A 72,089-nucleotide genomic window follows, 5' to 3' on the forward strand; every position below is an offset into this window, starting at 1 on the left:
CAAGTGTTACAAACAATCCAAGATAATACACAGCAGGAACAAACACAATGAAACCGCTCGGAAATGTCAGACTGTGCTAAACAAGACTTCACAATCACTGAGAATCCAAACCCAGTATATAGGGGAGTGGTAATGGGGATCACCTGGTGGTGATTAGCCCTAAGCACGGGATTATGGGAAATGGAGTTCAGACAACAATTGCAAGAGTCTTGAGTGGAGTGCCCTCTACTGGAGTTCATGGGTACTCCAGCTGACGATCATGACAATGACCAAGCTAAATATGTTATTTTTTATTGGTTTATACATTTTTGTGGCTTTTAACATCATTTCCAACTATGAAAGTTATCAAATGATTGATTATATTCTTTAAATGTTGTTAGTAAATGGAAGATATATAGTGATGGGTGCTTTTGAAGCACTTTCAAACTTTTGCAAATCATTTGTTTCGAACCAGCGTTGTGGAGCATGTATCAAATTTCCAAAGTCACATGATTTCAGTAACCAAGGCTGAGATTTAAATGATCTCGGATCAACTTTATAAATTTGTAGACATTTTAATGAAACATTTGTGTAATTAAAGGGAAGAGTAATAGTTAATAGTCTCTTATTGGCCTGTTTAGACAAGGCCTCAACAAAACAAAGAACCAAGTTCAGCAAATAAATAAAATAACACATATTATACAGACACTTCATATTAAACGGTATTTCATGATTTGTTTATTGCATTAATATATTTTATCAATGAATTAATATATTGCATCAATAAAACATTTGGAATGGGATTGTAAAAGCTGTTTTTGCATGTTTTGTATTTTTACGTCAGGTGTCAGCAGCGAGTGGTGAATCATTCTGCAAAACAAGTGGTTCAATTGGTTCAAAGCTTCAAGAGAGTTTGCTTCTCCCATCACTAACAATAAGTCAGTATATGCCTAATTTAATTTAATAATGGTTAAATCCACCTTATTTTTCAACAAGGTAATAAGCTGTTTTCTGTGAATGTGCAAGACTGATTCATTAGCCATAGGGAAATAATGAGAAGAATACAAAAGTGCAGTAAACGGTAAAAGTATTTGCGCTACAAACCAGTGTGTTAATAATTAAGACAATACATTTCAAGCAGCATAACAAGCTGTTTTGTACAGCCAAAAATAACTGGGACCAAATGACACCGGAAGCCAGACACATTAAATTTGCAAAATGGCCCAATGAATAGGAATATCCACCCATGGAATAATGTATACAAATCAAAATGACACAACTATTGATCTACAACGTTGTCACAGTGTCATAGTTACTTACTGACAACCTCAGAAAGTTATGTTGTGGAAACAAATCCATTTCAAAACTTTTCTGGTTGCCACAACACAACTACTTTCGTTGCCACAATGAAAGATTGGTTATCTGATTATGTTTCAGTTGAGCAATTGTCACATATTATGGTTAGCTGGGCCTTTCTTTGTCTTTTGATTCATTTCAATCTGCCTAACAATCTCCAAGCTGTATTTTTTCTTTCAGTGATGGAGTATCTTTTCATGTTTTTATCTAGTTTTTGTTGCTGTTGTGTGTATGTGTGTGTATACATGCTACCCCAGAGTGCATTACTCTGTTTTATTTTTCTCTCTTATATGCATTTTATTAATGTTTTATTTGTTTTATTATTTTGTACACTGTGTAATGGGAAAAAAAATAGTTCAGTGGAGATGTATTTGTCTCAGATTAAATGCACCATAGAAATGAAATAAAGTGCTAAAATCAAGCAAGGCTAATGCTTAAAGCAAAAAATGAAAGCGCAGGATGATTTTAAAGCCTGCTATGGGATACACAATATGGTGAATGAAGAGCAAGACAGAACATTGTGAAAGAGTTTAAACAGAGGCTCATTGAGAGGAAAGGTGCACTCAGCTATAATTGAAATCTCTTGGTAATAGACTTAATCTACAGGCAACAAAGCAACTACAGCACTTTTTATGCACTCATTTAAATGATTAAGCTGACAGCCATTAAGCTGTCAACAGGGCTCAGCCCTTGGGTATGGAGCTTGAGCTGCGCGTTTTTTTTTTGTTTTTTTTTTTGGTTTGTTTGTTTTTTGTTTTGTTTTTTGTCTTTGTCAGCCTTGATGTATAAACCTTATATATGTAGTATAAGCTGCATGAAAAAGTCACCTCTTAAATGAAATCAGTGTCTTTACTCGTGCCTTTTTATTATGGTAAAGTGAGCAGATATCACGGCATTGTCAGTTAAAGGAATAGTTTAGTGAACATTTGCTGAAAACCTCTGCAATGAAATGGGTGCCGCCAGAATGAGAGTTCAAACAGTTGATAAAAACATCACAATAATCCACAAGTAATCCACACGACTCCAGTCCATCATTCAATGTCTTGTGAAGTGACAAGCTGTGTGTTTGTAATAATAATAACTTTAAAAATCCATCATTAAGGTGATCTTCTTCTCCAATGAAAAAATCTTCTCATCTGAATAACGAGAGAAATATGCACAGATCAAGCGCCGTTTACAAATGAAAACCAAAGCTGTTGTAAACAAATATGTTAGTGGGTTTTTATGTGAGAGGGCAACAGGGGATGGACTTTTACACAGGAGGAAGCGTTATTATGGATTATGGATATTTTGCCAAGAAGTGACGGTTTAAAGTTAAAATGCCTTAAAGGGGTCATATGATGCGATTTCAAATTTCTCTTTGGAGTGTTACAAGCTCTTGGTGAATAAAGAAGATCTGTGAAGTTGCAAAGACTAAAGTCTCAAATCCAAAGAGATATTATTTATAAAAGTTGAGACTCGTCCATGCCCCCCTGAAATGGCTTGTTCTAACACGTCACCACATCTCTACGTCAGTATGTGGGAAGATTTGCATAAGGCCACCCAGATGTTCACGCAAAGAAAGAAGGCATACCTTTTATTCTCGTTGTAGTATTGTTGTTGCCGCCGCCGCCATGTTGTAGAGACGCTGTGTGTTTCACTGTGAAAGTGAAACTACTTTGTTTGGCCTTCCAAAAGAGGATGATATCTGCTCCGTCATGCCTGGAGCTGATCCGTGCTGGTCGCTGAGGAAATACATCAACTTTGCACTGTGGATCGCCAAATCGCTTTCACCGTGGACGAAGCGGAGTCCAGCACGGGGTCATCACATGGTTGCTGCAAGCCCAAAGTACGCTCCTTTTGTAGGATCTGCCGCACTGTTCTCAAGCCGCCCGCCTCTGCTCACACTAGACCGTGGCTCACTCTAGGCCTCCAACCTCTGCTCACTCTGCTCAGCATCTTTTTAGCAGCATCATATGACACCTTTAATGATGGATTTGTTTATTAGAAACATGCAAGATATTAATTTATGGACTGGAGTCATGTGGATTACTTGTAGATTATTGTGATGTTTTTATCAGCTGTTTGGACTTTCACTCTGATGGCACCCATTCACTGCAGAGGATCTATTGGTGAGCAAATGACATAATGCTAAATTAAAAATCACTGTTCTGATGAAGAAGACAAACTAATCTACACCTTGCATGGCATGAGGGTGAGTAAATTTTTAGCAAAACTTGATATTTGGTTGAACTATTTCTTTAAATCTACATTTTCATAATTTGGATAAAATGAAAAATCCCATTACTGCAAAAATGAAGTCCTGGATTCCAAGATTTGGTGGAAGTCTGCTCTAGGTTAGTTTACCTATGTTGTTTGTTTGAACCAGACATTTAATGCACTGAAAAAATTACTCCGAGATACATCCACTCCAGGGAATAATAAAACATCTCTCTGTTCTGTGATCATAAGCCTTTGAGGTAGCAAAGTGACATAATGATTATATTGGTCGACTCTGTTCTTTCATTTCAGTCTCATCCCTTAAATAACCTGGACCAGCTTACAAATGTTCAAAACTACTTTAAATTGAGCACAAAAGGCAGTACCATAGCACAATAAGATATAAATGAGGCTTTAATTTAGTATCTGATCTGGTCCGAAGCCTCTTTTTGAAGCAAAACAATACAATAATTGCTTTGAAAGCTAGGCTTTGTATAAAACAATGCTTAAATGCTTACACTTCCATAAAAGAGCAAAATATTTTAGTCTATATTGCAACCATTTCTTAAACCAGATGTTCTGAGGATTATGACACAGACAGATTTTCAGACAAAGAAACTTATGTCCAGAAATTTTCCATGGAACATAGAGTCATGGTTGTATCCTGCCAAATCTGTAGAAGTCTGATATAGCGTGGCTTTTTGGTCTATTTGTTGTCAGGGTCATTTCAGTTTTACGTGGTCAGCCCTTTCCATCAGCTAGACTTAGAATAGTTCCTTTTCAATAAGAAGGGAATATACTCCTGTCTGTCTATTCGTGAAATGCTCTTTGCGACATAACCTATTTTAAGAAATATCAAGCGTTTGCCAGAAAAATTCTATAGGCCAGAAAAAAAAAAAAATCTAAATAAAACATGTCTCAGAGTTGTGTCAATGCAGTCAACTCCTCACAGTTAGAGGACATTGATCTCTGGCTGAGTGACAAGGTGCTACAGTACATGCCCTCAAAAAATCTCTTCCAAGTAATTGCTTTTCACTTATTGTTGTGATTTCTACGTATCTGTGTGTCTCTGTAGTCTGTACAGAGAAGGAATGCAACACAAAAGTGGTAAGACTGCATGCCTTAATTAACTTAGAATGTGGGAGGTGTTAAAATATCACCCTATGATGATCCCTCTGGTTTGGGACAGAGGTCACTTTCAAAAGCAGTGAAGCCATTTTGAGCAAATGTAGTAATAATAATAATAATAGTAAATGTCTTTTCTTAAACAACCTGTAGGTATAAAACTGTCCACAGAATCTGCAATTTTGTGTCCATCAACATTAATGGAAAATGGCTTTAAGGTCCTAATCTAACAAGCATCTCTCAACATTGGAAATGTAGCGCCATCTAGTGTACACTGTAAGTAAGTATGAATGAATAAGTATGATTCAAGAAGTAAAACACAAAAAAGATGTAATGAAAAAAAAATCAATGGAATAATTGAATAATTTACAAATCTCATAAACTTATATTTTATTCACAATAAAATATAGATAACATATCAAATGTTGAAAGTGAGACATTTTGAAATGTCATGCCAAATATTGGCTCATTTTGGATTTCATGAGTGCTACACATTCCAAAAAAGTTTGGGACAGGTAGCAATAAGAGGCCAGAAAAGTTAAATGTACATATAAGGAACAGCTGGAGGACCAAATTGCAACTTATTAGGTCAATTGGCAACATGATTGGGTATAAAAAGAGCCTCTCAGAGTGGCAGTGTCTCTCAGAAGTCAAGATAGGCAGAGGATCACCAATTCCCCCAATGCTGCGGCCAAAAATAGTGGAGCAATATCAGAAAGGAGTTTCTCAGAGAAAAATTTGCAAAGAGTTTGGAGTTATCATCATCTACAGTGCATAATATCATCCAAAGATTCAGAGAATCTGAAACAATCTCTGTGCGTAAGGGTCAAGGCCGGAAAACCATACTGGATACCTGTGATCTTCGGGCCCTTAGACGGTACTGAATCACATACAGGAATGGAAATCACATACTGTAATGGAAATCACAACATGGGCTCAGGAGTACTTCCAGAAAACATTGTCGGTGAACACAATCCACCGTGCCATTCGCTGTTGCCGGCTAAATCTCTATAGGTCAAAAAAGAAGCCATATCTAAACATGATCCAGAAGCACAGGTGTTTTCTCTGGGCCAAGGCTCATTTAAAATGGACTGTGGCAAAGTGGAAAACTGTTCTGTGGTCAGACGAATCAAAATTTGAAGGTCATTTTGGAAAACTGGGACGCCATGTCATCCAGACTAAAGAGGACAAGGACAACCCAAGTTGTTATCAGCGCTCAGTTCAGAAGCCTGCATCTCTGATGGTATGGGGTTACATGAGTGCGTGTGGCATGGGCAGCTTACACATCTGGAAAGGCACCATCAATGCAGAAAGGTATATCCAAGTTCTAGAACAACATATGCTCTTATCCAGACGTCGACTCTTTAAGGGAAGACCTTGCATTTTCCAACATGCCAATGCCAGACCACATGCTGCATCAATTACAACATCATGGCTGCGTAGAAGAAGGATCCGGGTACTGAAATGGCCAGCCTCCAGTCCAGATCTTTCACCCATAGAAAACATTTGGTGCATTATAAAGAGGAAGATGCGACAAAGAAGACGTAAGACAGCTGAGCAACTAGAAGCCTGTATTAGACAAGAATGGGACAACATTCTTATTCCTAAACTTGAGCAACTTGTCTCCTCAGTCCCCAGACGTTTGCAGACTGTTATAAAAAGAAGAGGGGATGCCACACAGTGGTAAACATGGAATTGTCCCAACTTTGAGATGTGTTGATGCCATGAAATTTAAAATCAACTTATTTTTCCCTTAAAATGATACATTTTCTCAGTTTAAACATTTGATATGTCATCTATGTTGTATTCTGAATAAAATACTGAAATTTGAAACTTCCACATCATTGCATTCTGTTTTTATTCACAATTTGTACAGTGTCCCAACTTTTTTGGAATCGGGTTTGTATTCGACTCCTATTTTTGTAATGCATTTTTATTTGTAACATATTTTGTAACTCATATTTCATGAAATGATTGCATCTTGGTATTGTTTTCTGTAACATAAATCTGTGTATAATTGGGGAACACAAACGTCAGAGCTTTGATATTCGTGAGCTATTTATGTCCATAAATATAAAATATAAAAGATCATTAAAGAATAAACTTCTTCAGTACACTCTTTAGTAGACTTTAAAATTATAAGTTGCTGACAATATATCTATCTGTTATTTACTACTGGTCAACTTTTTGGAATAATTAAGGTTTTTTTATGTTCTTAAAAGAAATCTCGGTGACACTTTATAATAACTTTCATTAATACATATTAACAAACATTATATAATGCTTAACAGATCAATATTTAATATATATTTAAATAACTAGAAACATGAGACAATGTGCTTGTTAATTTCTTCTAATAAACTTATTAAACATTACCTAATGATTTACAGATCATTATCTCGTGTAAATTAAAATGCTTACAAATGTCATTTAACTTTCAATTCATATGCTCATGCACTTCTTGAAAATCTACAAATTATTTTAACAGATGTTATACAATGATTAAAAGCTTTTGTTAAAGCACTACATGTCTGCTGCTATTGAAGTGTGATACGGGTAGGTTTGGGACAGGTTTGGAGGTTTAGTTTACAGCTTGGTTAAGGGGTCAACAGTGTGCAAGGGTCAATTTGATTTCTGCATGGGAACAAGATTAAATTTGTTTATATTACATTGTTAGGATAATTAAATATTTTCTTGAAAGACTGATTTGTTTTCTCCTGTTGATGTATGATTCAAGGAACATCCTGTTTAATGATATGAAATGATTAATGTGACTTAACTTACCACCCTTTACACAAACGTTGTTACAGTAGCTAAAAGTCCAGTGCCCATTAAGGTACTAAATGATAAGTAAACATTCATAAAGTAATGACTTTATGAATTTCTTCAATGATAAAATAGATAGCATCAGAAATAAAATAACAAATGTAGAATCAACAGCACCTTGCTTTACAACTATAGGACAGGAAGATCTAAATAAACTTATCACTGCATCTAAACCAACAACATGTTTATTAAATCCTGTACCCACTAAATTACTAAAAGAGTTCTCAATATTATTAACTCGTCGTTATATCTAGGTCACATCCCAAAACCATTTAAGCTGGTGGTTATTAAGCCTCTTATTAAGAAAATTGTGTGCTCAATTGTGCTCCTTCCTGCAAAAAATGATAGGTTTATAGGTGATAGGTCTAGGTTTCAGGCCCCATCATATCACAGGAACTGCACTTGTTAAAATTACAAATGACTAGCTTCTTGCATCATTCCAAGGCTGTGTCTCATTGCTAGTTTTACTTGATCTTGACATACTTGATCGATTAAAAAACTATACAGGTATTCAGGGGCAGGCTTTAAGATTGTTTAGATCCTACCATTCCGACCACAATCACTATGTCGATTTAAATTTAAATCCTCTCAAATAAATCTAGTAAAGTATGGAGTGCCACAAGGATCTGTCCTAGGGCCTCTGCTTTTTTCAATATGGCTGTTGCCCCTTGGTAATATTATTAGAAAATATGGGATTAGTTTCCATTGTTATGCTGATGATACTTAACTATATTTTTCAACAAGACCAGATGACACTTCTAAATTATCTAAGCTAACAGAGTGTGTTAAAAATGTAAAAGACTGCAAGACCAATAATTTTATCCTATTAAATTTAGATAAGACAGAGATATTACTGAGGCGCGCTCAACTTTTAACAGCACCAGTGTTGAAGCTCCATTCGCTTCAGGTGTGCCTCATCACATGTCGCCAGACCTGGCTGTTTCTGTGCCCCTCTTCTCTCACACACCCACTCCTGTTTGGGAGCCTGGTGAAGAGCGATGATCAAGGGACGGGCTGATGATGATAATTAGGGGGAGGCAGCCGATCTGTCACATTCCCCTTGCCAAGCGTTATGCCCATTCTACGGCAACCGCCCACACGGGAGTGCTACCTTCCTCAACCAGGCTCTGTCCCAGTCCGGGTTTTCATGAACTTCTGCGAGCGAGAGGGGATGACGTCATCAGGTGCTGCCCAACTGTGCTGTCTAGGCTCCGCTTTGCCCACATTCTCCACCAAATGTCACGGGAGGAGCAAACGACAAACACAGTGGGTGTGGCATTAGGCTTCAGAGAGGCTTTTATTTAACAGAAAATAAACATAAAATGTCCAAATAAGGGAATAAAGTGTCCAAAGAGAAAGAAATGTTCAAAATAAACAGGGGATCTTGTTCAGCTTGCATCTGTGGCAGCATGGGAGTATCTCTACGCTCCCCTCCTGGACCCACGAGAAACACCAGCGTGCATGCACTGGGAAAGACACTGGTCTCTCAAGGCAATCAAGGGACAAGGTGATGATGATAATCAGAGGGAGGCAGCCGATCCTTCACAATATATATATATATATATATATATATATATATATATATATAAATACACATATACAAAATTATATTCGAAAACATTGTTGTTATTTTTACATTTGAGGGGGCTGTTTCATAAAAGATGCTAAGAAAAGCAGGGATATAAAGTCCAAAATCTAACTTGAATAATCTAACAAATCTATCGGGATGAAAACAGTTCCATAGACAAAAATTTAAGTTCACGCAGTCTCACTAATTTGATCCAGGTTCAATGAGTCAAGATAATTTGATGTGCATGCTTATTCTTGCAGTGGATCATGGATCAAATCAATCCACCATGGAAAACAGCAAATATATTTGTGCAGTTTAATGGATTGAGATGTTGTGTTTTCCTCAGTGCATAACTGACATGTTACAGTTATATTCTTCATCTGTAAATGTAAGAAAGTCATGCAAATATATCCATTTTGCTGTCAGGAGTGGGCGAGGCTTACACAAGAGCTGGGCACAATGATTTTAAATAAAATATACAGTTTGCTAAAATATTTGATTACAGCGCCACCTGTTGGTCAAAAGTGATATAAGCCATTTAATCATAATACTAGTGCTTGTAATTATGATTTTTCCACCATTTCAATTACAATCATCCTTAAATTGCTGTAATTGCTCATTGTTGCATTTGGTGATGCTCCATGCCATGCTTTAGCTCCTCAATTTGCCTCTGGAGTGCTTGGCCCCGTAATTGCTGCTTGCAGCTATATTTATTATTCTTCTTCTTCTTCTTCTTCTTCTTCTTCTTCTTCCGCCGCAAGTCTATGGCAGCCCATAGAACCGATTGCGGGAAAGTTGTATAATTTGGCACACTGATAGAGGACAGTCCCAGCATGAACTATAGCAAATTTGAAGTCTCTAACTCCTACTCTTTAGCGCCACCACTTGTCCAAAATTTCAATTAAAATAAACCTAAATATAAGTGTATTTTTATGATTGCAGTAACTGTAAATCAAATATCAGCTAATACAGCCCTAATTACTAGCTCAAATGAGTTAATGTATATGTATTTATTTCCTTTTTAATTTAGTGATTTTAACTTTTAATTTAGTGATTTTAATGCTTTAAAGAGCACTTTTTCAGAGCTGCATGAGCCTATGGTGATGAAGCCTGCCAGAGCCCGCCCTCCGTCTGTCGAGACTACCTTCCTTCTGCAGATAATGTTTTTCCAATGGGCCAGGGCTGCCACACAGGCCTGGTTCACCTTAATATGAAAGTACTGAAGGGGCCGCATACAGAGCAGGCCGAGCTGTAGGAGACACGGATGCCATAAGACCTAGCATCTTCTGAAACGCCATGAGGGGGCAAGAGACGCCTACTGAAAGAGGTCGCGAGCTGCTGGATAGTCAGAGCACGTTCTGGCCCGACTGTCGCCCTCATTTGGGCAGTCAAAAACTGCTCCCAGGAACGATACCTGATTGCTGGGAGACAGAGCCCTCATGGCAAAATTGACCCTGAGCCCCAGGCATTCCATGTGGCTGAGGAGAAAGGATCTTTGAGATAGTAGCTCTTCCTCCGACTGGGCTAAGACAAGCCAGTCGTCAAGGTAATTCAGAATGCGGATTCTCATCTGTCTCAGAGGAGAAAGAGCCGAGTCCATGCACTTTGTAAAAATGCGAGGAGCTCAGGCTTGGGAGCCACCTGGGTGGCTGGAGGTGCAGGCTTCGTGGGCTGCTGAGTCTGCACTGATTTGGGGAAACTAGAAGTAGTAGAAGAAGCTGTCGTCAAGCACGTCACACTCGCTCCCACCAAACGAGACCAGATCGCTCACAGCTGCGGAGGGATTTTGGTCTGGCTGGGAGAAGAGGACGGGGGTAGCCTCTCTCTGAAGAAGAAGAGCTCCGCTGCCGAGCCATTGGTTCATTTTTAATTTAATGCACGAACCAATGGCAATGCAGTAACACTGCGTTATTGAAAAAGCTTCAGTCATCTGAGAAAATAATAAAAAACTGTTTTCCCCATAGCATCTTAGCAGATGCATTACTAGTAAAATATCAATAGGGAGCAATAAAGTACAGCTGTCATAAAACCTTAGAAAGTCTGCATGGCTAGAAACTGCTGATCAACTGAATGTGCATGTAGCAACCATGTTAAAATGTTTTACATGTATCTTAAAAAATATCATTAAATCTTGGGCACAATACATTAAATACAGTTGGTTGTAGCCTATATTTTTATTTATTTGATTAATTTAAGTTGCACTTCCTGTATACTATTATATTTGGATTGATTATAAAGTCAAATAATTGTGAGAGTCAGTAGTAATATCAATGCGTTCCTATTGTTCAGTGTTCCGAAGACGAACAAAGCTTTTACGGGTTTGGAATGAAATGGGGGTAAGACAAAATTTTCATTTTGAGGTGGAGTATCCCTTTAATACATGATAATAGATGCAAGGCTGCAAGCCTCTGTGCTTTTTGGCTACAAAGAAGAAACTCTAAGCAGCAAGGGAAGTGGATGGACGGATGTAACCTTGCTAAAGTTCCTACTCTATATACTCCTCCATGGCCTTCTGCTCGGGGATGGAAAGATAATTTTTTTTTACCTCTAGGCACTGGTTCATCAGGTAGGAGGTAGATGGCACAGTCCCATGGTCTATGTGGTGATAATTTGGAAGCTTATTTTGAGTAGAAAACATCACTGATGGGGGCATATTCTTTAGGTATATCCACAGATTGGTTCTCAATAGGACTTTCGATGGAGGTAGTATTCTCTGGAATCACTGGAACGATCTCCAAGGGTTTGATGGTTAGTTCTGGAGTGCTGGGATATTCTGGCTCGCGCAGAGATGGAGCTAGGTTTTGGCATAGGTGTTCCTCCATACATCTTCTGACTTGATTTGCCACTAGCCTGTTGGTGTCATCGTAAGCAGAGAGATGCAGTCGCAGAGAGGGCTCTAGTCCTTGCTGCTAAATGGTCAAAAGGGAGCGTTCATTCCATCCACTTGACCCAGTGGGGCGTTGGGTTGAAAATGGGACTCGTAGTGTAGAAGAAGAGACAGGTGCTTATGTATTCATGTTAATATCAGAATATTGTTGTCCATGTAAACATACTCTAATGTGACAGTGTATGTGCTCTTATAGTTCTGAGGACGTGATGGGATGATGGACAGGTGTGCCTAGTTATTAATCGGGTGATTGAGTGTGCTGAGTGGTGGAAGAGCCTGGTGTGACCGTGACATTAATATTGTAAAATATTATTACAATTTTCAAAATAACTGTTTTCTGTTTTAATGTAATATTTTAAAATGTAATGTATTCCTCTGTGGCACAGCTAAATTTGCTTTATAAGAAAAGCAGTAATCTATTTTCTTTATTTTTAAAAAATCTTACTTACCCCAAACTTTTCGATGGTAGTGTATTATGGTTTCCTCAAAAAATATGAAGCAGTGCAACAGTTTTCAAAATGTTTCTTGAGCAACAAATCAGCATATTAGAATGATTTCTGAAGGATCATGTGACACTGAAGACTGGATTAATGATGCTGAAAATTCAGTTTTGCATCACAGGTATACATTATATACATATATGAAATTTATCAAAATATTACTGTATTTTACAATATAATCATTTGAATACAATATAGTAATTAGAATTATGTTTCTGTCTTTATTTGTAATCTTTTTGATTAATGGCTTTGGTTTTGGCTTTAAGTAACCTTAAAGACAAAGGTCTTTTTAGATGTAATAGCGTATGGTCAGATAAAACACAAGGGAGCAGCTACTGAATAGTCAGTGTCGCCTAGGATGATGAGTCTGCGCTCTGCGAGCGTGTGTATGTGAGTGGTTTGCTTCGTCTGTCGACTAATTATCTCTGTGCGCTGGTGGTGAATGAAATTTGACTGCAGACGGCATGGATCTTCTCCCTCCTCTGGCTCTCTTAATGGACTCGATAATGGGATGATATTCTTATCATTCTTGTCTCTGCTCATCTGGAACATCAGGTTAATGAAACCTGATTGGGTCATGGCCAAAGAGATTCACCAAATGGCCTCGGCAGAACTCACTCATTCTCAGAGATGTGAAGGTTTTAAGGGTTAGGATTTGGATCACCATATTGGCAGCCTCTTCAATTGGCTGCCTACTTTTTTCGATGATTTTACATTCAGCACTAATATATACAGAAAGAACAGAAAACAACTTATGAATATATGCTGTACCATGGAAATAATTTAAGGAAAATCATTAGGAAATGAACGCAAGCAATAAATTAAGAACAATTAATTAATTGATTAAAAATGTAAGTAACTCAGCTTGGCAATAGATGCCATGAGTCATTAAGTCTATTAAATCTGTACAGTATGCATTTAAAAGGTACACTTTTAATGAAAATGGTTCTAAACAGTACCAGATTAGGGTTTTTGGGCTTGTAACAATAGCAGAAACCATTTTGGTGCTAAATAGAACCATTTTTATAAGGCTCTAAAAATAACCATGCTTTGAAAGTACTATATAGAACCTTAATAGTGTTATAAAGAACTTAAAGTACTATAAAGTATTATTTTTTATATTATTTATTAATATTGTTTTCACCCCTCTATCTGCCTGATTTTATAATATCTTGTAGTCTCTATTAGGGCTTTACAGTTACAAAAATGCCATCAGGCCGTGTCAATATATATATATATATATATAATATATATATATATATATATATATATATATATATATATATATATATATATATATAAATATACATACATATATTTTTGACATGAGTACTTGCAACAAAAATGACAGTGCTCTAACAAGTTATACGTTATAACAGTAACATTGTGAAATTTTTACAATTTAAAATGATTACAATTATTACAATTTAAAAATAACTTTTCCATTTTAATATATTTTAGAATGTAAATTATTCCTCTGATGGCACAGCTGAATTTTCAAAAGCCATTGCTCCAGTCATCAATGCCACATGACTCTTCAGAAATCATTCTATTAAAGCATTAATTTCTTTTCTTTCTTTTAAAAACAAATCTGTCATTTTATTAACTAGATACATTAATAAATTATACATGACAAATGACATTCAACGTGAATAAATACATAAAGATATTATATAAAAAAGATCCAGTGAAGACCAAGATCCAGTGAAATATCTTCACAATCTTGTGAAGTCTATATGTCCATCATTGTAATCGAGTCACAGTTTTTCTCTGCAGATGATGAGGTTGTACAAATCACCCTGACACCAGTTGCCCTTGTAAAATCTCTTTAAAAATCTTATTCTAAGAAAAAGTTTAGAATAAGAGTGAGCAAGTCCTTGCTTGGGGACGTAATGAGTGTCCTTAAAATATTTTAAAAAATTATGGCTCACTCCACAACAGCACTTTCGTGCAAGGTGAAATTTATTTACATTGTTGATTGGGGAAGTAATGTGTTTAATTATATTATTTTGGTGAAAAAAAAGAGAGTAAATTTGTTAAGTATATAAAAGTTACAAAAAAAAGGGCAAATAAACAGAGAAAAATCCAAAACACTTGGTTCTTGGAACTTAAGAGTTTCATGTTTTATTCAATGCAATCTGACATTCTCCACAATGTTTATGTGTGGTTTAAGTGTCCAAATACTTTTCACAGTAGAACATCAATTTATTCGTAAAATAAAGTCAACAAATAGCACCCCACTAGATGTCACCAGAATACTGATAACTGGTTGAGAGCGCTTTATTTTGTAATGAGGAGCGATTGGATTTGTTTAGTTTCTAGTTTAATTAATAATTTAAACCGAGCCAAATCTTCAAAGCTAAATTTACATTTTCTGTTCATTCATGCTCTAGTCATAGAATGTGAAAAATTATAATACTAAATTGTATTAAATTAAAAAATGTGTTCGCTTGTGTAGCCTAATCAGCGTAATACTTTAATTAAATAATCTGATATAAGGTTATCCGAAGCCAAATATAGGTAAAGCTATTTGCATATTCATTCAAAGTCAAGTCATAAACTGTGAAAAATAATACTACTAAATTGTAAAAAATCCAAAAATGTGTTTGCTTATGTGATTTTCGTAGCTTATTGTTTGATTTTCCATGCATAAATAAAAGGAAATGAATGTTCACGTCCTCACAGGAATTGAAAATAAATGCATGGGATGAAACTATAGACAGAAGTGGCTTTCTATCTCTTCACTCTCATCAATTGCAATTTCGCTTACAACTGTTTGAGTAATGAGGGCGTTCAACTCAAATGACATTCACTTATTTTCATTCAGCTAAAATCTGACAGAGTGTTCAAATGTAGAAGCTCTCCGCCATGAAACAGATTTTTCTTATAAGATGACTTCAGGCTTTATACAGGTCAGGGTCCTGTTGGATCGGCTACTGTACACCTGAGGATGCACTTCTACATGAGGACGCGAAGGCAGTGCTCTAGCGCTCGGGGGAGGAGTTACAACACGACCACCTAGTAACCAGTAACGTAAACTGACCAGAAGGGTCGTAAATACGAAACCCGATCCGCGAAGTCGGATCTTTTGTGGAGCTGCTTCAGCGCTCGCAGACTGAACTCGTCTCGAGATTGAGAAGACAACCCTTGCGAAATGTGAAGGAATAAAGAAAAAGCAATAGTGCACGCAACATATGGAAACGTGGGAAAGCGTCGATGCGCGAGGCTGGAAGTAAGAGACAGGAATTCATAAATAGACAACGAAGCTTCCTCGAGCAACTGGAATAAACCCGGAATTTCATTTTTATTTGGTAGGTTTGGGTAGCTGCATGTCATCATTTCATATAATAATTTTCATATATGCAGTGTTTTCTACCATTAAATTTGAATGAACTTATGAACTTCTGCATCGAGACGGCGAAAGTAACTCCAGTTTATTGCTCTTCTCTAGTAAAGCGAATGAATCGAGAAAGTTTTCTATTTTAGACTGGAGAAAATGGATCACAAATTGCTCAAGCATGTTATTATTATAATTATTATTACTACTACTACTACTACTACAATGAACATTCAGATATATCGTGTTTTTCATAGCCCACCAGCGGTGAAAAATTATTAGATAAATAATATAGGCTACATTTCGTTAACTGGTTTTGTGTTTTTGTAACTTTAAAGTAGCTACAGTACATCACATTCACACGTTTGTCGTTTATATAGCCTACCGACAAACAAAGTCAGAAAAAAGTTCCTGAGTGCATGACTTTACGTTGTCTCATTGCTCTTGTTTACCTGCTGTTCTGCTTTATTTTGTCCGCAATATGATGCGTCTTCACGGCTTCAGCGGGCAAGCTGGTCATATAGATTAAAGCACAAAGTAAGGTTAAATTAGTTTGTGTGTGTGTGTGTGTGTGTGTGTGTGTGTGTGTGACTATAATTCATTTGTAATGAGAACCTAAACCGGTTATGTTCTTTTGTATTACGTTCAGACGTCTCAAGTGAGTATCATAGTAATATCTAAAGTTACAAAGTTAATAATTGAACTACACAGCACGAAAATACTCAGGTGGTTGAAGTGCAGCTTTCAGACAAACTCGAGTCAAGTTTCTCAGAGCTGTTTCACTGATAAGTTCTGGAAGCCGAGTAAGAAAACATAATTTATTATATTACCGACCGGTCACTACAGAAGTGGATGCCACATCAGATGAGTGTTTTTATGACAGAGTTTTGTTAAAGAGATAAAAATAATATAATAAAAATGGTCTACATATCATGTTGTCTTAATCATGTCTCTCTTTCATCTCTGGAACAAAGAACGATATGTTTATGTCTTTCATAGAGTTATAGTAGGCTAACTAGTATTCTATATGTGAATGGTGACTGCATCTTTTTAATAAACAGCTTAATTTTGGTTTGTTTTTCACAAAAATCTATCCTGTTCTTTTAAAATACTAGGAATATGCTGCATGATCCGAATAGACTACTTTCGTTCTGCTTTTACTGTGTTGTTTTGTCCTTTTGTCTTGATAACCCTTTGTGGTTCCTATCCGTTTCCGTTGAATGGAGGTGAGCAGTATTAATATTTGTCACAACTTTTAGAAATTGTATACCTTATGAGTTTGGACTGACATGAGGCTTTCTAAATGGTGACAGAGCTTTAATTTATTTCATTTTTGGTGAACTGTCCCTTTAAGGGTGGTTCATGTAGGTCACCACAATTGCTTTCACACAGTACAGCCATCAGTCATAACAGCGTAAAGTGCAAGATGACATCTGCCCTCCTCACATTTGCGGTTGGTTCCTGTTCTGTGTGGCATCTTACACGCACAGCATGGGTAATTTATAGCTATTTATTTGGTTGGGTTGTACTCACAGCATAACGGCACAGCCATGCCGTGTGATCAAACATTATTGACTTACACAGTCAATAACTGTGACAGCTGTGGTTTTTCATTCTCAGTACCACAGAGAAATGCTACTTAAAGCAACATGCAAGAGAATGAATGGCCCAGCACACATCATTTAAGCATTTATAGAGAAGAGAGCTGCTCTTTTGAGGACATTAACGTTTAATTTACACGTACTTATGTCTTCAGATCGAGGTTATGTTGGACCCTTTTACATTTTGAATTAGTCAGGGTTGACTTATGTTAGTACTGAAGTGAGTCAGATGCTAATGAGATACTTTTGATACATTTTAGTAAGTATAAAAAGCTTTGGTTCTTGTGATTTTCTTATGACTTTTTGGTGTCCTGTCGATGGAAATTTATCAAAATTTGGTGAGAGTAGAGAAAAGTTTGCATAGTGTGTAACGGAGCTCACTGGAATTCTCAAACATCATTTAAATTCATTTGTGAGGGTAAATGTTGACATTTTTAACTAGAAACTGGATTTGTTTCAGTGTTGGAGCCCAGGTTTGTTGTGAAGCTTTGAAACTGGTGTTGATGAATCATCTTGAAAGCCGTTACCATCTGCCAGATTTTTTTCAGGTCTGTTTACCCCTCGTTCGTGTGCCTTATCCCTTCAGCAGAAGTTTTGCACTTTATACAAAGTCTTAAAAGTTGTGAGCAGCGAGAGCTTTGTGTCTTTTTCGGTATGGAAAACATGTCTGGTGAGAAGGCTGTTTAGTTATCTGAGCTCTCTCTCTCCATGAAGAGGTGTTTTTTTTTTTTTGGACCTTTCCCCTGCTCGTAAAGTGCTGAGGGAGAGGCAGAAAATGAGTACAGCTTTACTCACATTAGCCTCGAAAAACCATCAACATACAACATTCACTTTCATGCAAATAATTTGGCTGCATAATTGTGAAAGTTTATTGGTTCCCACTACTATTGCTTTTTGATGCCATTTTTACTTTTTTTCTTTTTATCCATTTTGCTGATTGTCTCACTTTTTTTTTCATATTCATTATTAAAAAGTACAAAAATATCCAAAATATAATAATTTGCAATCTGGCAAGACTTTTTGCAGATTACAGTAATTATTTTAATTAGCAAAGCTGCCATAAGCATTGTGAGTTTAATACAGCGTGTCCATTTATTTAAAAATAATCAGATAAAATAAAATAATCAGTATTTATTAACCTTTGGATAAAGAAAAAAAAAAAAAACTTAAATCTATGTATATTTTGAAGAATGTTGGTAACCAAACAGTTGATGTTAGCCATTGATTTCCAAAGTATGGAGAGAAAAAAATAATATATAGTCAATGGCTACCATCACTATCCCTAAGTCCTTAAAAATTCTTAAATCAGAGCAGAAAGTTAAAAATAACTAAATAAAGTCATGGCATTAAGTGTTGCATGCACTGCAACAATTAATTAATGCCTTCCTCAGTATTTTTGTTTTCCAATACAAATATCTAAATATCCTTTTATAAAGACATTTACCAGAGAAAATGCAAATGTCAAATAATTGAACAAAATATAGTTTATGCTTAAAACAAGAACAAATATATGTCAACGGGGCATTAAAACTTGTTTTCCCATTTTATTCAATTGTTTGACAGACATTTGTTACTTCATTTTGATCATTTCCACAGAAAACAAGATGATCTTTTATGTAATGAAATTTTGCTTCTCAAGTAAATGTATCCTGATTTTAGAGTTGTTTTTTTGTTTGTTTGTTTTTTGGCACATTTGCACTGGAAAACAAGACAAAAATAGTTGGGAGCAGAGGTATTCAAGCCTTATTTTATTTTATTTAATTAATTAATTAATTAATTAAATTATTTTTGTGTATATAAAATGATTTTTAGTAATGGAGATGACTTGGCATTGTTGCTAATACAACTCAAACACAAACAACTGTTCCCTTCAAATTATTCCTTAAATTTAAATCTTAAAATGTTCTTAAATTTACCTGCAAACCTGACATTGCTGTGCCACCATTTGAATGAGTTTTTCCATACTTGATATTCCCCTATTATTGTGTCAGTAATTGTGCGTTTCAGATAAACCAGACCTAATTGACACGTAAAAACAAAACAAACTGTGGTTGAGTGCATTAAAATGCTGGTCTCTTCCTAAGTGGGTTCCTCTTTACCAGAATAAGTTGCAAAGTGGACCAGACTATGAGTACAATATGCCAAACATTGTTTAACATATACAAACACATTTATTAGGTATGAAAGACTTTGTGTACAAAGGATTTTACTATCATTAAAATAGCTTTACCCTTCGCTACCCAGTATTTAGTCAAATACTATATTCAAAGTGCAGCCAGCCTTGTTTGAAGTTCAAGTTAATGATGTAATCATTGAGTTATATCTAGTTTGACTCAGACACATTTGCGTAGCCCGTTCATGTCTGGGTTATCTGCTGCTCCTGCAAATTGAATGTACTAGTCTCTTCATTCTAAACACCCCCCACCCCCAACCCCACCCACCTTGCTCACTCGCTTTTTTTATTTATTTATTTTTTATTTTAGAGTATATAAGTAGATGTCACTAAAGCCACTTCTTGTAATTTATGTTGTGTATCTGAGTTATGTTTCTTATTTTATATAATTATGTATATAATTATACTGTTACTGTAGAATTGTACATTATTGCCCCTCATAGTTGAAAATATTTTGAAAGATTGCACAGGTGTGATTTGCAGGTTCCTTTTATGCATCCATTTAACTGAATTCATTAAAAAAGGTCAGTGATGCTAAGTGCACTCACTTGTATACTAAGCTGTAAATTTATTGGTTTTGCTGATTCTTTTATGAGATTAAAGACGATGAACAAAACCATGTCTACATTTTTATAGAAGCCTAATCCCACATTCATCTGGAAAGATTCTTTTCTTTGAGCAACAGTTTCTGCTTTACATTAATGGAATTTTACAGCCTCTTATTAACACTTATTAATTATATATTTTTGTATTATAAATATTTGTGTGAACTATTCTAATTGGCTAACAAATTTGAATACAATCTAACAAGCTGCTTACTACATATGTACCTCTCTGTGTGTAATTCGGTCTTTGTCTAAGCCGTCTTCTGAAGTTAAATGCTTTAAAACATACATCATTGGATCTGAAGCATTAATAAATCACATTAAACAGTGTTATAAAGTGAGCACTGACATTTAAATATTTGAACAACTCCCACTTCCTGTTGCCGTCCCCACTAGGCTGAGGTTTGGCTATATTATGTTACCGCATACTAACTGACATAATACTGACATAAAGATTGTTATATTTTCCCCATTTTTTTTTTTTTTTTTAATCTTGGTAAAATCTGTTCTCTTAAAGGGATAGTTCACTGAAAAATTAGAATTGTCTACATTTACTCACCACCGTGGTGTTCAAACCTTTTTTTTTTTTTTTCTCTCTCTCTATGTTCTTCAAAATATATTCTTTTGTGTTTCAAGGAAGAATGAACATTATACAGGTTTGGAAAACATGAGGGTGAGTAAATGATGACATGATTTAAATTTTGGGGTGAACTATCCATGCAGATACCTCTGAAATGCCAACTGTGTGAAAGAAGCTTTTATAACGGCTTTGTTGATAATGTCATTATTACACTTACAACTTTATTGTATGCTTTTATTAATCTGATTTCATTTATCTTTTTCAGATAGAGGGATTCCTGATGTGGCAGCTTAATGCAAACTCGATGTAAAACCAGAAAGCCCTTCTGTAAAACATGGTGAGAGGGGTTCTTGAAACCGATGAGCTTACCAGGCAACACTGCTGCCAGTATGGAGCACTCTCTAACTAATGTGAACTTGATGGGGATGATGATATTACACATAGCAATCATGGAACAGACACATTGACAAAGATTAACTGCACTCACTCTCAGTGCGCTGCTGCCAATCAGCATGCTGCGGATACCGTCACTCAAATTTGGCCGTGTCTACCGGTGTGGCAAGTTCCTCTTCATCGTAGCTCTTTTTGTTATCCTGCTGATGAACACTCACAACCTTTTCGCCTCTTTCCAGAGGAACGAGCTCACCGACCGGCGATTCATCGGCCTCAACAAGTGTCCAGCCTGCTTCGGCACTAGCTGGTGTCGCAAGTTCATGAACGGCCAGGTGACCTTCGAGATGTGGGGTCGCCTGCGCTTCCTAGACTTTTTCAATGTAAAGAACGTTTATTTTGCTCAATACGGAGAACCCAGGGAAGGAACACGCAGGGTTGTGCTCAAACGCCTGGGCTCCAACCAAGAGCTCGCAGAGATCGATCAGAAGATCTGCAAACGGGCCACTGGAAGGCCTCGCTGTGATCTCATCCAGGGTATGTACAAAACGGAATTCGCCCAACTTAACGGGGATGTACGACTGCTGACCCCAGAGGTGGTGGAGGGCTGGTCGGATCTGGTGCACTGCCCCTCGCAGAGGCTTCTTGACCGTGTGGTCAGGAGGTACGCGGAGACCAAGGACTCTGGCAGCTTCCTGCTGAAGAACCTTAAGGACACGGAACGAATGCAGCTGCTGATGACGTTGGCGTTCAACCCTGAGCCGCTTGTGCTGCAGGTATCCACACACTAGTCGATAAAATATCTTCTTTAAATGCATTTTCAAGTTGCTGAACCTTTCTTTTGATGCTGAAGCACTGGGTCTGATGCCCGCTTGGAAGTTAAAGGGATTAACGATGTATCTTTGCATATTTTAAAGTTCTGCACAAGGCTGTGTAAATAATAGATACTTTGTGTCTGTTGGTGGTCACTTAGAGATTTCTCTGCTTTGGGCAACAGCGTGTTTGTCCTGAAGAATTCCTTCAGACATAAATCATGGGCATTTGTTATTCCATAAGAAAAGTTTAAAAACACAGAGCTGGCATATTGTTCTGAAAGTTATTTTGTCCAAAACATGTTTTTAGTATAATAAACATTTTCCACTTAAGGGTGTGTAATATTGATGAAAAAATATATCTTTATATGTTCTGGAATTTCATCAATAGCGATGGTTAGATGAAGTCTTGAGTATGTTTTTGTACTGGTACCTTGGCTGGTTTAGACCTGTTGTGGACAGCTGACTTTTGAATATTTTCACAATCTTCAAATTCTCTGTGGTGGTTAGTTTCTTAGCAGTGACAGAAATTAACTTTTCCAATCAAGAACTTGTATTTACGCTGGCCCAGTAGTGCACAACACAACAAAATTGGCACAACACAACAGAAACAAGCAGAGGGATTTAATGCAAGGTCTAATGGAATCCAAATTTTGATATCAAATATATTATTATGCTAACCATCAACCTTTTTAGAATTTCTAATCGCGATTACAATTATGGATGCCACAATTACGTAATCGTTCAAAGCGGCAATTAATCGTTCAAAGTCCACTTATGTTATTCTGCACACTTAAGATATGTTTTTTTCTTTCTACATGTTATCTTAAGGGTCTTTCCATTGTTTTAGTTTTAGTATAACATTATAATACCATTCATATTTTTTACAACTTTTTTTATATTTTAAAGAAACCAATCCGATGTATATTTGACATTTGAGGCTTATTACTATAGGAATGCACTAAAGGTTTTTCAGTTAGTGTTTTCAGCTTGTTTGTTTTCATATAAAAATATGGCATGCAGTTGCATCAAACAATGGTATAAACATCATTCAATATAAAATGTGATAATCGTAATTAATAATCGCAATTACAATTTCAAGGGAATAATCGACAATTATGATTTTTGTCATAATCGTGCAGCCCTATTATTATGAAAGCTTTAAGTTTCTATGGGGCAGTACATTAAATATCAGGCCATTTCATGGTGCCCTTTCTATAACGGAGTGTCTGTCTACACTGTGCAAATAGACTGCCTTGTTGACAGATAGGTTGCTTACACTAATGTCTGGTTGGGACACACAAATTTAAAAATGACACCCGCCATGTAACAGCTGTAGTGGTGTATGGAGTAAGGCATATAGAAGTACCTTTTGATACAATCGATCCGAATTCAAATCTGCCTTCTGCCGAACTCGCTCTTCTAATATTTGAAAAGTGGAAATAATGTGCATGATGAGTGTTTGATAATGAAGTATATCGGGGTTATGGATAGGTGTAACATTGGCTTTATTGCCCCAATACTATGGCATCCATTTAATAATTTCGCTACACTCTAAAAAATGCCGGGTTAAAATAACCATTTAATTTGGCAACCCAGCGCTGGGTAAATATTGAATAAAACACATGCTGGGTTATTTTGACCCAGCTTGTTGAGGGGTTTCATCATTTGTATTGACAGTAAAAATGACCCAGCAGCTGGAAAAAAAAAAAAAAAAAAATCACCCAATAAAATGATCCAACAGGGTGAATCCAGCATTTGGGTAAAAAAATAAAACAACCCAGCATTTTTTATAATAATGTATATAATAATTTGCACTCTATGCTACTATTGCGTCCTGTTACTGTGAGTTATTTGGCAAACCAGAGCTGGGTAAATATTGGACAAGAACATATGCTGGGCTTTTTTAACCCAGTTTGTTGGGTTTTATACATTAACCCATTTGATGGGTTGTTTTTTTGACGTAGTGCTGGGTTCATAGTCGGACTTATCATTGGGTCTGCCTTGACTGCAGCCCATGGGCCCCGCCTTTGCCTGTTTACATTTGTTTGATTTATTTGGTTATATGCCAGTCAGAAATTATTAGCCGCATTTCCACTGCACACACAAGGGCTAAACGGCCAGTCAGGACTAACAGCTTCCAACTACCACCTTTGAGGCCATAATCAAACAGCATAAACTGGTAGGCTAGTTATGATTATTTCACATAGAAGAAGGACACACGTATTGAATCGTGACTGTGCTGATTAATTTGTGATCACATAGCTACTTTAAACAGCTCCATTAAGCCTATAACCCAAAAGAGCACATATTTAGAATGATACTGATAAATTATCATATGTTCACGCCTCATTTCTTTACAGAGGATGATTCTATATTATATTAATGTTCCACTAAATTATGTGATCTGTAGAGTTTTGAGTGCTCTCTCCTGTCTCACTGCCATCACACATAGTGGGGCAGAAATGTCATCAAAATGATATATATAATATATAACAAAATAGGAGTTAGCCTATCACACAAACAAGAGTCATGTTTTTCTGAATATCTGCATGATCTCAAATGTACAATAAACAAGTTACTGAGTAACTTTCAGACACAAAATTCCAGAACTGCGGGATCTCCGAGCAACACTGTGTTTGGTTCCTGACCAGTAAATGCTTAAATCAGGCTGTAAGTACATTCATTTGTGAAGTTAAAAGAATCGGTTAATTTAAGTATTAAGACAGTCACTTGCTGCTGCTTACTGCCTGTTGTAGTTTTACATTTAAAAAAGTAGCTTATTTCATTTTTGCAATCATTAAATATTTTTACATTAAAATGTTATATTTAAACTTAACATTATGCAGAATCTATGTATGGATTTTGTTGATAGTGATTTCATTTGATTTTAATTTAATTTGAAGCAACATGTTTTTATTCAGAATTTGATTAAATTTAAGAATCCGACGTAAGAGGACACATAGGTTATGACAATAATCTTTTCTAATACTATTTATTTATTTATTTATTTTTTTGCTCCGTGTAATTTCAGGGTTTTGATCTCTCAACTGAGAGAACACATCCTGTTTATCGTATTATAATGACTTTTATATTAGATCTAAACTTTGACTATGCTAGACATGTTGCATATTAATTGTACTATACATGAACCTCAAAGCATCTTTTATTTTTTAGTGTATTTTGTGTTACTCCATAATGATGTTCTAGGCATTTGTATAGTATAGCTAGGACCCAAACATAACCTCAAGCCCAGGGGACCCCGGCCCCATAAGTCCTGCCCTGGCTGGGTTAGTCAACCTATCGAAGATTTTTGATTTTAAATAATAAAAATGTACTCTAAAATCTGTTTTATATATAGGACAAGAACAGTTAATATACATTTATTTATTATTATTATTTTTATTTTTATTCAATGTCATGTCAGAAAACTTCTATCAGTAGGCTGTTCCAGTTCATTAAATGACTTATATTCATGTTTGAAAAGTTACATCAAAAACAGAAATAGAAATACAAATCTTTAGTCTTTAAATTTGAGTCAAACCTGGTATAATTTAGCCTTTTAGCTTTAAAACAACTGTAATACTTAAAGATTTAAATTTAAAAAAAAAAAAACCTTCTTTGGTTAATAAATAGAATTAGGCTACTCTGCAAAATATCTGAATAACAGAAAAGCTTAAGAAAAGTTAGGCTACATGTATCAAGCTGTAAGCATTAAACTTTTCAAAACAATGAGTGCCATATTTCATACACACTGACATACTGTATATGTATTGGCAGTCACTAATACTAATTTTGCCTACTCCTAAAAAAACTAACAAACAAACAAAAAAAACATGATTTTGTAGTGTCATTCATGCACATATGCTTTGTATTACCACACAGTATATAAACAACATTCTGATATTTTATAAACTAAATTCTTATTGCTTAGAACTTTATAAACATCAACATCTGATAGTAGATCAGTAAACACTGATCTAAACATTCCTAGACTGTAACATTCATCATTCTGCAGAGATGGCAGAAAGTACTTTATAATTAACTGTAATTAAATTACCTAAATATGTACAGTAATCCCTTACTTTTACAGTGGATATGTAATTTAATTACAGTAATGCATTACTTAGTAACGTGTTACACCCAACACTGGCTCAACAATGGCGCACTAGATCAATAGCACTCTTATTGTAGTCAGTTGAGTGCACAGAAACTTTGAAGAACATCAAAGTAGTGTTGTGTTTCAGCACTGGTCACACATTCGTTTGGCGGGAGGTTAAACTTCCATGGTCGAATCGATGCGTCATTTGCTTTGAGTGTAGATCCGGTGGATGCTGTGTTTGTAAAAGGCTAGTGTTCCAAGCAGACGTTAGCTGCGATGTACATTTAAACAACCAAAAAAAAAAGAAAAGAAAAAAAGAAAAGAAAAGGAAAATGTGAGATTATAATGTGTTCCTGTATATACAGTGATAATTTGATAGGTATGCAATGTAATACAAACCTTAATTTGATTCATAAAGTTTCCTGTCAGGCAAGTTTTCTCAGAACAGAAAACAGAATGAACGTTGACAAATGTATCCAGTTTAAACTGGTTCGGCACAGACTACACAACATTGTGTTAAATTTTAACAGGTTTGGGTTAGACACCCCGGGGGTTCATCATTTGTATTGATGGGGGAAATGACCCAGGAGCTGAGTTACAGAAAAACTACCCAGCACCTAGGTAAAAATATGAAAAAAAAAAAAAAAAAATGACACAAAAATGAATAATAATAATAATTAGGCTAACTTAGCATTTTTCAAGTGTAAATAGAATCTAACTACTATATACACTTGTAAGGTAGGCATGTGCCGGTGTGAAATTTTGACAGTATGATAACCTTAAGCAAAAATATCACTTTATTGTTACAGCTCTAAAATGTGTTAATTTTAAATGTCTGGGTAAAAAAAAAAAAAATTACACAATATATTTTGAGCAACATACAGAATATTTGGAACAGTAGTATTTGTTTATTTTTTCTTTGATTTGTTACTGAAATGTTTGCTGAATTGTCAGCTTTTGATGTGGATAGTTAATTTGCTGCTAGAGCTACTGCTGCCCTACAAAGAAGAAAAATAAAGACTGACATCTTTATTTAACCTAAATCTGTAATTACAGTTATTTAATTGTAGTTATATGGTTCATATACAACATTTATATCATTTCATATCATTTAGTTATGTTACATTTACATGTATGTTTAGTCATTTAGCAGACACTTTTATCTGAAGTGACTTACAAATGAGAACAATGGAAGCAATCAAAATCAACAAAAGAGCAATGATATACAAGTGCTATAACAAGTCTCAGTTAGCTTAACGCAGTACACATAGCAAATATAATACATATTATAACACATATAACAGAAGCAAAAACAGAATGTTCTGACTAGCTTTGTGAAATTCTACTATATGCCTGAACAAAACAAACAGCAGAAGCTCTGAATGAGATGCAGATTCACTCTCTGACAACAGGAGGTGCTTATGGAACAGCAGAGATACAGCCTTTCCTTCTATCTAAACTTTTCTGAAGACTTAGTTTCCCTCAGATACATTCATATAAAACCCAATTCAGTTTTTAGGATTTTCTTCCTATATTTCGCACATCGTGCGGGCCATTTACAGTTGGTTTATTTGCCCAGTTAAAGAATTAATTGTGTGTTATTAATAGTTCTCTAACCATAAGTCAGAAGTGTATGTAGTTAACAGGGATCACCACTCGGTTTATGACACTGTCTACATTGTCTAGGCACTTGTACCAGTATGCCGTTGTTTTTTTGTTTTTTTTATTCATACCATGTGCATATAATTCAAACCGGTTTACCGTTTGAACTGGTATATCAACCAATCATCTTATGTCAAAATTCTTACATTCAGTTGATAAATTCAGTTAGAAGAAGATGCTGTTACCAATCAAATGAAATCAATATCAGAATCCATCTTCACACTGCAGAAGCTGCATCTAAAGTGCAATTTAGATGTACACAAACGGAGGTGGATTGAATGCATGCATACTGCATTTATAATTGCATAGATCACTCTCCTAGAATTTTTTGTTGACAAAAGCAAAAACAGTGTTAAAATGTAACTGTAATTGTTAACTTATCCTTTATTGGACTGTTTTGTTAAATCAGTGGGACATTTGTAATATTTTTGATCTCTGGGGAAAACAGCACTCTTGCTTTGCCATTTGCAAACTTCATCCTTGCGACACAGACTCAGAAAACACTAGTTTATTAGTAAATGATTCAAATATCTCCTTACTATTGCCCCCGTCACATTTATGGTAATTACTTTTGTCGGTGCTTTGCGGCAAGCTTGAGCCTATTGCGTGTATTTGAACGGAGAGCTGTTCAGCTGCGCTGCTGCTGCGGGACACTAAATACCGTCGAGCCGTTCTTATCAGTCGCGCTAGCACGGTCTCATGTTGTTTCCACCAGCGCAGCAATTTTTTTTTTTCATCACTAATTGATGGATGTATAAAATATAAAACTAAGGAGAAGTTTAAAAAAGTCGGGGTCCGTTGGGCTCGGGCTGAAATGCAGGGCTCTAGTGTCTGTTGTTTAGCCACAGGGAGACTTTCAGTGTCGTGGATACTTTTTTTTTTTTTTTTCTCGAACGGCTGGTCGCACCGGTGCGACCTCTGATTTTTTTTAGTCGCACCATTGAGAAATTAGGTCGCATGAGCCCTGTGGCGGTAATGCACTTATAAGTCTGCGATCCGTCGTCGTTAAAACAATAATTGGGATATTATCATAGACAATTTACACCACATACGCCTATTTTTTTCTTGTGTATTCATTCACACCAATAAGAGTCCTTGACAGCTTCTGTTTTTTGCACCCTTCAGCCTGGCATTGATTTTTAGACCCTGCTAATCTATTCCAGTTTCTTTTGCGATTGACCCAGTTTGTCGAAGGCCTGGGCAAACAAAAGGACATCTCTGTGTGAGCAGCCAATATCCGTTCTCACCTCCCATCATTCACTCCATCTGCCACACCTCAAGCATTCTAGGTGATAAAGGCAATCTGATCTCTCTCCGGAGAGCGAGCCGCTCGATTTGATTAGCAACATACAGTTTAGCCCCCTTTTGCCCTGTAACCTTTGCAGCGGTTCGGTCAACATAATGAAATGTCATTACTTTGCTGTGGATGCTGTTAATGAATTGGCTCCTAATCCATAGATCTGATTAAGTGTGAACTTCACCAGCGCTTACTGCTGAAAACATGTTAAAGCTAACAGATGCTTGTCCCCTTAGAATGCTCTAATGGCACTTTTCCCACTGCTTGTACGACTCGACTCGGCACGGCACGGCTCAGCTTTGTTTGGGTTTCCACTAGTATCGCTTTAGAATGGGCAGGATTATTCATGTCATTATAGTTGTGCCGCCTCTACTACCACGACTCCTGAAAAAATGTTTTAATTCCGCGTCGCCCCATCGAGCTCTCGCTGGATCCGCTCCTCTGCTATCAACGAGAGGAACGTCTGTACTTCCCCAACAGACAATGAAACAGCCACTTTTTGGCTGTTAAAAAAGGTGCGCTCGTTCAAAACAGTTGCGTTCAGTTCTTCGCTGGCTGTGGTGATTTAAATCTAGTGGTTCTGTTGTGTTTGTGTTGCAAGTTCAGTGAGTTCAGTGGAAAACCCACCTAAAGTGAACCATACCGTGTCTTACTGTGCCGTACCATGCAGTGAAAAAGTGCCATAAATTATACATCTCACTTCCTGAAGCGAAGAAAGGCCGGTTTCTCTAGTTTTCTAGAAGTTGTATCAACCTTTTGCAGCTTCATAAGGCAGGCAAATCTGCTTTCCAATTTTTTGACTGTGTTGGAAACCTGAGGCAGCTGCCTTGTTGTCAATCAACGTTTACGATGATTCTTCCAAAGCACCATAATGTGACATTTGATATGGCTGCACAAAATGGAAGAAAAATGTGATAAATGATTAAATGATGGAAATTGTGATATGATAGTCTTAAAAGTATGTCAAATCAATTTAAATTAAATTTAAAATCACAATGTAATGAAAGTAAAAGGAATTATTAATTGTTCACTATAAGATCAATAATATTATTTTAGACATTTACACAACACCAAAAATGGAATACTTTTATGCATTTTGGCGGATCATTTACATGAAAACTACATGTTGGGGTTTTAAAAGCTGGTTTTGAAAAGTGAATGTTTTTTAAAATGTTAATGTTTTTGTATATGTTTAAATTGTTGTATGGTCAAATTTGTGAAAACAGTGACATCATACTGTACACGTGTATGTGTATGCATGAGTACCTAATTTTCTGTTTTTAGTACATTGTTGTTGTTTGTTGTTTAGAATTTATATTTTATTTTGAATTTTGATTTAAAATTGAGATTTTAGTATTTGTTCTCCAATGTTTGCATCACCATAAACATAACTTTTTGAAATATTAAAATCATTCAGTTTTTTTGCAAATTCTTGTGCCATGCATATCGCAATATGCACATTTGTTATCCAATAATTTCAATATATATTTTGCATTCCCAAACATTTAACTTACTGTCAGTAAAATTACAAATAAAAAAAAATAGATATATTTGACAGATGACAACTTTGAGCGAAATCCCAGAAAATAAACAGATGCACTCTGGCCAATTAAAGGAGCGTTAACTTGCACATGACTTGTATTAACAAAGTTTGGTCCGTTTGGAAATATTGCCTTGTGAATGGGAACCGAACCAAGCTGAAATTGCAACATTGTAGTGCAACATTGTAGCGGTTTCGGAACAAAGCAATTGATCTACAGGTGTGGAAACACCCTTAGATTCTGTCATATGGCTGTTTTCTGTTTGTCCTGCAGGATGGATCTGGAGTCACTGAAGATTACATTTTTATGGTAACAAAAATAAAAGAATGGACTGATTTGTTATGTTAGGAGTTGATGGGAGTACTGCACTCAAGTGATCAAGAATTCAGATGTCCCTTCCTGTATGTGTGTTTTTTTTTTTTTTAAGTTCTGTTCACTGGCTATTTTACTGCTATTTATAGACATAAAGGTCAGAAACACAGTTTGTCCCCCTTAGCCTGGTATTGTGTCACATTGTTGTGAAACATGTGTCCTCTGGAAAAAAGCTACTGCGCTTGACTTTGTGCTTGCATTACTCATGCCTCCTTCCTTCCATTGAGAATGGAGGCCCATCTGCTCGGTGAGGCTGAGAATAGCACAGGCATGAGCCTGAGGGTCACGTCCATCACAGCATTAATCTTGCACACAGCCCAGTGTGCGTGGTGTGCACCTCCTCTCACTTCACCTGCCAATGATGTTATTATGAAGCTGCTATGCCCGAAGCACCTTTCTAAGCAGTCTCAGAGCTGACAGGAGTCAACTGCTGTTTGTGTGTAAGGCTTTCACAAACAAGACTGAGCACAGCAAGGTTGTTATCAAGGACATGCCTATTATTTAGTGCTTGTAAACTGTTGAACTCTTCTTCCGTTGAAGAAATTTGTCCATATAGCACCTTTAGTGCTCTTAAAAGTGTGTTTGAAGCGATTCCCGGAGTGAGTTTTAATCTAGGTTCCCTCAGGTTTTTAACCCCTTAACTGTCACCCCCCATTTTTTAAAATAGGCATTAAAGTATAATGCCTTATGTAAAATGTAAGCTTATTAAAAAGTAATATTTACTGTTTTATATCTTAATACAGAAGATGTCTGATTTATCATTTGCAGACATCTTAAATATGGCCGGAAGAGAGACAGAAGATGATTAAGGTACCTTAATACTACAGAATTAAATGGATACTTCACCCAAAAATTAAAGTTCTGTCATCATTCACTCACTCTCGTGTTGTTCCAAACCTGTATTAATTTCTTTCTTCTGCTCAACACAAAGTAAGATATTTTGAAGAAAGTTGGTAACCATACAGTTTCTGGTCTACACTGACTTCTTTTTTTATTTATTTTTTTATTTTTTTTGGTGAACTAGGCCTATCCCTTTAAGGGAGGTTTGAGTAGAATATGAAGCAGAGCAACACATTTCAATATGTAAAATATTTTTATATACACTACTGTTTAAAAGTTTTTGGGAAAAAAAAAGACTTAGGTTCACCAAAGCTGCAATTATTTGCAGGGTTCATACAAGGTGCTTAAAGTGCTTGAAGTACTTGAATTTGACTTTTTGAAATTTAAGTCCTGGAAAAAAGTTGGTTATGTTCATACTATGTATAATATTACATTATGTATTTTAACAGTGTTGTTCAATAAAACCATGTAATTACTTGGTTTTGATACTGTAATTGAACAAGTTATTATTGCCTCATTGTTAGTTTATATATAAATAAAAATGTAGTTGTCAAAATAGTCATTAGTTACAGCCCTACATTAGTTAAAATATTTCAAAATACAACTGCATTGTTTTGATTTGTGTGATTAAAATACAAATATTTTGTCATTTTAAAAAAAATCTTAAAAATAATATTAAAATATTGTCTCATTCTAGTGAACCAAGTATCTGTATATCTTGTGAGCTAAGAGTATTAGGAATAAGGAAAGTGATAATTTTGCCATAATATCCTTTCAAATGTTAAAGTTGCCACAGTCGTTGCATGTTTTTGTTCTGCACTTTATTTGTGCCATTTTGTTTTATTAGTTTATTAGAATTTGAAAAATAATAATAATATTGTTTGATAAGAGAGATCTCTGATTTTAGTCATTGAACACCAAAAAAGTAGTGTTTACAGTCCTTGAAAGTCCTGGAATTTCATTTTGCAGTTTCTGTACGAACACTGTATGTGATCAACAATACAGGAAGTACAATGGACCCTTTTCACAAGACTGTGATGACAAATTTCAACGGTCATCAGTAGGGCTGTGCGGTATTGAAAAAAATGCGATACGCGATACCTTGTTAAAAAATGCGATATTCAAAATGATATGCTTAAAGTGTTAAAAATCTATTTAAATTATATTTTAAAATATTTAAAAATGAAAATTATCTAACAAATTGTTTCACATTCTTTCTTTGAAAAGAAAGAACCACTACAACTTCTGAAAGTGACCAGCAGTACATAAAAAAGTAATGTCACAAATCAGAAAATTTTATTTTAACATCAATGTGAACATACAAACTAAACAATGAATGACACTAATTTTATATCATTGTGACTGTACTTTCTACACTTTAAGTACTTATTCATATACCACAGCAAAGATGCATGAATGAAATGTGTTTGTCCGTGGAAAAGCGCTTGAGAAACAGTGGGCCCTATCATACACCCGGTACAATGCTGTGTTTTTATGTTTTTTTTTTGCTAGTTTCAGCCCAACACAGTTGTCATTTTCACAGCCTGTGCCAAGTTGTTTAAATAGCATATGCATTTGCGCCCATTTGAGTGCCCATGGTCTGAAAACGAGGTGTGTTCAGGTGTGTTCAGGCGCATTGCTGGCGTGTTGCTATTTTGAAGCAACTGAAATAGAGTGTGCCACTGACCAACAAAAACCTGATCAAGTCAGTGGCGCAGTAGTTTTTTTTTTTTTTTTTTTTATTTTAAAGAGCGCGTTAGTATAGGCGGGTCCAAGGCATTCATCTCTGGAAACGCGTTCTGTCTTTGCGCTTGCAAATTCCGCAGTGTAAATAGCAAATCTGCCATGGCACGAGCAACTGGCTCTTAAAAGAATGGGAGATGAGATTGTCTGTGTTTCACTCCGTCTCAAATCACAATCGCGGTAAGCGCTTGAGAAACAGTGTCTCTTGCGTGGCTCGGTACGCTTTCAACTCGTTTTTAGTCTCGAGCGAGACTGTATGACATTTACATTACATGATTTAATTGATTTTTATGTAGAAAGGGCGACAGTGCACCACATTAAAATAAATTATCATTCATGTTTTCATAACTGCTGGCCAAATTCAAAAACGAAACTAAACAAAGAATAATCTTTAAGAGCAAGGGGTCCTAGTGTTTCGGGGGCCCTACGCAGCTTGCGTATTTTGTGTATAGGGAGGATCGGCTCTGTGTGTATGTGTCTGTTCAAACATAAGAAGGAGATGCAAAAGACGAATCAACTCAGAGTTCACATGTAGTCTGAAATGCTTCTGTGTGTGTGTGTGCACACTTTGCACGTGTGCGGCAGAACTGAAGATACGCTTTGCGAAATGCGGCTTGTACATTTCAGGTGTGAGCCAGACAGCAAGATGAGACGACAAAGAGTTGTTTTCTGCAACATATTGCACTTAATAACTCTTTTTAATGTCAAGCAATTCTCTGCTGTATGAGTCGAAAACTTTGACCTTTTGTAATGTTTTGATTTAAGTAGCCTATTATTAAAATGATTCAGTTGCGAATTTACACATCGCGATATTTACATTTGTGATATTCCAATAATTTCAATGTATCGTTCAGCCCTAGTCATCAGCATCGTAAATCCTCCATTTTTTATGTTAATGTATAAAACTAGACTTTGTATTATAATACCTTTGAATCAAATGATAAAAAAATACTAGTTAACACTAATGCGAGGGCATGCCTTTAAATGTATTTAAACTGTCACTCATTCATCACGATCTCACAAAGTAAAAAAAAAAAAAATAATAATGACCGTGACTACACAATGAAACTTTTTTTAATGTCTTTGTTAGAAAAAAGTTACGTGCATGACAGAACTCAGCACTGGACAAAAAAACGGTGACTAGAGCAGTGAGTGCGTGGACTCCAGCCTAAAAACATCTGATTGGCCATTGCATTTTAGAAATCAACAAACATGTCTGTGATTGGCTACATTGCTCACCTGCTCAAAATCATTTGACACTTTCCAAAGCAGAAGGGCAGATACACTGGATTGTTTTCCAAATCTATTTCGTTATGCTATTATAATAAATAAAACAGATCCTAGACCAGGGGTTATGGGCAGCTTTTCCATCTAAAAGCAATCAGAAGCAACAGCAGGCAGTTGTACGAGTAAGACTATAAAGCCGCGTTTCCACCACTGGAACTTTACCCAGGAACTAGGGACTTTGGGCTGGTACTCGGTGTGTTTCCACCGCAGGAACCAGGATCTAAATAAAGTTCCGGGTTAAAAAATGCCCCTCAGAAAGTCCCTGCTCGCGAGGTAGTACTTTTTCAAAGGTCTGGAACTTTCGGGGGCGGGACTTGGGCGCTGAGCATGCTGATTGGTTGAGTTCACGCAGCATTGTGATGTCAACCACCATTTATTTGGATAATGTTCAAAATATAAGTGTTATTGTGTCATGAAATGTAGTTTTAAAAGTATTTCAGGCGAAAATGTAGTTGTTTAAAACTCAAATCTGCGGTTTATTTATAAAGACAGCACCTTTTTAAAAATGTGTTTTGCCGATTTCGGAGATGATCCGCTCCACGTGATCAGCGGGAGATCAGTGCTCATGTATCTGCCTAGAGCTGTCTCAACTCGGCTAGTCCTTCTGACATTTGCCGCTGGCTCTGATGTCTCTTTAGTGGTTAAACATAAAATACAATTCGTTTTGGGGAAATCTAACAGGTAATCTTTGGTCTGTATTCAATTTATCTATATGTTAAAATGAAAATAAAAAGAGGCAATTGATATAATATTTAATTTCATTATAATATAGGCTGTATATATACACATTTCCCTGAACTAAGTACATTTCTGCGGCTATTATTATGTTTAAATGAAAACGAAAGGAGGCAGTGGTATTTGATATTCTATTTCGCCTTATTGTAATTATACAGTGAGGAAAATTGAAGTAGCCAAGGCGAGCTGACTGATGTTATCAAGTACACTGCTGCTTGCAGAATTACCGGACTTGCGTCGTCCCGTCCGTGGGAGATCACACTCCCGAGTCGAACTCGCTCATGGTACAATTGTTATGGGTAATTTAGGTGGAAACGCAGCATAATACACACTAAACTCAAGTCCGACCGTCTGCCTCCGTCCGTAGGGGGGGCACAGGGATGTCCGTGGGGGCGCCGGGCCTATGCGAGGGTGTTTCTAATACAGTGTCTATAGGAATGACACGTTGAAATGAAAACGTTGTACTGCTAAACATTTTTTTTTTTTTGAAAACATGATACATTTTTCAGTAGGGATGGGCGTATTTCAAAAATATTGAATTCAAATATTTGAGCTCATAAATAAAAACGAATATTTGAATATAAGTTTATTTAAATGACGTTTAATGAGAAAGACATTTTAATCAAACAAAACAAAAAAGCGGTTTCAGAAGGTTTTCAGAAGATTCATGTGTTCTTGTTGAAAAAAACAAACAAAAAAACAACATGTAGATGATTGGGTGAAAGTCGTCTTCTGCCGTGTGTCCATCAAAGATTTTTTAGCCAGCTGAAATCAGAAATCAGGTGCTAAAATGCCTATACTGTTCTTGTGAGCACTACGGAGGCGCTCTGGTTGCTGTGATACAGAATAGCCACTGAAGTAATGTGGCAGACACATCAGAAACTAAATGTTCCATGCATTATTTTTAAAGGGGTCATAAGATGTTGCTAAAAAGAACATTATTTGGTGTATTTGGTGTAATGAAATGTGTTTATGCGGTTTAAGGTTCAAAAAACACATGATTTTCCACATACATTACATTATTGTTTCGCCTCTATGCCCCGCCTTTCTGAAATGCAGTTTTTACAAAGCTTTTATAAAAATCGTTCCGAAAAGCGAGGTGTGCTCTGATTGGACAGCTATCCAGTGCGTTGTGATTGGCCGAATGTCTCAAGCATGTGACAGAAATGTTATGCCCCTTGCTATACTGTGATGCGTGTCCTGGTAAGAACACCGGCGTGACAAGACAAAAACAATAAAACCCATTTCAAATGAGCCATTTGTTGCATCCAGTGGGGAAATAATTATGGATTATAATGACTTATAATGATATACTGTGTTTTTACGTGTTGCATGGCATCACGCCACGTAAACATAAAACCATGTCTGCATTTGTGATCGGAGAAACGACAAGTGCTACTCTACACCAGCGGTTCTCAATTCCAGTCCTTGTGCCCCCCAGCTCTGCATATTTGCATGTCTCTCTTTGTTAACACACCTTATTCCGATCATCAGCTCGTTAGAAGTGAGCTCCGTGCATGAACTGTGTTCCTACTGATATGGTCCTTAAACAGTGTTCATTCCTCCCTACTCCTTGAGCAGGGGAAATCTTTTGATGAGATTATTGAGATTATTTTTGATAAGTAAAATATGTTTGCTGCGTAAATCAGATTTACTGAAAATGCTAATTCAATCTCTGCCAGCAGGAGGTGCTTTAAAGCAGGAGAAACAGAGGTTTCCCAGTAACTGCTGTACAGAAAGCAGCGCTGAGCTCAAAAACACTGCTTTATCAGGCATATAATATGCAAGATGAAATTAAAATGACATCGAAAATTTAATAGACTAATTAAAGACAGTCTTCCTTCAGAAATACAGTGATATAAAAACACCCGCACCTCTTTTTGATTTTTAAAGCACCACAAATAAATAAATGTATGGGAAATACATCCCTCAGCACAACCACCTGAGCCCAACGTCAGTCTACTAATCACCTAAACTTAAACTGCATTTGTAGACTGCGCCATAGCCAGACTGATAAACAAACACAGATCGGAAGTTAACTTAGGGCCAGGCGTGTGTGCCCAATGAAACCGTCTATACACTGCTCAAAACTCGCATTTGAATCATCAGTGGCAAATCCTTTGCATACATAAATGTACTTAAAGACTGTGAGTCAGAACAGCTGGCATTGTAGTCTACTTTCCCAGGATCAGGAAATAGTCCTCCAAAAAATGTGCTGCACACATCTGAATATTTGGTTTGAGCTGTTCTGGAACAGTGTTGTAAATACAACTTTACCACTGATTTCTAGTTGTGTCCTCTTTTGGAAGGCCAAACAGAGTATTATTGCTTTCACAATGAAACAGCGTCTCCATGACATGGTGCCGGTGGCAACAGCGAGAATCAAAGTTATGCCTTCTTTCTTTGCGTTAACATTTGGGCAGTGTTATGCAAATCTTCCTACATTGTGATGTAGACATGTGGGGGCGTGTTTAAACAAGGTGTTTTAGGAGGGCATAGATGAGTCTTAACTTTTATAAAGAATATCTCTTTGGGTTTGAGACTTTAGTGTTTGCAACTTTACAGATCTTCTCTATGCACCAAGAGCTTGTAACGCTCCAAAGAGAAAGGAAAATTTGAAATTGCATCATATGACCCCTTTAAAATAATGCATGCAACATTTCATATATCAATATTAACTTATGTATTGTCGTTCAGTCGAAGTACAATGTGACAGTTGGTTGGTGCAGGATTTACCCCGCCCCTCCTCCACTGTGATTGGATGGCTGAAAACTAACAGTGATGAGCGGTGCACTTTGCCCAAAGTTTAACATTTTAAAGTATCTTAAAACGCGGTACATCCATTGAAATAAAAAAAGTACATGTACTTTTTTTTTAAAAAAAAGGGTATCATGGGGTAAATGATTTGTTTTTTTGTTGGATACACGCCCTTAGTATTTTAACATTAATGCTGGCTGCAGAAAAAATGAGTGGTCTTCTTCATTCGACAGGTCACGACGTTCCGGTATTTGTTTTAGTTTTTTTTGTTTAAATTTTGAGTGTTTGGGATTTATCAGGGATTTATTGCATTTACAGCCAACAAAGCAACATTTTAGCGAAATTCGAATAATGTTTTTATATTTCGAATAATTATTGTAGATAGAATATTCGACTATTCATGCACACCCCTATTTTTCAGGATTATTTTTTTAATAGAAAGTTCAAAATAACAGCATTTATTTGAAATATAAATCTTTTGTAACATAAAAAAAATGCTTTACTACCACTTTTGATCAGTTTAATTAAATACTGGCCATTAAAATTACAAAAACAGCAGCTTTTTGTTGTTTTTGTTGTTTTTTTTTTTTTTTTTTGACAGCTCCCTTCCTTCTGTATCCTTCTGTCTTTTCTTCCTCTGTAGCTGCAGCTGACAGGTATATTGCATCATGGATTTAATTGGTGTGAATTTGCTTTTTGTTCAACCTACTGTGAATTGTGTTAAGTAATAAAGTATATGGGGCAAGACATTCTGGAGGAGTTAAAAGCAGAAATATGCTGCCTTTTTGACATTTTTCTGTTAAAGTGCATATATTAATTCATTTGTACATAAATGTGCTACTTGAGCTATAAAATTGTCTACATAGTCTTTTCAGCACTAGACAGATGATTATACATTACCATCATAGTTCTTTTGGATGACTTTTTCTCAGTCTCTCTTTTTATTCTCTCTTTTTTTTTACTTTTTTCTCAGTCTCAGAGTTTTGCACATACAAGGTTTGTGATTTTATCACACTAGTCTTACATTGATTATGTATAATGATTGCATCTTGTTTAGTTGAGGTTGGGAATGGAATCTGAAAAAAATAAAAATTGCAGGCTGGTTTTAAACCACCATTACCAAAGTCCCTTTAAGGCAAGTCATGTCACTCAGTGGCCATCTTTGAAACACCTCTCGGGCATACAAGTGCAGCTCCTATCACTTTGAATGGGGAAACATCAAATTCTCCAAAACTGGTCATTAAGCTTACAATTAAATTTTACATTTGAAATCACCAGTGAAATCTAACAACAACTGTGTCATAAATGTTGTTACTTCTGATCAAATAGCGTTATAAAAAGCGTATTTTTCAGGCTAGATCAGCCAGTGCGCATGCGCAGTCCTGAGCGCACGTCTCAGAGTGCTGACTGTTTCTGTAGCACTTCTAACAGCAGCTGCAGTGACACGCTGACTTTATCGATTAGCGATTGGCACTTTGATTCAGAAGGCGGGGCTTCCTGCGATTGAGCGGCCATATTGAGCATTGCATTTTTCCCCATTTAAAACTATACAAGTGACATGTCTTGGGTATTCCATAGTCTTTGCCATTACCCTGTAAAGGAAACAGGTCAATTTAGCTCAAAGGGAATCATTTAAGATTTTAAGGGGAATTTGAACAGAATCACTGTTTCACGGCTGATCACTAAAACGGCCAGCGATTCACTGAACGAGCCGTTTAGCATCAAATCTGCGCTGGATATTAATATCCAAAGTATAGTGAAAACACTATTAATTAGCACAGTAACAAGATCAGCAGTTTAAGACATTAACTTGTAAGCACAAAAAAACACAAGATACTTCTCTTTTCAATATGAATAAGGCTTTATTAGATAAATCTTAGACATATAAACTAATCTAACACATAAGCACACGCACTCACACATTCACACAAGTTGCAGGAAGATAGAAAGTTAGGAAAGAATGAGTTTAAGAGGATGAAAATGTGAAATCCCAAGTTTACAGCAATACGTGAAATTGCATAGACATGAACAACCATCAGTCACTTAATTAACCCTCGCATTGAGTTCATCAATTAGGTTAAAATTATATTAGATTACACCAGTACAGATATGAGTCTGGAGGTTACTTGCGTTGCCTGTTTAACGGGGTTCCCTTTGTTGTCGCTGAAAAGGGGGTTTCCCGAGGTTGCTGATTGGCTGGAAGTTCAGTAGTAGTTGAAGTGACGTCTTGGGAAGCCCGTGGTTGGGCGTCGTCTAACGATGCAGAGTTGTGGGCTGGTTGAAGTTTCAGACGGGCACGCGAGGTCAGACTCGGAGACACGGCGTTACAAAACTTAACTCAGAACACGAACTCTCAAACGGAAAAGAAAAGAAACTAAAGTAAAAGAACAGAAGTAAAGTTTGACGAGACTAGGTGGTGTTTCTTCTCATCGTGGCTAAGTAGCAGCAGGCGTGCAGGCCGAAGCACGCTGGAACCACGCTCAAAGAACGCGAAAAGTGATGACAAAGCATGACTAAAAGCAGCAGCTAAAAAGCAGGCTAAAAGCCGGCATGACTGATAGCAAAAGCTAAACGAAAGCTAAAAGCTAAAAGCCAAATTTGGTGGTGTCCTGAGTATTTAAACTGGCATTTTGGCCACACCTCAAATGTTGTCTTGACCAATTAGATATTTTCTTTTCTCGGGGTGTTGCATTGTTTGTCCCACCCATTCATAAATCATATGTTATCTTATCAAGCACGAGGTCCGAATTTTCCCGCTCTTGCAGGGTATAATTTGGACATGATTTCTATAGCAAGAATATGGTACATTTGACAAATAACTGATGGTCAGAAACGTTTCAAGCAAGAAGATTCGAACACACACATACTAAACATGAATATGATCCCTTAAGCTATTCAAGAGTTATTTAAAAAGACATGCACAATAAGTGATTAGAAACATTATAATCAAATGTGTGGGTTACATAAATGATATGGAGTTAAGCAATGGACTGATATCCATTTAGAAGTCTTTTTTGAGTTCATTTTGGTGCATATATGCATTGGAAGGCATTCTCTGTGCCATTCTGTGGAGTAAGGATATGTCCTGTGAAGACCAGAGGTGGGGGTTAACAGGTCTCCTTAGGAATTTCAGTCTGGTTCTGCTAGGTGGGGGGAAGTCAATCCAAAGATCTTGTTTACTCTCACGGCTTTACATGTGAGGGTCAGACTGTCCATCTCTTCGATTACTTGCCCCAAATTAGACAATCTCTTCTTCGAATTGAAATTGTCAATAATTGTTCTAATGGTGTTAATGTTGAAAGCTGTTCTCTGTAAGAGTTGGTTGGTTATCAGACTGTGGTGCTAGGAGTTGATTTACAGCATCCTGTTGCCTTTCCGAGGAATTTGGCTTCTCTTGTTTCAACCATGCTCACGATCGAATCTTTAATTTGTCTGGTTCAGGCCTCATACGCTACACCCACATGAGCATCAGTATGCTGTATTACGGCTCCAAAATACCCATATTTTTAAAATAGCACTGCTGTATTCTTATACAGTTTGTCACTTGGAGCACAGCTATCTTTGCAGAGTTAATATTTCCTCCTCATACTTCAGCACCAGTTTGACAGACTGTATAATTGCCTAGAGTGTGAGCAAACTGTAGACTTGGGAGCTTTGCAACCCAAATCGAAGTTGCCGGTCTTTATTAGTTGTCAAGCAGATGTGTTTGTATTTAAAGAAATTTTACTTCCATTATTACAGGAACAGTCTTTCTGAAGCTGGCCAATTTTTTTGTGATGCACACTAACTCTCTTGACCAGATCTCATTAAGCTGCCTCTGAACTAACTAGGGTTGGATTGATACCGTTTTAGCATCAGCAAATTTTAGCATCAGTTTTAGTGATCAACATCGCCTTGTTGTGTGATGAATGAAATTTTAGTTTTGGTTTTAATAAAAAGGTCTGCCTTGGCAAGTATTTTACATAAAACTGTTATTATGTCTTGAACACAAACAGATTGGGAAAGAAATTGGATGCGTGTCAGTATATTAGAACCATTCATTCTGAAGCCTAATAAACCTACTGCTGTCTGTGCCATTAAACACACAGTTTCAGCCAATCTCATGTTAATCTTGAGTACATACAGTATATAGTAGTATTGTATCCTTTATATCTCCCAAGAGTCTTTAGTTTTATCAGATTTCTAAAAGAAAGATACATCATACAGATACATGATTCTCTCTGAAAATAGCCAAGCTCCTGGAGGCATACTGAGGGCGGGGCTAAAGAGTCACAAGCAATTACGCACCAATTGCTAACAAAACACAGAAATTTGATGCAATTTTAATTACTGCCTCTGGTTCCAGCTCTTTTATTTAATTTAATTCATATAGTGATGCAGTGTTTTAGAGTTTAACAACTCAAATGATCATTTTGACAACTGATTGTTTAATGCAATACTGTTTTGTGTGCAAATAGATAAGTCATAGGATTGTTCCAGTCTGGATATTCTCAATAGTACATCTCAAAATTGGGAAGACCGCAATTCAGAATGTTGTATCGTGATTTTGCTTTATAAGTGTGTGATATGATATTTTGGGAAGATCGCCCACCCCCACTCGACATAATCAAATGGTCAACCATTGAATATATGATTTGCATATCATATATGCAATGCATAGCTGTATATATATATATATATATATATATATATATATATATATATATATATATATATATATATATATATATATATATATAATTAAAAGGTTTATGGGTCTTTTATTTTATTTCATTTCATTTCATTTTACTGCTGTACCACAGCACTAACCATTGTTGGACATAGATGACTAACACCTGGCCCTCTGTCATTATGTGGTGTTGATGGTGCTTTTATTAAAACAAACCTTTCACCTGCCTCCAACCACATATTATGTACGTCACACAGCTATTTGGCCATTGTTGGCATTTATGAATGGTTTGAGTGCCAACAAGGATCTATTCTCGATGGGCTAGAATTTCCACTGGCTTGGAAAAACAAATAACTAACTTTCCTGAAACAGTTCTCTCTGCACGCTCTTGCACGCGTTGCTTGTGTTTGTCACCGATTCCATGGATTACCAACCTGACAACACTCTGTGAAGAAATTAGTCTGATATTATTGCTTCTGTGACTCCCTGCGGTGACAACAGTTGACAGACAACTACCTCTGATTTAATTTGCTCTTGAATGTGTTTGCAGCATTTCATATTGTTTACAGCTGTATTTGATTATTCACATGCTGTAATAGCATGTTTGTGAATTGAGGCTCTCTTTGACCTCTCCGGGATAAAAAGTTGCATTTCACCATTGCATAGAAAGAATTTCATATATTTTGAAGGTTATTGTCATCTTACAGAGTCCTTGACCAAAGTCAGAGCTCTGTGGGTAAGAAAATAGTGTTAAGTGTTAGTCAGAGTCTCAATAATAGCAAAAACAGCACTTCAAGTAGGAAAAAAAGAGAAAGAGCTTGCTTCCGGACCGTGTTAAGCGGCCAACTGCAGCTCAACAGGTTTGTAGTGTGGGGTGCTGTTTTATTTCACTGAAATACTTGGAGCTGTTTTTTCATCTCAAAACCTGGTTTCATTTAAATTTATTATAGTGTATATGGATTTAGTTTTCCTTCACGTTTGGTAATGATGCGGATCCTTGGAAATTTGATAGCGAAGTGTAGCAGAACAGAACACAGGGTATTGACACAGTGATGTTGGACAACGTCAATGCAAAATGTAAGCAGATAATGTTTAATACAATGAAAATAGGGCTTGACGTGCAACTACACAGTTTCTGCAAAATAATCACGAGCCGGCTGTGTGTGTTTCTCTGTCAAAATGAGGTTGTTGAGATCCTTTAAGGAGAAAGTGGCCTGTAAACATTATGTAAACTGGCATTGTAAAATGTTTTGATTTTGCAAAATGCTAGAAATTATTATAGAATTAAAAATAATGTAGTCAATCGGTGCTTTAAAAATCAAAATATTAATGTTAAAAGTGGAGTAAATGTCAAGTTCTCTCTATGATGTTTCTCTATAATTGGGGGTGGGGTGTCACTGTCAGTAAAAAAAAAAAAAAATGGTGGGATTATTTATTTATTTATTCTTTTTTTTGGTGGTCATCAAGTTCAGCAACAGAATGTAGGGGGAACCACTTTCTGCACAGTGAACTTGTTTTTTTTATTTTTATCAGGAACAAAACTTCATTCTCACACAGGACGTGGTCTTCCGCAGACATTTCACATTTTCAGAGAATGATGGCGTGTTTCCAGAGGTTAAAAAACAATCAAATAAAATCTAGAGACACAATGTTCTCTTCTGTAATTGACTCATTTGTCATAGACTGAGCTGTTACACTTTTCACACCTAATAATTCAATTCAATATTCAATCTAATTCCTAAAGCCAAAATGTAGTTTTAGTAAAACTAAATAATCATCAAGATTACTTTTACAGTTATGCTGGTTACAACATTCCATTTACATATATCCCTGTTGCGTTTTTATGTCACTTTTGTTTGTTCTGGAACACAAAGTGCTGAAGAGTGCTAAAGAAACATTACCAGACAGCCAGAAAGAAGCTTTTGAAATAAACCAAAAAGCATTGTTGTTAGTTTCCAACTATTTTGGATTCGCTAGATGTTGCACCACTCAGTTGCAGTATTGATGCTTTAATACCCAATATACACTATAAGCAAGAAACCCCTTTTCAAATCAACAAAGCATAGTAAATTAAATAGATTTATTCTGCAGTGTGGACAGCTTTGTTTATAATAATAGGAGTATTTGCATTTGAACTGTAGCGCTCAAAAAGTTGTGATTATAATAGGAGTGTATTGTGGCTTTGGTTGATTTCTGTGTATAATTTACTTTAAAAAAAAAAAAAAGATTTTTTTTTTTTGTTTTTGATGCTGCTTTGAAGGCCTATGTGAAGTTCACCATTTAGTCTTAATTTACTAAATAAATAGCAATAAATCAATTCAGAAACAGTCTGTTTTAGATGTGTAGCTACACAAAAAATGTCAGATTCCTTACTCAAATAGCAATTTTAATATAAATTCCATTAATCTACGATAATGATACTCATTACAGTGTCAAAGGAAATTGATTTTGTCTGTCAGTATCATTATGAGCATTAGAAGTGGTCAAAGAAAGAAAAAAATACAGATCTTGTTCTGGGTTTTTGTCTCCACTTAATTCACTTGTGACCCCTTAAACACTCAAGGACAGGATGAGTTTATCAGATTGGACACATCACTGAAAAACCTCCTGCACTAATCAGATTTACCACATTTAAGAGTGTAAGTCAGTATGTTTTATATATATATATATATATATATATATATATATGTATATACATATATATACATATATATATATATATATATACATATATATATGACCGATTCTCTTTGCCAAATGTCCCTCAGAAACAATGTATGTGATGAAGAGCAGGAAACACCCCCTCCACAGCATGATTCAGCCTCTCCAGCCCAAACCACAGAGGCCAGATTTTGGAGGCTCCGAATGGTTACTGAATGCTGTGTTTTGTCCTCTAAATTATTTGAATCTCCAGGATTAAAATTTAATGGTTACTTATCCATTTTTAATGACTCAACTTGAAATGGAGATATCGAATATCCACAGCTCTTAAGAAAAGTTTGATACAGCTACTTTGCATCAAGATAATGATTTTGCAGTTTATCTATGTCTTAAAGAGCATTTATTTACTCTTAATTTGAGTGGACATAGTGATTTTTACTTGTGTGTGTGAATAGAGAACTTTTATCTCACCTTGAGTCTTTCCTCGTGTTTCATCTCTGCAGAGTTTTCCCTCTGATGAGGGCTGGCCATTCGCCAAATACCTGGGGGCCTGTGGCCGGATGGTGGCGGTGAATTATGTGGGCGAGGAGCTCTGGAGCTTCTACAATGCACCCTGGGAGAAAAGAGTGGATCTGGCTAAGCAGCTGATGGACATCGCCGAGCAGCTGACCAACAACGACTTTGACTTTGCCCTTTACCTCCTGGATGTGAGTTTTGACAACTTTGCAGTCGGGCCTCGTGATGGAAAAGTCATCGTCGTTGATGCAGAAAACATCATAGTGGCGGACAAGAGATTGATTAAGCAGAGTAAGTAACGACTTCACTCCAGCATCTCCATGCTCTTGCTTTACAGCATTAATAAATTGTGCAGAAAACTGTTATCCAGGTAAGATGGTGTGGTGTTGTTGTTTTTTTTTGTTCTGACCCACTTTCAGTTTTCCCTCAGATGGGCTGGACCACCTGTTTTTTTAGACCTGTTTGTTTCTGTACTTTGCCTTCCCCATCAAAATAAATGTTTTTCAGGACTTTCAGGAAGAATTATCACAAGTTTACAGACCAGGTGGAAACCTGCATGGGCCTCCCACGCTCTCAGATTTGTAATTAAAGTCTCATCGCTGTTTCTTTTTTGGGGCTTTTAAAGAGCTCTACACATGAATAAAGCACAGATGGCTTTACTGTAACTCTGTAGATCCCAGGGTCGGAAATTAGATGGGAACTTGGTTCAAAATACACTCCAAATTCAAGATAAGGCTGCAGAAAATTTAAATGACCATCACGATTAAAGTGAAATCGGAAAGTGAACGTAAAGTGTTGATTGAGCATTACGTTTAGATCAGAGTTGAGCAGTATATAACCAATCACGCAGTTGATTATGCAGTTCTTGTGTAAATACATACCACCTTTGAGCAACATTTAAAATAATAGCCATGTCAGATGCAGCTTTTGTTCCACATTTGCAGTGTAAAGCTGGCCTCTGTTGATGATAAAATTGTATTGGCAACAGTCTATTTTATGTTGATTGAATGAAGTAACTGGTTAAATGTAATGTTAATTTGCCATAAAACATTTTTAAAAACCCACAAAATACATTTAATAAGGTGATTATAAAAATGTCCCATGCTAAGATAAAAATCGCCTCTGAAAATAAATTCCAGTGGCCAAATATTGCCCTTTAATTGGAAAGTTAGTTTTTGGCCTTGATAATGCATGGGATTTAAATTCCAGTTTCACATTTAAGTAAGCATTGCTATAGAAGTGCATTGCAACAGATGAACGTGGCCCAAAGCTGCACTTTTGAATCTGGACTGTAGTGAGTTGGCATGGATGGGTGCAGTGCTGAACCAAGTATGCATGCCAGTGAATCTGCCATCCAGAGAGGGCAGGCTGGGCTGGCGGATGAACTTGAAGCATGTGTGCTACATAACAATGGCTATTTGCTTCAGCCTGCCAGCGTTTATCTGAATGGAGCTTGTGTGTGTGTGTGTGTGTGTGTGTGTGTGTGTGTGTGTGTGTGTGTGTGTGTGTGTGTGTGTGTGTGTGTGTGTGTGTGTGTGTGTGTGTGTGTGTGTGTGTGCGCGTTTGCTTCCAGATGGGTCTTTCTGAAATGTTAGATAACACAAGCTTTTTGTATCGCGTTTCTATTCTGAGTTTACGTGTGCATATGTTGGGCATCAAGGTTGGAAGTCGTTTTTTTTTTTTATTCATCTTTTAAATTTAATTAATCCTGCTTATAATATCTCTGTGCATTAATTAATGTGAGCCTTTTAAGGATTGTCATTCATGGATTCAGAAATGATTTCTATTCACAGGAGGATTTCATTGCGAATATGTCAAGTGATGGCAATTTTTGTTCATTTAATAACATTTAGTGGTAACATTTTATAATTAGATTTTATCATATAATAAAATGTGGGTGTGTATATATACAGTACAGGTCAAAAGTTTGGAAACATTACTATTTTTAATGTTTTTGAAAGAAGTCTCTTCTGCTCATCAAGCCTGCATTTATTTGATCAAAAATACAGAAAAAACAGTAATATTGTGAAATATTATTACAACTTAAAATAATAGTTTTCTATTTGAATATACTTTAAAAAAATAATTTATTCCTGTGATGCAAAGCTGAATTTTCAGCATCATTATTCCAGCCTTCAGTGTCACATGTAACATCCAGTCTATCACATGATCATTTAGAAATCATTCTAATATTCTGATTTATTATGAGTGTTGGAAACAGTTCTGCTGTCTAATATATTTGATGAATAAAAGGTTAAAAAGAACTGCATTTATTCAAAAAAAAAAAAAAAAAAATTATAATAATATATATTCTAATAATATATTTTCTTTACTATCACTTTTTATCGATTTAACACATCCTTGCTGAATAAAAGTATTGATTTTATTTAAAAAAAAGAAAGAAAAAAATTACTAACCCCAAATTACTGACCAGTAGTGTATATTGTTATTACAAAATATTTATATTTTAAAAACATATCTTTTTTTTTTTATTCATCAAAGTATCCTAAAAAAGTATCACATGTTCCGAAAAAATATTAAGCAGCAGAACTGTTTCCAACTTTGATAATGAATCATCATATTAGAATGATTTCTAAAGGATCATGTGATAATGATCCTAAAAATTCAGCTTTGCATCACAGAAATAAATGATAATTTAAAGTATAATAAATTTAAAAACAATTATTTTAAATTGTAATAATATATCACAATATTACATTTTTTTTCTGTATTTTTGATCAAATAAATGCAGGCTTGATGAGCAGAAGAAACTTCTTTCAAAAACATTAAAAATAGTAATGTTTCCAAACTTTTGACCTGTACTGTGTGTATATATATGACCTGTACTGTGTGTATATATATATGTGTGTGTGTTTAGAATGATTTTCAGGTTATTGCTTATATTGACATTCCATACTTTTTTGTTTTGTTAGATTTAAATTAGAATGATAATTCTACAGAATTTAATAAGCTTAGTTCATTTTAATTTTAGAATTTATTAATATTTTTTTACGATCAAAAGTTGTTTCTGTTAAGATTAGTTAATACACTGTGCACTTTATTACATTTTTTATTAACTAACATTAACGGAGGTTAATATACATGTTTAGTTTTTAATAACAGTTTAATAACATTTGGTGGGTGAATAATTAACCCCCCAAAAATCTAATTTACTCACTCTGATTTTGTTCCAAACCTATATGAATTTCTTTCTTCTGCTGAACACAAAAGAAGATATTTTGAAGATTGCCTCATCTGTTTTTGTCCATACAATGAAAGTCAGTGGGGTTCCTTTGTGTTCCATAGAAGTCATACTGGTTTGAAATAACATGAGGGTGAATAAATGATGAACTGTCTCTTTAATGTAAGATTTCCATGAGTTCTGGAACAATATTTCATGCTGTTCCTCCATAAACCTCTGGATGCGATTCTCAACACACACAGCAAAAGAGAAAATTGGCGAAGCCAGCGTGTGCTCTGATTGGCTCTGGCACATTACCTCCCCTGGATCTCATAATTGGCTTCCCTGAGAGTGATTGGCAGCACAGTGACTTCATTTTCTCTAATTAGTTATTGGCGTGATATTGAGCTGTGTCAAATGACCAAGACAGCAGATCCCAAACTCTTTAAGGCGCTTTATGACTCAATATAGTTTTGCTGATGAATAGATGTCACAGCCCAGTCTATTTCTGCACCCCACCACCTCCTCCTAGAAGATCCTCAGCTTTATTGATTTGTTCAGCATTAAAATGGGTGGCTAGAGAAAAACTGCACCTGCTTTCAGAAGAATTTCTTATCTGTCTTCTCACAGTGAAGAGCTGAATCAAGTCAAGGTCTTTATTCTGCAGAGTGTTGTTCCATTTTAGTGTAGGTTGTGCTTTTTAAAGAAGACTGAAACAGCAATAAATAAAGGGATGTGTAATGATAAAGAGCTTTTTTGTTGTTGTTGTTGTCTGATACACAGAATCTAAAAGCAAGCTGTTTTTAAAAGGAAAAGCCAGTGGAATAAGGATTAGGCCGGATTAAATAAAAGTCAGCTGACTGAAACTGGGCATATTGTGAAACACAGGAGAAGAAGTTCAATCATTGCTTCTGCAAAGAATAGTGAACTTGTGTTGAATGTTAACATAAAATTGACTCGATTTTCCCCCCTTACAGTAATATGTTTCTTGACTTTTTTTGTGCATTTTATTTTTTAAGTATTTATTATTATTATTTTATTTTATTTTAATTTCTTTGACCTACAGCCAAATATTTAGGCACTGTTTTAGGCTAATGTTTTAGATAATGCAACCTTTTTCAATGTTTTATTTAATAATTAAGAGTAATTAAATGCCAGTTAACATTGTAATGAAATCTACTGCAAACATATGCTATAAGAATAGATTCAAAAATAATGTTTGGTGTGATGAAATGTTAAGTCCACCTGTTGAGTTCAGTCTCTCTAGGACCCCAAAGCAATTTGACTGAAAAGTACTCTAATCTGTGCCTGACCAGAAATCCTGTATCAGTCGTACATTACCGTTAAAAAGTTTGGGGTCATTAAGATTTTTTCCTATTTTTTTTTTTTTTTAAAAATTCTTATTATAATCACAATTATTTTTATTTTATTTGATAATAATGCAGAAAAATTATTATTTTTTAGAAATATTGTTACAAGTGAAATTATTATTGTAATTGTTTTTTTTTTTTTTTTTGTAATGGATTTTACAATTTTATTTTATTTTTCAGCCATCAGTCCTCAGTGTCACGATTCATCATTTCAGTATGCTGATTTAGTGCTCAAATATCATTTCTTATTATTAGTTTTACATTCTTTGATGACTGAAAAGCTCAAAAGCTTCATTTATTTTAGTTATTTTGTATCATTTTTTATTTTTTGTTTTAGATTTTTTTGTGTTTTAATGGATCTAAAAGTAAACTGGCCTACATGTTACTTCAAGCTACCACAGCTACAAAATGATAGCAGGTGTTAGGTTATTTTGATTAACTACAACAAATATTGCAATAACAGCTTTTGATTAGCTGGTATGAGCGGCTGCCCCCTGGGGTCCAATCCCAACGGTGCTGTGCAGAGCTTTTGATTAGCTGGTATGAGCGGCTGCCCCCTGGTCCCAATGGTGTTGTGTAGAGGTGGTGCTGTGTTGATGTCATACAGTATTAATTGTTTCAAGATGCTGATGTTTTTATATGCTGTTGTTATTCTCCGATGTTGCTGCGCTTCATAGGGCCATATAAAATGAGTTTTGGTTTAAATTCCATCCTTTAATTGCTTCCAGGGAAATTGTTTTTTTTTTTTACTCAAATTTTAGTAAATACTTCAAAAAAATTATAAGTCTAATTAGATTTAAATCATGAAAACGTTTAACGCGAGTAAATGTAAACACCCTGGTCCTAACTCTTATAAGTGTTTTCAACATCTAATATCATGGGTTTTGTTTGTTTGTTTTTCCTGTTTTAATTTTTCATTTTAATTCCATTTTAATGCTTAAATCAAATTTTAGTAATAATTATGTTTATTTATTTTTTTTGTTTGTTTGTTTTACAAGTTTTTATTAATTATTTTTAATAATGATTCGTTTAACAATAAAAACAGAGTTTAACAACACATTATTAAAATTTGAACAAGAATGGCATTTTCAGGGCCCTATGAATACTTACTTTCTTTCTCCCTGTTTTTGTTTATGTATTTATTTTTCATCATAAATGAATTGCTGAGATTGGTAAATTATGATATTCCTTAAAAATATAAGTTTGAATAATTTTGTTATTATCACTTTAAGAACAGTCTACTGTGCAGCAGTAATATATTTCATGTTCATGTCCTCATACAGTGAGACGGCATCACGTGTGCTTGAGTTTGTGTAGTAGACAAAACTGCATTGCTCAATCACACAAAAAGAGGACTTAATATTTAAAAGGCTGTCTTTTAATATTCACAAACACTTGACTTGATTTATTAATCTAAATAATAAAACAAATTCAGTGGCATTCTGTGTTATACTGTAAATTGTCTTCAATATTTAGTTCTGGAATATCCTGTTTCACCCAGAAACATGGGTTCCAACTGTTGTTTCATGTTAATCTTGAGGTTTATTTTCATGTATTATTTTGGCAGATATTATGCACCATTTGACTGTTTTATTTATTTATGTCAGGTAAACCAGAGAACTATGACGTGTGGTACGAGAGCCGCTACGAGGAATGCGACAAAGAGGCCTGTCTCTCCTTTTCCAAGGACATCCTCTGCTCTCGAGTCACCGTGGACCACAACTACTATGCTATCTGTCAGAACCTGCTCTCCAGATTTGCCACCTGGCGTGGCACCACGGGCGGTCTCCTCCATGACCCCCCTGCCGACTTGGTCAAAGACGGCCACCTCACGGCTCTGCTGGACGAGTGCACCAGGCCTCAGAAGCAGTACGGTCGCTTCCAGGCAGCTAAAGAACTGCGGGAGTACCTGACAGAACTCACACAGCTGAGCAATGTTAACAGGTAGTGTCAAGAACAGGGGACATTCTGTGTCCCCCTCCTCCTCAAAAAAGACCTCTTAAGTACTTTTACAAATGTGCTACCAGATTCTGGAATGCATTCATTCACCTTCAAGGTAGTCACTATTTCGTTGCCACTATCAATCATGCCAACATTGGCTCCAGTCCTGTCCAGGGACTACTTAAAGAAGTTTGCACATGAACATGGATTAGAGGGTCGTGTGAAAATCAGCAGACTAGAGGCTCAAACTACTATGATCACACTGGTGTGTGTGTGTGTGTGTGATTGAGAGGTGATTGTAATATCTGATGCTTCAGTGAACCCTTTCTGCCAATATAGGTTCTGATCAAGATCCTGTAATACGGTTTCTAATTAATTTATAAATTGGGTGCTGTAGGGGCACCATAAGCAGGGGTTATAACTGAAGTGATACAGGGAGCTTTGTTTATATTTGGGTGAATTTTAACAAAGACATGTCCAGGTCATATTTTAACCCAAATAAATAAATAAATAAAGATAATAGCAATATAATTAAATATACATTTTAAAATATAAATTTAAATCAGTATACATTTTCTTTAAGAAAAATGAGATTTTTGGGTGAAATATTACTTGGACATGTTCTTGACAGGCTTTGAGATTCATCCATTTGTGTTTTATTTTAGTCTCTATATTCGATTAACCATCTTGTTTCTTTGCTACGGGAAGTCAAGTCTTAACTGAATTTGAAAGTGTGAATGGTCAAATTATGCCTGTGATGGAAGTGAAATTTGATCAAGTCTTATCTGTTGCAATGAGCCTTTTTAGTGAGACATTGATGCTTCTTGTAAAAGTGGCATTCAGTGCCAGTGATGGTAGTTGGATGACTTGATTTAATCAACAAACCTGAAACGAAAACACAAAAAGGAGAACAAAATGGATTTGAAACAACTAAGTATGCAAAAATAAAAATACCAAAGAATATTGTCACCATTGTGTGGTTTATTTTGTTCTTTTAGCAATGTTTTGACCAAGATTGCTCAAAAGGGAAACAACAATAAAGCTCTTATTTTTTAATGTTCCTGTCTTCATAAACATTTGTTGTTGTTTTTTTTTTTATTTTGTTGTTTTTTTTTTAACCTTATTTTTTTAACAATATATTTTTGGAATTATAATGTTATGGTTATCATATGCTGGCAACCATGACATACCGTCTCCTACACTTGCATTTGCATTTGCATTTGCATTGTGTTTACAGAGACAAGTTGCACTACACTGTCAGATATAGACCCTTTAATGTTTTGCCCTCTTATCAATTTTGACTCCACTGTGCCATTTTCCATGTTTGTAATGAGCAATATTGGGAGTTGATTGAGCCTAATGAATTACCGCTTTAAAAATTTCTCACATTTCATATTGCTTTGTAGGCATTCCAAATTTTGAAGTCCCCTGTTTATGTTAAAATATGATTTATTTGTGTATTTTCTTTAAGAAAAGTCTGCTTTCTGTATGTGTTTGTTTTGAGACTGAGGTAAAGTCTGGTTGTATTGTGCCTTTCATTCAAAAGTTGTATTTTTGACTGGATAAGAATATAATTATATTAAAGTATGACTATACTTACCTGTTCTGATTTATTTTCTTTATTGAAGCAGCAGTATTGAATTCATTATGAGGTTTGATAATGGCAAATATTCAATTTAAGGCTGCATCATGTTGATTCCTGAGGTAATATCTTCAGATGTGTGTCTGAAGACCTCCATATGGTTTCATCTGGAATGAATCCAACACATGAGCAGAAGAGAGCAGTGTGAGAAGATTAATCTGAACAGAGCATGGACCTTTTTTTTAGTCCTTCAGCTTCAACAATGTGAATTGCTTCAGGATAATCAATAATTGTCAGGCGAAACATTATTTTTGTAAGCCAATATACTGTAAATAAATATAAAGTGTTTGCCGTTTGGTTGACCACAGAAGTCATTAATATCCGAGCCTGTAGCTGGAGTCGAGGTCTGCCCTCCTTTGTGCTTGTTCCTGTGATGAATGGAGTGCCTCTGGGCTAAAGTTAAACACCTTCACCCATGGCATCTAAATATAGATTTTGTCCTCTGGTTGCAAACCCATGGCAAGGATTAGAGAATACAGAGTCAGCACCACTCTGACAGTTCTCAAAATCTAGTGGAGAGGGTAACAAAAGACATCCAATATCCCAGACAGTCCGAAACCATTCATATTATTCACCCGTTTCATACACTGTAGTCTAAATCAGGCCAAACACCAACCAAGCAAAAGTTTCAGGCTTCTTAAATGGTTTCTGAAAGTGGAAAAAGTACATGAGCACCAGTATCAGAAGTGTTTTTATTAGAAACCTTTTATTTAGAAGCAATATTTGTGATTTTAAGGAGGAACTTTTTTCAAACCACATAAAAGCATACTACTTATCCTATAAAATGCTGAAAGGCATGTTTTTATTTTCCTGTCCTGCGCCGCATTGTTTAAATAGCAAATTCTTCAAAGTTCAGGCACATTGTTGGCGCATTGCTATTTTGAGGAACTGAAAATAGACTGCACCATTGACCAACTCAAACCTGGTCTAAAGTCTAAAGTCAATGGCGCAATAATTATTTTGTTATTTGAAGAGCGCGTTAGTAGAAAATGCGCCTCTCGGCGGGTCCACAATGCCGCATTCACTTTGCTTATTACACAGAGGGATGGGCAGCAGCACACAAACATTTTTAAATATGAAAGGACAAAGGATTAAATTGTGATAGATTATTATTGTGTAGGGCACATGAATATAAAAAATCCTACATGTCATAATGGATAGCCATTGCATGTTTCAGAATTAGGCTACCTATTTGCTCGCACGCGAGCAGCTTTGTTTCATCTCTGGAGATGCGTTCTATCTTTGCGCTTGCCAATTCCGCCACGTAAATAGCAATTCCGCCTTTGCACGAGCGCAACTGCCTCTTAAAGTGAATGGGAGATGACACTCTGATTGGTTTATTGCATGTTATGCCCAAAAAACCCATTACTCATTAAGAGAATAGGGACAACCCATTTAGACCATGCGCCCGGGCTTGCCGTCCGTTTTCCCATCATTAAACTAGCAAAAGTGGATTCGGACACGCCCTGAGTGCAAATGTACCGTGCGCTTTAGACCATGCGCTTAGATCATTAAATTGGGCCCAATGTGTGGGCCGCTTAGTGGCCATAAGTTCAGAAAACATCATTTCATTGACACGACAGTCTGAAGATGTACAAGTCAAGATACTGGTCATGACCTCAATGTACTGTCTGAATGCAGTTTAAAACATGCTATAAGTCTTTATTTTTATCTGATGGTGCATAAAGTCCATGCAGTGCGACCTTTGCCAATGTGAACTGAAGCCTCACATGTTGTTGAGACTGAAGTTACTGTTGACTGCACTTTCAGTGAGAATGGAAAAGTTGATTTATGACTTTTTGATATAAAGATCTGATCAAATTTTAGCCTATATACAGGTGCATCTCATTAAATTAGAATGTCGTGGAAAAGTTCATTTATTTCAGTAATTCAACTCAAATTGTGAAACTTGTGTATTAAATAAATTCAGCGCCCACAGACTGAAGTAGTTTAAGTCTTTGTTTTTTTTTTTTATTGTGATGATTTTGGCTCACGTTTAACAAAAACCCACCAATTCTCAACAAATTAGAATACTTCATAAGACCAATAAAAAAAAAATTTGGCGTGGCATGGAGGTGATCAGCTTGTGGCACTGCTGAGGTGGTATAGAAGCCCAGGGTTTCTTTGACAGTGACCTTGAGCTCATCTGCATTTTTTTTTTGGTCTCTTGTTTCTCATTTTCCTCTGACAATACCCCATAGATTCTCTATGGGGTTCAGGTCTGGTGAGTTTGCCGGCCAGTCAAGCACACCAACACCATGGTCATTTAACCAACTTTTGGTGCTTTTGGTAGTGTGGGCAGGTGCTAAATCCTGCTGGAAAATGAAATCAACATCTTCAAAGAGCTGATCAGAAGAAGGAAGCATGAAAACACAAAAAGGAGAACAAAATGGATTTGAAACAACTAAGTATGCAAAAATAAAAATACCAAAGAATATTGTCATCATTGTGTGGTTTATTTTGTTCTTTTAGCAATGTTTTGACCAAGATTGCTCAAAAGGGAAACCACAATAAAGATCTTATTTTTTTATGTTCCTGTCTTCATAAACATTTGTTAGTTTTTTTTTACCTTATTTTTGGACCAATGCAGTTAAAATTACCATATGCTGGCAACCATGACATACCGTCTCCTACACTTGCATTTGCATTTGCATTGTGTTTACAGAGACAAGTTGCACTACACTGTCAGATCATAGTCTTTCCTCATAGACCCTTTAATGTTTTGCCCTCTTATCAATTTTGACTCCACTGTGCCATTTTCCATGTTTGTAATGAGCAATATTGGGAGTTGATTGAGCCTAATGAATTACCGCTTTAAAAATTTCTCACATTTCATATTGCTTTGTAGGCATTCCAATTTTGAAATCCCCTGTTTATGTTAAAATATGATTTATTTGTGTATTTTCTTTAAGAAAAGTCTGCTTTCTGTATGTGTTTGTTTTGAGACTGAGGTAAAGTCTGGTTGTATTGTGCCTTTCATCCAAAAGTTGTATTTTTGACTGGATAAGAATATAATTATATTACAGTATGACTATACTTACCTGTTCTGATTTATTTTCTTTATTGAAGCAGCAGTATTGAATTCATTATGAAGTTTGATAATGGCAAATATTCAATTTAAGGCTGCATCACTGCTGAGGTGGTATGGAAGCCCAGGTTTCTTTGACAGTGGCCTTCAGCTCATCTGCGTTTTTTGGTCTCTTGTTTCTCATTTTCCTCTTGACAATACCCCATAGATTCTCTCTGGGGTTCAGGTCTGGTGAGTTTGCTGGCCAGACCAAGCACACCAACACCATGGTACTTTAACCAACTTTTGGTGCTTTTGGTAGTGTGGGCAGGTGCTAAATCCTGCTGGAAAATGAAATCAGCATCTTCAAAGAGCTGGTCAGAAGAAGGAAGCATGAAGTGTTTCAAAATTTCTTGTTGACGGGTGCAGTGACTTTGGTTTTCAAAAAACACAATGGACCAACACCAGCAGATGACATTGCAGCCCAAATCATCACAGACTGTGGAAACTTAACACTGGACTTCAAGCAACTTGGGCTATGAGCTTCTCCACCCTTCCTCCAGACTCTAGGACCTTGGTTTCCAAATGAAATACAAAACTTGCTCTCATCTGAAAAGAGGACTTTGGACCACTGGGCGACAGTCCAGTTCTTCTTCTCCTTAGCCCAGGTAAGACGCCTTTGATGTTGTCTGTGGTTCAGGAGTGGCTTAACAAGAGGAATACAACAACTGTAGCCAAATTCCTTGACGCGTCTGTATGCCTTGACCCCAGCCTCAGTCCATTCCTTGTGAAGTTCACTCAAATTCTTGAATCGATTTTGCTTGACAATCCTCATAAGGCTGCGGTTCTCTCGGTTGGTTGTGCATCTTTTTCTTCCACACTTTTTTCTTCCACTCAACTTTCTGTTAACATGCTTGGATACAGCTCTCTGTGAACAGCCAGCTTTTTTGGCAATGAATGTTTGTGGCTTACCCTCCTTGTGAAGGGTGTCAATGATTGTCTTCTGGACAACTGTCAGATCAGCAGTCTTCCCCATGATTGTGTAGCCTAGTGAACCAAACTGAGAGACCATTTTGAAGGCTCAGGAAACGTTTGCAGGTGTTTTGAGTTGATTAGCTGATTGGCATGTGACCATATACTAATTTGTTGAGTGTATTGGTGGGTTTTTGTTAAATGTCAAAATCATCACAATTAAAAGAACGAAAGACTTAAACTTATTCAGTCTGTGTGCATTGAATTTAATACACGAGTTTCACAATTTGAGTTGAATTACTGAAATAAATGAACTTTTCCACAACATTCTAATTTATTGAGATGCACCTGTATATATATATATATATATATATATATCTATATATTCTATATATATATTTTATATATATATATATATATATATATTTATATATATTTTTATTATTATTTTATTTTTTGTCTAAAATTAAATTTGAACCATTAAGGTTAAGCATTGCATGTGTGCACTGAATAATGTACTGTTTTATTTGAATGGTAAACACATCTGCACGTTCTGGTAAGTGGACTGTCCAGCTGTGTGGGGTTATATAAACTGTTTTATTATCTGGATGTTTGGTCAGGTTTGCAGAGTGAACTTCATGAATCAATTTGCAAGTGGGAAATTTACAGCTGCGAATAATGTTATTCAGTCTCAACTGGGAACTTTTGCACATTGCGGCCACTCTGTTGCTGATTATGCAGACAAAAACATCAGATCATAAATGTCAGCATGTACTCGGAAGAATCACATGGCTGTGGTTTTCTGAAATTTGAGCTGTAAGCACAGATGTTGCAGATATATTTCACTGTAAATAGGGGCAGCAGGAAAGAAGCAAATGAGCAGCTTCTGGAGGGGAACTGTGTGTGTGTGCTTTTTCCTCTGTTCAGAGATGCAAAACTGAGTGCAAATAAAGTTAAAATAATAATAATAATAATAATAAAATTGAGATCTAAATGACAAGCACCTGATCTGACAGTGCCAAAAACACCATAATATACCATCAACTAAGAGCTCAAATAAGAACACACAGAAGCTTTATCTAAACCACAGCTGTAGACTACAGCTGCTGTCTGGCAGCATCTTACAGTAAGATGAATATTAACTCACAAATGACTGATTTGGGCACTGTACACAGGCATCAACTCTGAAAGATTGATTGCAAAACTGGTGATGTGTGAGGATATCTTTTATTCTCTTTATTTGCTATACTGTATTAATATATACATAGTACAATGATTTAGTATTAGTATAAATTTAGTATAAATTTAATGGTAAAATTGCAATTGTTTAAAGTGATTTTAACCATTTTATAAATATTTGTCAGAAGCATCCAGCCTCCAGAATCCCTGTGAATTAAATTATATTTATCATGAACTTATCTTCCACCATCTTGGCTTTATATTTTTAAGTGAACTAAATATATCTAGCACACACAAATCTGGGATGAAATATTTAATTTTTAAATTATTTTAAATTAATTTTATCAATTGTTTTCAATACTGAATGAATTATAAGTATGCTTAGTAAAAAGTATAAAGCCAAGATGGTGGATAAAATGTGGATTGTAAATATAATTCACTGCTGACAACTATTGATAAAGATTAACTATTTAAGCCCTAAATAATGAGCCTTTTTTTCCACGGAGTTAAATATACATAGTTTTGAGGTCAAATGGATGTTTATTATTCTCTGAGTTAAGTATACATATTACACAAATATGGGGATAACATATTCATTTTTTTTTTCTAATTTTAAATAAATTTTACTGATAATTTCCAATATTGCATGAACCATAAGTATGTTTATAATACACTTTTCATTCTCCATCTTAGTTATGACAATCTTAGCATGCACAATTTTGCACAATTTTGGGGGAAAATAATCAGTTATTTTATTTTATTTTATTTTATTTTTATTTATTTATTTTATTAGTATAGTAGGCAATTATTAGTATATTGCTTGCCTTCACTAATTAATATGTTATACGTATATTTATAATCAACATGTTGTCCATCATCTTGTATTTACATGCATTTTGGCACTGCCTTAAGTGTCTTAATGTCTTAAGTGGCAGCATAATGAAGTTGCCTACCATTTGAAATGAACTTTGCATCTGGATTATGCCTGTAATATCTTAAAATGGTGCGTATGGAGGCAGCTCACTAGGTCTTGGAACAGAGCTGGAGTCTTTTCTGTCAGTACAGTCCTATGAGATGGCCACAGGCACTGAGGTTAGAGAAACAGAGAGTGCTTGGAAAACCAACACAGCGGGGCGTCTGAACAGCTGTGCCCCCATTACTCTCACTGCCTACATGACCACCCCACAGAACACACATAGGATGTGATTACTATTGACCTGAGCAGAAGGAAAAAAAAAACGAGAACACCATCCCTGGGGGACATTTAGAGTTGTGCTGGCCTCATGATCAGCTCTGAGTGTTTGTGTGCGTGCATGTGTGTTTGTGTGTGTGTGTGTGTGTGTGTGTGTGTGTGTGTGTGTGTGTGTGTGTGTAGTGTAGAACCAAACATCCATCTCTATTACTGGCACAAATAACACAGCACTGCAGGACACAGTGTTGTTCAGTTCTTTCTCATTGCTCTTGTCCTTAACAGCAAACTTCAGAAGTCTTAGTTTTAAAGGCAGAATTCACTGAAAAAAATACAAATAAATAATTTACTCTTTCTAATGTCACTCTAAACTCTTATAGCACACTTTTTTAATGGAATGCAAAAGAAGATATTAAGTAGAATGTTCATTCTGCTCTGTCATGTACATCTGAACAGAGACATTGACACAAACATTCAGGTATAGTGTGTAATGATGCGCTGTGCCATGTGTGATTGACATCAATGAGAATTCAGTGTTACCTTTGTGTGATGTCTGGCTTCCGGTGATGTAGAATATAATGTACAATATGTGCTACTTCAGTAAAGACCTTGGAAACTGCACAAGCCCTTAGCAAAGACCTTGGCATCTAGACGAGCCCTCGGCACAGATCCCTATGAACTTGTTGTGCCAGGACCTGCTGGGACCAAAACGCAGTTTTATCAAGAAGGATGTTCATCATGCTTAAGGCCAGTAATAAGTCAGTCATCTACTACTGGCTAAGGAAATGATCTATCTTCATGTTTTTTGACCTGCTGGACACAATACAGCTCTTCCTTCCCACCTAATGCTGGTGTGATGTACCTCGATCAATATCACACCATATTTGTTTACTTAGGCCAGAAGAGAGCTAGTCCCCCAGCTCAGTCCGGTTTCTCCCAAGGTTTTTTTTTTCTCCATTTCTGTCACCTGATGAAGTTCGGGTTCCTTGCCACGGTTGGCTTCTGGCTTGCTTAGTTGGGGTCTGAAAGACACTTTTAGTAATTTATTGATATGACCACATTGACTGACACCATGAGAACACAGATGAGAACAAAACTTGAACTGAATTAAGCTGGATGTTGGTCCTGTTGTTTTCTGTAGAGGTGCTTTACAGCTTAATCTTGCAACATTGACACTGGTATTGAACTGAATTGAATCAACATTGAACTGACTCGAGCTGAATAACAGCATTGTTGCCTATTGTAGAACTGCCTATAGCTGATCAATTCACTCACTGATCTGAACTCACCTGAGCTAATTAATAACAGTATTTACATTTATGCATTTAGCAGACGCTTTTATCTAAAACAACTTACAGTGCATTCAGGCTAACATTTTTTACCTAAAGCCGAGTTCAGACTGCACAATTTTCAAAGTAGTCGGGTCACTGTTCTTTTCACACTGCATGACTATCTTGGCCAGCATTCAGTCGCTGCTGTGTTCACACTGCACGATGGATCGGCGACAGAAGTTTTCACACTGCATGACTTTACAATAGGAAGAATCGCTGACAACTTTGTCTGGCACGCAAACTACGTTTCACAACCAAACACACGTGAGATGTGACAAGGAAACAACGTGATATCACGCGTGTAAGACCGGAGTTCTCACGTGAGACTGGGATTATTATTAAAAATGGTAGCCCGCAAGAAGCTTGCAATAGAATTGCCTACTAATTTTTCTTAGGCCCAAATAGACAGAGAAGAAGCCTTTTTCTGAAACGAAGCCATGCTTGCTGATATTGTGGTCTATAACTCCTCCCTGAACTCCCCGCTGCTCTGTATCTTGCTCTCTCATTGGCTGTCGGTCATCGCCGATAAATTCTATAAGGTTATTTCACTTTTTGCTTAGTTTGTTCGATCCTTCCTTCTGTGGATCAGTGGTTGGAACAGACACAGTTTGCGCTTTTGCCATATCTAATTTAAACGCTATCCCTTCCAGCAAAGCAAGCGGCTGCTGCGTGCATGGTTTGGATGGCAGAATGTCAGCAAAGAGCGCTGCATTTACAATCTCTAAAAGACATCTCAGTTCACCGCAATCTCACAAATCTCTGTTAAATACCACAGCCTTCCTGAGTATTGTTGCTGACCATGTCCCTCCACCACAGTGGATCTATCTTGTGTTGGCTACTTCCAGATAACGCACCATGCCACAAACCTGAAATCATCTCAAACTGGTTTCTTGATTGTTACAATGAGTTTACTATATTCAAATGGCCTCTGTAGTCACCAGATGTCAATTGACTAGAGCACATTTGGTATGTGTTGGAACAGGAGATTCACGTTTTTTCTTCTTCTTCTTCAATAAGCTGCTTCCCTTGAAAATGTCACAACACAAAAATATGTTGAAACATTTGTTTAAGGCCAGCTTTAAAACATTGTCAAATGATCAAGATTCAAACCTGCAATCTCCTACAGACTCTAAGTCACTCTTTTTTAAGTCAGAAATTGAGCCCATCTAAAGGTTAAATTTTAGAATTGCTCTGAGCTACTTTTATGATAATATATTTTTTTTTTTTTTTGAGCTTGACAGTCATGTTTAGTAACTTGCATTGTATAGAAACTTAATACTTTGTCTAAAGAAACACTGCTGATATTCTGCAGCCTCTAAATAACTAGAAACCTGTCCAAATACATCAACATTTAAACCTTTGAGATATTTGACTTTGTTGGTGGTGAGTATAATAAATATCTAATTTCCCTTTCACAGCTTCTCTTCATCTTTCGCTTTTTAAGCAATAAAGCTCTATTAAGGGCTTGAAAATCTCTATTGAGTCTTTTTGTGCCGAATCTTCAATTTTCACCTTTGAGAGCAGACCAGGTTTTCCATCTCTATTAAATGAATGGAGAGTAAAGACCTGAGGTGCATCCACAGATCAAATACATCGACATGCTGACTCAGGCGCAGGACGTTCTGAGACGCCGGCAACTCTTTAGCATGGCAGCATTGATCAATAGCAAAGCTTGTGATTTAGGACGGTTCTGTGCCGAGCCAACAAATTGGGATGCTTTGACTTCATCTTTTGATCAACATTTCACTCTGATGAAGATCAGTACCGAATGAGTGCAGAGCAACATGATGCTGACAACATGCGTCTCCCAGAGCGAGCTCACTTCCAAGGATAAGAAAAGATCACTGGGTTTCAACCATGTGTGGATTGAGGGGCTCACAAACTTCTGTAATCAGATGTAATTTAAATGAAAAAATTTTATTGATCAAGGCTGACATTTATGATGTTATAAAATATTACATTTCAAGTACATGCTGTTCTTTGCTGTTTACTTTTAATCAAAGAATCCTGAGAAAGAAGAAGAAAAAAAAAAAAACTGGAATAAAGACTGGAATAAAGGCTGCTGAAAATTCAGCTTTCCATGACAGGAATAAATCATATGTTAAAATAAATTGGAAATAAGAAATTAGTTTCTTTAAATTGTAATAATATTTCGTAATATTATTTACAGTATTTTTTAGCCTTGATGAGCCCAAGAGAATTCTTTGAAAAACATTAAAAAGTCTTACTGAATAAAAAAATAAATAAAAAAAATCTTCCCCACTGTATACAGTAGCTGTCAGGATTGAACTGTCTTTGTTGTGTTTCTCCCTCATGTGCCCTTATTTGGTCATTCCTGTTCCTGTCCTCATGTCTTAATTAGTCATTCTGTTACCCTGTGTTCCTCCCAATTGCCTCGTCAAGTCATGCATTTAGTTCCAGTCTGTGCATTCCTCCTTTGTTGGGTCTACCAGTTGTGTACGTGTGTCTTCCTTCCCTTCCAAGTGTGGATTTACCCTTTGTGTGTTGGATTTAATAAATGACAGTTTCGTTTATCCACAGCTCCTTCGTTCCCTCTGGCAGCATATCGTTTCAATAGGTTTTTTTTTTTTTTGACAATGGATAAAGGAACTATCAATTTCTCTAAAATTAAGTCTTACTTATTCATTATTATTTAATTTAAATAATTTTTTTTTAATTCATTTGTTAGTATTAGTTAACAACATTAGTTGACAATTCATTAGTATTATTATTATTATCTTAGTTAATATTAATATAATATAATTAATATAATATTTAAATTAAATGCTGGCTGTCAGTCACAACAACCTGGAGCTGAACAGGTTCAAAACTGTGGAGGTGATTGTAGTCTTTCGTAGGAACCCCCCTGCTCTCCCCCCAATCACCATCAAGAACAGCACTGTGGCTGCAGTGGAGTCATTCAGGTTCCTGGGCACCACCATCTCACAGGACCTGAAGTGGGACTATCACATTGACTCCACTGTGAAAAAGCCCCAGGTTGTACTTCCTTCATCAACTGAAAAAGTTCAACCTTCCACAGGTGCAGATGATACAGTTTTACTCAGTTATTATAAAGTTAGTTCTGTGCACTTCTATAACTGTCTGGTTTGGGTCAGCCAGCAAATCAGATTTAAGAAGACTGCAATGGACTGTTAGGACAGCTGAAAGAATGAAGAAATGGGCAGGTAACATCATCACAGACCTCTCTCACCCCGGCCAAAACCTGTTTGCACTTCTCCCCTGCAGGCAGATGTTACAGATCTCTGTGCACTAGAACATCTAGGTTTCACCCCATGCCATCTCCAGCTTAAACAGCTTACACAGATATTACCACCTGTCTTCTGTAATTCATTTCTTAATAACTAATTATTGCCTCTCTCTCAATTATTATGCAAATACATATACATATTTTTATTTATACGGCTGTATATACAGTAAATAATGCACAAATCTGTACATAAATCTTCTGTTACATATATATACCACATTATTATTATATTATTATTGTTGTTGTTGTTGTTTTCTTTTCCTAGTATTATTTAAATGTTATTTCCATCGCAATGTCATATATGTATGTATTTATGTATGTTTGTACCAAGAGCTCCTAAAAAAAAAAAGGAAAAAAAGACACAACTCAACAAAGCTCATTCTGGTATTTACTAATACATTTTAAAATCAAAATTAAGAACTGTTAACATTAGTTAATGCACTGTGAACTCATTTGAACAAACAATGAACTTGTTTTATTTATTAACTAACTTAATAAATGAACTAATAAATGTTCAAAAAACACCCATATACATTACCTAAAAATGAGACTGTTTAGGGATTTTTTTTCTCTTTCTTTAAATTTTTTTTATTTGTTTTTTTGTTTATTTTTAATTTTTTTTATTTTTTTTTTTGTTTTTCTTTTTTTTTTTTTTTTTTTTTTTCTTTTTTTTTGTTTTACAAATGCAGAGCAAAAAAAGTTTATTAATCCACAAGTCTTTTCAATGGCTAATGGAACAGGCCGTTATTGTCTATTTCTGGTACACTTATGAATGAAAATCCACAAATGGCATACTTGTAGTACAGCCCTAACCATGCATTTGTACTGTGAATTTAGCCTGTCTGAGCAGGGAGAGATTAACACAGCTCAGTGGTCTCAGCATGTCAGGTCTATGTGGGTATCACACTAAAGACAAAGCAGCCAGCTGGAGCCTCAGCCCTGTATTTAATTCCTTGCAGTATTCGAGCATGTAGCGTAAGGCCAGGCATTAGACCAACATAATTGTCGTCCTCTCTATGGTGAATTGATATGGGTGTTAAATACAGTAAGTTTTACATCTAATTGTAACAGATCATCCATGCTAGCCATATGTAACATCATGTGACTCTGATTCCCTTGCTTACAGTGTATGTGTGCTGTAAGAGGAAAATGTTGATGCTAATTTTTGCTAATTATAAAAGCAGAACCACACTGAAAAATAGATGAGTGTGGTTTCCTCAAGGGAAGCTTTCTATAAATGTTGAACACTCATTGCCAGCATGTAATGGCATTTTAGATAAGGAGAGACAGGAGGCGATGCTATTTTTGGATGCATCAGAGTGCCACACCACCATATATACCAACCAGCCAAATCTGATTTAAAGTGAATTTGCTGCTGAAAAACAGAGACAAGACACGCAAGAGACACACAAACAGAAAATAATCAGATGTAGTAGTGCTGAAAAGGAGAAAGCTAACTGCGCTAATGTGTTGCATTTCCTCATTTATGCTGATGCTTTAGCAACGGCTCCTGTCCTGGTTGGAAATACTTAGAGCTCCCTTCGAGACTTGGAGACCGAGCATTAAAACTCACACGGTGCTTTCAAAATGGGTCTGTGTTTATTTTCTGAATGGCCAGCCATCTGGTGGAATGCTCATCTGGTGAAATTTTATGTGGTGCACACATGGAAATGTGTAATTTAAGGCCATGGCGTATAATCTAGACTGCAATAAAGACAAGTTACAGTTTTAAAAGGCATAAACTGTATTTATAAGGAGAGAAATTGTGTTACTATAGGAAGCTAATAATATTGTTCTATTTTTAGGATAAATTATCTAAAATTTTCAACATCTAGGCTTCAGTGATCTTGGTAATAGGGGAACACAGGTGTAGTCTCTGATAAGGTAACAAATGGGTGAGCTATCAAAGTGCACTGCTGAAATATTTGACCAATCTCTCATTCTCACTCGAGTAAAAAAAAAGTCAGTGGCAGATTCAACGGCAGATGATCAATAAAGCTCAGAAAGCAGTGGGTTCCCTCAGGGCATATGCTGATGCTCCATCAAAGCTAATATAGCCAGCTGTGTGCTGTTGCCAGGAATGAAATTATCACTGGCAATAATTAGCACAAATCTTACAATCCGAACTAAAAACAACTTTGCTGGCTAAAAACATGCTGACACTGACATTGACACTTTGAACTGTGAACAAATTCAAACTAGGTAAGAAAAAAGAGAGAAACAACACAAAAACACCTCCTGAAGTGCTTTGCTTGTCTGAAGTTTAGTGGGCAGTTTCAAAAGAACCCTAAAGGGTAAATTCACCTAAAAGTGAGGTTGATATTATTATTTTGGACCCCATTGACTTGTATTGTATAGCCCAAAACAGCTCAAAATATCTTCTTATAGAATATAGAAGAATTCCTTTATTGAGTTCCAACATCCATTTGATCAGCAGTAACAAACTTTCAAATGCATGTTGTTATTTTTGCAAAATTTTAAGTCCATTGTGAAACATATCAGTTCAGATGGCTCAGATGGCTCAGTGGTAGGGTGATGATCTTTGGAACGGGGAGACTCGGGTTCGGGTCCCGATCCGGGAAAGTTAGTGGGGAAGTCGTGGCCTAGTGGTTAGAGAGTTTGACTCCTAACCCTAAGGTTGTGGGTTCGAGTCTGGGGCTGGAAATACCATGACTGAGGTGCCCTTGAGCAAGATGCACTGAACCCCAACTGCTCCCCGGGCGCCGTAGCATAAATGGCTGCCCACTGCTCCGTGTGTGTGTGTGTTCACTGCTGTGTGTGTGCACTGTGGATAAGTTAAAAGCAGAGCACGAATTCTGTGTATGGCTCACCATACTTGGCTGTATGTCACGTCACTTTGTGAAACATATGGGTGCTGACCAAGGTCAGAAATTAACAAGGGCTTGGGGCATAAATTCCATGAGGAGAAAAATGTCTCTTATGAGTTCTTGTGTTGTATATTTATATCATATGACATAGTACAGAATATCAGCAAAGGTGCAAATGTGGGAAACAGTTTAATTTGATAGTCCACTTTAGACATTCTACTATATACAGTAAGTAACTTTGCAACTACGTCAGTTGCCAGCTTAACAGTTTACTAATACTATATACTCTAATGAGAGTTAGTTGACATGTAGTTGAAAATAACTAGTTGACAAGTAAATGCAAAGTGACTTTTAATTAGTAGAATATCTAAGGATTTTGCTGTGAATTCTTTGTAATTGTTTGATTTTGGAAGCAGCCAGTGACTGAAGTATTATTACAATGTTCTAAACCTATTTTTACATATTTCTTTATTCTTAAGTTGTGCAGTTGTGCTTCTGAAAGTTTAAGTTAGTTTTTTATTTTTTTTATTTTATTAGTCTAAAACTATAGCTTAAATATTGATTCTTGTTTTAGTGGGTGTGTTGTATTGTTGTTTATGATTATTGTGGCTTGTTGTGGTTGGTGGGTGGTAGGTGTTGTTGTTTCTTATTTTTCAGTGCTTATTTTCAATGTGACATTGACAGATGTAAAAAAAAAAAAAACAATGCAGGTCAATGTTCATAGACCACCAGGGCCTTATACAGACATTTTCAAAAAAATCTGATTTTTTTTTTTTTTTTCAGATATAGTGAACACTGTGGATAGAGCTCTGATTGGTGGACACTTCAACATTCACAAAGATTATTTTATCAGTCATTTACTGACACCTTCAGCTCAGATCATTCAAAATGTCCCTGGAACCACTCACTGTCATAATAACACTTTTTTATATAATTCTGTCATATGGGATTGATGCCAACAACACAGCTATAGAACCATAGAGCAATGATATCTCAGATCACTCAAATACGTTTAACAAATGTTATTTAATCTGCTGTCAGATTTTGACATGGTAGGACAACTGGAGAAACTGATGAGGAAAAAGTGGAACCAGAGATGCCATGTAAGATCCCATGAGTCCAGCCTGAGGAAAAGCACAGAGGTGCTAATCATAGCAGCAAGAGAACTTTGTACCCGATCAATAGAAAGGTCTACAACACAAAACATCTCAAGATGGAGAGTGTACCATGAATCTCCAGGGACAATACAGCTCCTAAGAGCAGGATGCAAGATGCAGAAACAACATGTACACTGACTACCTCACTGAAGTCAGCAGGACTGGGTACAGGAACATCTGTGGGTATTTGCCAAGAACTCTCAAGTCCAAATGGGACATTTTCTGTGGGAGGATTCTCCCACATCAATTGAGTGAAAATTTGATAATCATAATGTTAATTGGTTCTGTTTGACATTGGGATCTAGTTATGTATAAGAAATCTGACCATCCAACCAAATATTGTGATCAAAGATAAAGAGCAGAAGTGATCACAATGCTGAAGCTGGAGACCAATATTGTTATAGAGGATAAGTGGTAGAAGTGATGAAGATGGTGAAGATTGAGGAAATTAAGGAAGTGGATGAAGGAGTGTGGTCAGGTATTTCTGCAAAGAAAAGAGACTCAGGAGATTTAAAGGAATTTCCAGCTTGTAACCTATCCCCCCCCCCCCCCACCAAAATTTAAAAAATCATGAGAGAGGATCATAAAAAAATATGTAATGTAATGTGAAGCACTGTGCCAAATTCATAAACGGTTACTGCCCATCATAGCAGAGTTAAGGGCCTCAGCAGTCGTGATGAAGGCAGCAACAGTGCAAACACGTCATGGATACTGTGTCTATGTTGCCCTTCAAATCCGATTTATGGTAGGCAGCTTCAGCCATTAGTTTGGATAGGAAAGACAGACTAGAAGTGGAATTTCGTTCAGTATCAAAATAAAGTCGTAAACTTTAAGAAAGTATTAAAGGAAATAACACCCGATAGAGCCGCTTCATAATGAACAGAGAGTGAAATGAGGGTAGGTCAAGATCTCATCTGCATCTGCGGGTGGAATTCCACGAAGCTGATATGTAACCATGGGAAACCCGACGAGTGACCCCCATTCCTCTTCGAGGCCAGAATATTTAATGAAAACAATGATGAAATAAACAAAGACAAAAGAAATGGCGATGTGCAAAAACATACATTTGGAGTACATGCGAGCAAACGATCTTATCAGTACTCATTATACACAAACATTGAATGTATTAGTTTGATTACATCTTGAGCACACTAGATCAAACCATCACGCAACACCACGAAACAGGAAAGAACAGCGCATTGATACTTATATAGGTGATGAAGCGGAAGAAGCCAGGTCAGCTGAAATATGATAGCGACAACAAGCAGCGCCGACACACAGCCGCGAAAGCCCCGCGTTGCCATTATTGGTTACTGTGGTGCGGGTTGCTTTCATGTAACACTTGAAGGCGACCTAAATAAATGTGATTATGTGTCAGTATTAATGTGACAATATCATACTCATCTTAACGTTGATAGTTGTGGATTTAAGCACATGTGTTGAAAGCGAGTGCTAGACATTAATTGCAAAGTGACTTGCAATTAACCAGTTTTTTCACTGTGTTATTCCCCTGGTTTTTCATACATTAATATTTTCTGTCTGTGTTTATTCACCTTTATGTAATTCCATGACTTTCTTCTGTGGAGCATTTAGCTGATGGCTAGGATTACCACCACACTCAATTACATTCTTAAACTTTAATTAGTCTTGCCTGGCAAAAGTAATAAATAATAATTAATAACTAATAAAGTGCTAAGCAAATTCTCAAAAAAAAATGGATATGCTGGATCTGTGGGTGGGGAGAAACAATTGAAATAACACCCAGAAAGGAAAGAACGGGGTCATGATTCAAGTAGACCTATATTTGCATACTCAACATGAAAGGTCACAATCAGTAGAATTAACCAGGTCACTACCACCGACAGTAGAATTAACCAGGTCACTGATTAGCTTTCTGATTTACCACATGCTCAATTCACCCTTTGGCAAAAATAAATAAGTTTATCAATATTATGTAATTTTGTGTTTGGGTGTAACTAATTTGGAATTTGTGTACAGTACTGTAGTAGTATATTGTGTTGTTGGTATTTTGTGTGGTTCTGCAGGGATCTGCATGGTGAAACAATATTATATCAGTATCTAGATCATTTAATATTGTGAGTATCAATTTAGTGTATTTTGATCCAGATGTACACTATATTTCAATCGTACACTAATTTTCCATTCATCTTTATAGCTTTGAAGTGTTTTGGGGCTTTGCATGAGTGCTGAACATCCTATTTTACTTCATTGTAGAAGCATAAAAATAAAGTGATGAGCAGTGGTTCTCATACTTCAGTACCACCTTTGATCAAATCAGAACATCCCAATTCCACATATTTATAACAATGTGCACAAGGCCCCCCCACCAACCCCACTGAGCAAATTAACTCTTTGATATTGCTGCTGTACAGCCCACATCACCCACATCACATTTCTTCCCTGGCACCTTTGCAGATCTGTTGGAAGTAGCATCATTTAGTACAGATGCAAATGGGATGATACACTATGATAATAGCTTTTAGAAATTATTTCAATGCATGTTTAATTAAAATTTAGCAACTGACTTAAAAAAAAAAAGAAAAAAAAAAAAGTTAAACATCTACATTGATCTAATTACTTTGAGGGTCAACGGAATGATATAATTTTTTTTTTTAAATTTTTTTTTTTTTCTTTTATTTTTTTTATTCTATTTTTTGTCAAGTCTAAGTCTATTTATATCTATCTATCTATCTATCTATCTATCTATCTATCTATCTATCTATCTATCTATCTATCTATCTATCTATCTATCTATCTATCTATCTATCTATCTATCTATATTTATTGTTGCACATTGCATGCATTATTTGCAGAGAAGACAATGTCAACATGCATTGTGCTGGTCTCAGTAAAATAAAGATGGCGGATGAGGGGAATGTTT

At 36.1% G+C, this 72,089-nt stretch overlaps 1 protein-coding gene across 1 annotated transcript; it reads left to right on the forward strand.

Moving 5' to 3' along the window:
- Positions 1-15,451: 15,451 nt before the first annotated feature.
- Positions 15,452-53,573, forward strand: dipk2aa (divergent protein kinase domain 2Aa). Its single transcript, XM_042770745.1, has 4 exons — positions 15,452-15,753; positions 21,004-21,904; positions 46,110-46,413; positions 52,281-53,573. The coding sequence occupies exons 2-4, from the start codon at positions 21,251-21,253 to the stop codon at positions 52,619-52,621; spliced, it is 1,299 nt and encodes a 432-aa protein (XP_042626679.1). The 5' UTR covers positions 15,452-15,753; positions 21,004-21,250; the 3' UTR covers positions 52,622-53,573.
- The last annotated feature ends 18,516 nt before the right edge of the window (positions 53,574-72,089 follow it).

Source organism: Cyprinus carpio, chromosome A2, assembly GCF_018340385.1.
Source record: "Cyprinus carpio isolate SPL01 chromosome A2, ASM1834038v1, whole genome shotgun sequence".
Taxonomy (NCBI): Eukaryota; Metazoa; Chordata; class Actinopteri; order Cypriniformes; family Cyprinidae; genus Cyprinus; species Cyprinus carpio.

Coding starts and splice junctions, on each gene's coding strand:
- dipk2aa (XM_042770745.1), top strand. CDS start 21,251: ATGCTGCGGATACCGTCACTCAAATTTGGCCGTGTCTACCGGTGTGGC. Junction 21,905..46,109: donor CTGAGCCGCTTGTGCTGCAG/GTATCCACACAC, acceptor TCATCTCTGCAG/AGTTTTCCCTCTGATGAGGG. Junction 46,414..52,280: donor CAAGAGATTGATTAAGCAGA/GTAAGTAACGAC, acceptor TATTTATGTCAG/GTAAACCAGAGAACTATGAC.